This window comes from Panthera tigris, chromosome D4 (assembly GCF_018350195.1).
Source record: "Panthera tigris isolate Pti1 chromosome D4, P.tigris_Pti1_mat1.1, whole genome shotgun sequence".
Taxonomy (NCBI): domain Eukaryota; kingdom Metazoa; phylum Chordata; class Mammalia; order Carnivora; family Felidae; genus Panthera; species Panthera tigris.
In genome coordinates, this window is record NC_056672.1 from 54,651,647 (window position 1) to 54,723,735 (window position 72,089).

General features: G+C 40.7%; 1 protein-coding gene and 1 pseudogene across 1 annotated transcript; one reads left to right on the top strand and one right to left on the bottom strand.

The window, feature by feature from the left end:
* The first annotated feature begins 34,457 nt into the window (after positions 1-34,457).
* TMEM215 (transmembrane protein 215) lies at positions 34,458-35,525 on the top strand. Its single transcript, XM_007076587.3, has 2 exons — positions 34,458-34,475; positions 34,760-35,525. The coding sequence occupies exon 2, from the start codon at positions 34,818-34,820 to the stop codon at positions 35,523-35,525; it is 708 nt and encodes a 235-aa protein (XP_007076649.1). The 5' UTR covers positions 34,458-34,475; positions 34,760-34,817.
* Positions 35,526-44,594: 9,069 nt separating this feature from the next.
* On the bottom strand, positions 44,595-44,990 carry LOC107179095 (annotated as a pseudogene).
* Between the last annotated feature and the right edge of the window lie 27,099 nt (positions 44,991-72,089).

Consider the following 72,089-nt stretch of genomic DNA (forward strand, 5'->3'; position numbering starts at 1 on the left):
GGGAATTCTTCCTTCAAGTGGTATCTTGAGGTATGAAGAACCAGGTGAAAATGCCAGAGGCTACGGTATAAAACTTTGAAAGGATGGAGCAGAAAGCAAATCCACAGACTGAAACAGACATGCATGTGCCAAGGGCATAGGTTAATATTACCATCATTAAAAGCAGTGTGGAAAATCAGGGAGATGATTTAATCATACTCTGGCCCACTGGTATTGAGAACAGAGGCAAGGCAAGAAGAGTGTCAGCTTTGGGGAGCCTGGGTGGCTCAATGGGTTAAGCATCCCACTTCGGCTCAGGCCATGATCTCACGGCTCATGGGTTCAAACCCCACATAGGGTTCTGTGCTGACAGCTCAGAGCCTGGAGCCTGCTTTGGATTCTGTGTCTCCCTCTCTCTCTGTCTCCCCGCCCCCGCCCCCCCCCACCCCGCTTGCACTCTGTCTCTATCTCTCTCATAAATAAATAAACATTAAAAAAAATTTTTTTTAAGAATAGTGTCAGCTTTAATACTGGTCAAGCTGGATTTAAAAGTAAAGCTGTTTAAAGAAGATGCCTCCCACTACATACTTCCAGGTCTGTTTGTGGGCTTCTGATGTGAGACAGCTGGGTCTGCAGAATAGGTACTTCCCCAACCTACAGTGTGGAGTGTCACAGAGCATCTAACACCCACAGATTTCAGGAAAGAATCACAGAGAGAAAAAGTCTCTAGGCTGCCTCTAAAATAGTGATATCCAACCAGGCTGCAGGTTAGAATTATGTGAGCTTTTAAAACCTCTGAGGCCTATGCAATACCGATTGCCTCGGAATCTTGAGGTCAGACCAGGCACTAGTACATACTTAAAAGCTCCCAGGTAATCCCAATGTGCAAGTGAGGCTGAGAAACAGTGCTCTGGGGCTACCCTTAACCCAGGTGTGTTTACAAAAAGTAAAGTTGAAGCAGAAAAAGAGAATGTGCATGGTCTTGGGTAGGCAGTCCTCACAGATTGGGTCAAGATCAGCAGAAACTTTTCCTCTGTGAGTCTCTTCAATCCGGTAAGTCACCCTTGCCAGAAGAGGAAAGTGAGGGGGAAGAGACAGGCAGGGGCCTTCTCCCCATGATGTCTGTCAGCAAAATGCCTACTCTGCAGGCCAAGGCAAAAGTATGGAGAGACAAAGAGTATGCCAGCCCACCTAACAACAGTCATAACAGCTACGTTGACTCAACTCCCACTGTGCACCAGGAGCAGTTCCATCTACTTTTGTACATTTAAACTTTGGAACAATCTTGTGAGGTAGATCTAATTATCCCCATTTTACCAATGAGGAAATGGAGGCTTGGAGAGGTTAAGTCACTTGCCAAGTTGAGGGAAGTAACTGAATCACAGTGCCGGTTCGTCTGGCTGTGGAGTCTATACTTGTCCTGTCATACACAGCTAGTTATTCTTCTACAGAACAGAGAGAGAAACAGAATCCCCAGAGAGTTCAAACTGTGTGTGTGTGCATGCGTGTGTGTGTGTGCGCGTGCGTGCACACATGCACGTAGCAGGGTGAGGATCTGTACTTCATTTGGGTACTTCAAATGCTGTAATTCTTCTTTTAAATACCCATACATATACCCATAAAATATTGTCTTTCCACTAGACAAGGCACACAAAATTTGGGTGTAGTAGTCTACCTAGATAACTGGAGTGATGTTCTGTGTGTAGAAAAGTCTATGATGTCAAATGATGGGCTAAGTCTTCCTAGTGCCAGGAATTTACCCAACCAGAACTCCATTAATATTGGTGGTTTTCCTCTTGCTTTTAGGGGCTGCAAAAGAAATGCTGGGTTTTTTGTTTGTTTTCTTCTGTTTTGTTTTGATTTTTTTAATATTTAATTTTGAGAGAGAGAGAGAGAGAGAGAGAGAGAGAGAATGGTAAGGAGCAGAGAGAGAGGGAGACACAGAATCTGAAGCAGGTTCCATGCTCTCAGCCATCAGTGCAGAGCCTGATGTGGGGCTTGAACTCACGAGCTGCGAGATCATGACCTGGGCCAAAGCTGGACGCTCAACTGACTGAGCTACCCAGGTGCCCCTAGAAAATGGTATTTGAAACCAAGTTGTGGGCACCAGGGTGGTATTGACATACATTTTTTTTTTGTAATCTCTTTAATATCTACTTTAAAAGAACACAGGTGCATTCTCATACCTGCTTTTGTATTCAATTTGTTATGATACAATCTTTTTTTAAAAAATTTTTGGGACGCCTGGGTGGCTCAGTTGGTTGGGCGTCTGACTTCAGCTCAGGTCATGATCTCACACTCCATGAGTTCGAGCCCCGTGTCGGGCTCTGTGCTGAAAGCTCAGAGCTTGGAGCCTGCTTCAGATTCTGTGTCTCCCTCTCTCTCCGCTCCTCCCCTGCTAATGCTCTGTCTCTCCCTGTCTCAAAAATAAATGAAAACATTAAAAATCTTTTTTAATGTTTTAATGTTTATTTATTTTTGAGAGAGACAGACAGACAGAACATGAGTGGGGGAGGGGCAGAGAGAGAGGGAGACAGAGAATCTGAAGCAGGCTTCAGCAGCTGTGAGCACAGAGCTCGATGTGGGGCTCAAACCCACAAGCTGTGAGATCGTGACCTGAGCCGATGTCAGACGCTCAACAGACTGAACCACCCAGGTGCCCCAAGAAATGCCATGTTATATAGATTTTCCCTGAATCTCTTCTCGGCTTTTTGGCTAAGATCAAGCATATATACATTTTCCCTGAAGCTTCCTGAGTGTGAGAGTCTTGGCATTTGGGTAGAGATTTCATCATCTGGGCCCCCTGCTAACTGCAATGGAATCGTTCAAACCTCCAGGCTGTTGAAAGCTCCTTGTCAAGGACCTGTGGACACTCTGTTTTGCCAAAGGGTATGCTGTTTGCAAGTCAGCAAAAGGAAGGTTTCTGTACTTCTCAAATGTCCTAGCAGAAATACAGTATCTGTGAAGGAGACCCTGCGCAGGATGACCTGAGACACCCACTTGGCTTTCTCACAGAAGAGTCAATGTGTATAATATCTGCGTCACTAATCACATCATCATAACATAACTTGTGCATTTGACAAGATAGAAGGCAAAGAAAGAGCAAGAAGCAGTACAGGATGCCATGGCCCCAGAGTTTAGGGAGAAGAGTTTAGGACCAGGATGTCCACAGGTTTTCGGCACTTGTCCCGAGTTCTAAAATCCATAATAATGCTGCAGTGAGAGGGTATAAGCTTGGATGTGATTTAAGCATGAGTTGATAACCAAGGAGTCTTCCATCAAAACTATTTTTCTTTTTGTCAGGAATCCTTCATAATGCCCCAGTTTCATTGATGTCATTTTTGATGTCAAAATGATGTCATTTTGGTGGAATCAAATTTCAAACAGTTCAGAATTAGAGAATTGGTTACATTATGCTTCAGTTACAAGGCCAGTCACTACAGAGGCAAGCTTGTTAGGTTCCCTAGAGGTAACCAGGGTAACAGCAGGAAGCAGGTTAGGAACTTCCAGCCTCTTGGTTCACAGTCTTGAACATAAAGTGACGAAGCAGCAAGCCCTGAAGTTAGTCAGGGGTATGTCCAGTACTTTTAAAATTTAATTCCAAATATTGTCTGTAAAAAACAATTGTAGAGCCTCTGGATAAGGCTTTCACTTCTGGCAGACAGACTAGGGTAGATCACTTTAACTCGGGACTGCGCTGCGGTTTTGTACAGCCTGATCCATTTCTGGTTTGTTCTTACTCCATGGATATGGTACTTGAAGATCCCAGCTAGCATCTTGGACTGTTTATCAGGGTCTCTTCTCCTTGGAAGACCCTAAAATCCGATTTGCATCTCCCCAACACTGTGAGAAAGCTCTACTGAGGAACTTTACCACTTTCCAATCAGTGAATACCTCAAGGGGAGAAGTGGTTCAGATGGTCTCACTTCCCTGCAGGATTTTGGCCTCTTGATTTACTGTGGTCTCTGTAGCCCTAAACTCCCATTTTCATCCCCCACCCCACCACCACCATGAGAAACTCATGAAAGTTCTGCTCAAATTCTCTGCCCCTTACAAGTGCCTTGATGCTTGGTTTCTCAAGCTCTCTGTCCTTGCTGCTCCAGAATCAAGAAGAAATGCCTTGAAGAGAAAAGCAGTTTAGAATATCAGGCTCATCTCAGTGAGTTTCCCTTCTATCCAGAATTTCGTCCAGCCCTGGCTATCTTCATACCTCTCCAAAGCCTTCAATGCTCTTTTTTTGTTCAAAGGAAATAATTTTTTTTTTCAAAGGGAAATTTGGTTGGCAACACACTAGTCTACCATTACTAGAATCCCAAACTAAGTCTTTTATAGTACATTTCACAACTGTTTTAAACTGTAGGATCCTGTAGAACAAAGGTTCTTGACCTAGAGGATGACAGGAGTTCTACAAACTCGTTAAGTCCTGAAATTGTATGTAAAATTGCATCAATGTGTGTAGATATCTCCAAAGGGACATATGACCCTAAGAGTTAAGGACCACTGCTATAGAGTATCCACAAATACTTAACTGGTATTAAATACAAATCTCTTTGTATTAAGTAAACTTATTTATTACCTATATTGGATATCTAATTTATTAAATACCTAATTTAACATAGGTCTTGTCCCAGAAAATGTCTCTCTATACCTAAATACTTGATTTCAAACCAATAAATATTTTTCTATTATAATTTTCTTTTTCTACCATTAAATAACACCATCATAATAATGCCATAGACCTCTTTAGCACTTGAATGAAGCTCATTTCTAGAATTGCAGTCTAAATTTAGAGAAACCTACCCATAAGACTGAGGTTTGTCTTTTTTTCTTTTTTAAGTTTATTTATTTATTTTGAGAGAGAGAGTGCACACATGTAAAGGAGAGGCAGAGAGAGAGAGAGAGAGAGAGAGAGAGAGAGAGAATCCCAAACAGGTTCTGCAATGGCAGTGCGGAGCCCGATGCAGGGCTTGAACCCACAAACAGTGAGATCATAACCTGAGCTGAAACCAAGAGTCAGATGTCTAAACCACTCAGCTACCCAGGTGCCCCAAGGCAGGTTTTTCTGCAGGGCTGTTGGACATAATAATATCCAATACAGGACTATCGTGGTGGTAGTCCATTATGCATCTATGTTTCCTTTGTGAATCAGGTAAAGGTTGTTTTCTCTTGATAAGTGAACTATGCTTTATTTTCATAGCTTAAGATAATAAACCTTTTGCATTATTACTGTGTATCCACTTTAAACTCATTGGACTTCTTTTGGATAGGCTCTTTAGAGATTTGTTGTAGAAAACATAACTGCACACAAGTCTCTCCTCATCTTCTTTACTTGCTTGGAAATCACCAAATAAGATTAAGTTATGAGGTTGTGAGTCCACTGAAGATCAGCAGATTCACACAAAAGGCAAACTGAAAACAAGCAGAATATTTCCATAGACTGTGTCCTGGAGAAAAATGCACTCTGGAGAACAAGGCTAAGAGGAGAACACATTTTTCCCCCTTAGGTCCTTGAAAGTTTCAAAATGCTATAATGTCTCATACCCTTGCCTTGCTCTGAGCACTCTGCCTTCCAAGGACCCCTGGCCTAGTGTAGGGCTCAGCTAGTAGCCAGGGTCCTGCTGCATTGGACAGATTCACCTCTTCCCCACTCAGCTCCACCTCCCCCACCACAAAATGACTGCCTGCCCTTCCTCAACCCCTTGTCGCATTCAGACCATCTCACTGGAACCTCAAAGAATCTCATCCCTCAATCAGGGATAAAAAGAGGAGCCAGGAAACTATCATGGCAGCACTGGAATAGCACCTGGCACATAATAGTTACTTGAAGAGCATCTGAATGAAGGAAAGAAACAAATGAATGTGAGAAGAGACCAAGAAGAAAGTGAAACTCAGGAGCTGGTTACTTGGACAGTGGCTCCTACTCCCCCTCCATCCCCAACCTCCTCTCTGCTAAAAATCCTTCAGACCTAGGTGAGTTCTCATCCTAGGATTTGGTTCCCTTATAAATGCCATGATCTCCTTGCCTCCTTGGTCTGGAAGAACGTCAGGCTCCTAGTTTTCTAGCTCTCAACTGTTCTCTTAGCTTGGCTCTGATCCTATTCAGGGTTTACCCTGCCTGCTCAATAGTAATTCCAGATCTAGAATTCTGAAGGCATTTCTTAAATATAAAATGTTTCCTGGAATTATACTAAATTCTCTAGGATATTTCACTATGTAGTTTTTCCCTTATAGATCTGGATATAGACATTCAACATACATTTGGGGCCTGGAATCATAGAGACTAAATCTATATTTTAAAATATATTCCTCTGGGATTACTCAGAGAAAATCACTGAGTGACACTAGACACTGGAGAGTTTAAAATGAATAATATGTGAAGCTTATTTTCAAGAAATTAACCATTTTTATGCCACAACAGAATTACTCATAATTCTTTTAGTTGCAAGTGACAAATGGAATTTTTTTTAACTTATAGGACTGAATCGTTGACATTCCTGGCTGAAAGTCAACTAAAACCAGGAAGAAACTGCTACTAGGACATCCCCTTGAGTTCTCAGCTCAGCCTCTCTCAGTATGCCAGCTTTCTTCTCTTAGTCTTCTCCAAGTCACTGGAAACATGACTATTAGCAGCACCCATCCAACTTTGTCACCACACATGACCAAAAAACAATCCCAGGAAAGGGTTCTAATTGATCCATCTTGGGTCAAGAGCCCATTCCCAGAAAAATCAGTGGGTATGGCAGTGGGACAGGTAGTATGATTGGCTCCACTTGGATCAAATGTCTAGCTCTGGCCATCGAGCAGTGACCAGAAGACTGAGAACTATAAGAATGCAGCATATCTCATTCAAATTGTATGTCTGAAGTAACTCTTGGCATATAAAACAAACATCCACTACTACTTCCATAGGACCAAGTTCCTTTCACACTTAGAACATTCTAAGATGGGGACATTTCTTAGAATTCTAGTGCTATTTATTTTTCAATGGGCTATGACATTTTTCAAATATAGATGCTTCTGATTGCAGAGAAAAGTCTGGATCTTTTCACTGTGAGGACTCCTCTGTTCTCTAAACTTGCTCACTATCTGTCTAGAACCCTCCTGGTCTAGGATGCTAACCACTGACTGGTCAAATCTCAGTTTTCTGGTCTTAGGAATGAAAATGTAAAAGCAAGTGTTCTTTTATCTGGTGGGCAAAGTTCCATCTTCAAGCCCCTGAGGTGTCTCATGGATGCTGGTGGAGTGGCAGCCTGTGAATGACAAGGAGATAGCAGCTCTGAGCTCTGGCCAGATGCCATTGGCCAGGTTACTTCTTGAGAAGTACTTACACTTCAGAGAACACAGGTAGGATCATGGGATGAGAATGCACACTTGAGTTGTGAAATGCCATGCAGACATAGGATGGCTGTTAATAGAAGTCTACCTGTGGTCTTTTCTAGAGCTTTATAGGCTAGCCAATTGGCCTCATACCCAGGAGTTCTCCCCATTTTTAGGCCCCACACTAACCTGTTATGCCCATAGCTGACTTAAATCCCTGTGGTCTTTGGGGTTAGGGGTAGGGAGTAGATGGCCACTTTTGCCCTTAATCTGAAGTGGGCTAAGCCTCGTCATGCCCACTGTTCCCATGGTGTAGGACTTGGTCCGTGCCATTTCAGGACTTACTGCCTTAGAATGAGCAGGGAGTGGGAGGGTGAGGAGAGAAAGGAAATGTTTCCCATCTGCTCAATCTGGAGGACACTGAGAGATCAAAATTTTGGCACAAAATGTTACCTTAGGAGAATGACAATTTTTAATTTTTAGTAACAGAAAAAGCTCTAGACTGGGAGGCAAGGGACCCAAGTTTTACTGTTGACTCAGCCACTAACTAGCTATTTGAAATCTTGAGATTGTAATTTCACCCTCATTTCCTTGCCTGTAAAATAGTGATTGGATTCAGTAAATTGTATATTCTTCTTCCAGCTCTAACATTCAGTGATTTGGATGCCTGTGCACAGGAAGGTGTGCAGTACCAAAAAGGAGGGATATGGAGACTCTGCCTAGACCTATGGTTCTTGAGCTTGGCCATGGACCCCTCAGAGAGAAGCCACAAAATTTTTTCAAGTGATTCTTAAATCCATACATGAGCCAAGCATCATCTGTTGACTGAATAAAAGCATTTCACACATATGTGTACTATTTTTAACTTTACATAGGTGCTACTGGGATAAATTAAATGCCAATTCATTTTAAAGGTAAGTGTTCTGCATTATAAAATATAAAACTGTTTCAAATAACAAACACCAAAAGAACAGCTATCATTATTCTTGGGGGATTTTGTTTGTTTGTTTATAAGAGTCCTTCCTAACAAATAGAGAATTTCTGATGAGAAGTAAAACTTATAGTATGGAGAGATTGTGCCTGGGGATGTATTAACTACTGCCTTTTGATTGTAAAATATTAAAGCTAACTTACCATTAGATAAAATTCTATTTAGCTTTTAAATCCTAACTTCAATATTATCTCCTTTATCAAGTCTCCTGGCTGGGTCCCACATACTGCCCCATCCCAACAAGATTAGATATATCAGCCATGGACCTAGAAAGAAATACTGACACAGTCAAATAAAGATGATTTGACAAAGACTTAATAGAGGATTATTTACTCAGGGATGAGCAATTTATAGGGAAAATACAAGGGCTACTGCAGCACACAGGGTATTAAGAGCAGGACTGTTACCACCAGAGGTGTGACAGGCTAAGGGAGGAGTGGTTGTTGGAAATGGTGTGAGAGAGTCCTAAGGAGAGGGCAGCCTTGAGTGGAGCTGTAAGTCTTGTCGGAGGGATGCAGCCAGCCCAAAGCCACAGTGCAGGGAGGAAGCCAGGGGAATAAATACCCGACTCGTTCTCCTTCTCTAACCCTGTCATCTACTGCTGCCTGTAATAGACCAATGCAACCAGAGGCTAGAAGACAAGGGAATCTATTGATATGGCTCATGCAGGTCAGCATCCCAGGGCAAAGCGTAGAGTAAAGAAGAGCACAAAAGTGGACCTGTAGAAGCACATAGGAGAGACCCCCACTCAGTTACTCTTTTCTGACCTCTCACAGGACTCTGCACTTACCCTCTTTCTAGCACTTTCATATTCAGTGGTAATTATCTGTTGACATTTCTATCTCCCTCCCATACTGTGGTTTCCCTATGGGCAGGAACCATGCCCTGCTCACTTCCACAGTGACAAAACCAAGCACAATGTACATCCCTAAGAAATATTTGTTGAGTTTCAATTTGAGGCAATGGTTTTGAAAAACAAGTGCCATATGGCTGGTATAGGTGGCATCTGCTGATGCTGCTGGGTGTTCCTGGGACCCGTGGGTCCTGGAACACAGCTCCATTCCCAGAGCACTACACGAGATGAATGGAGAAAATCACACTATTCATGTGTTTGTGAAGCTGAGGCCAGTGAAGGAATATGTTAAACCTCTTGACTGAAGCTTTTATAATTTTAACACAAGTGATTAAGTCTCTAACCTCTTGGAAATGATCTGAACTTTCTGAAAGTTTTTGCAGGGCAACTTTTTTTTTCTTATTTCAAAGTGTCTCCTATTAAATTACCCTCTATCATTTCCAGAGTCACAGAACATTGGAGGGACTGGGGATAGCACATGTGAGAAAGTCTTTGTGCCAAGTTGTCTCAGATTCTGGAACAGGAAGGCCCTGCTCCAAACACGGTTCCCACAAGATCCAGTGCTCCAGAAGAAGCTTCAAGAGGTTGAGGAACAATGGGATTCTGTGGACAGAGCTCTGCCCATCACAGGTCTATTCACACCGACTAATGAATTCACACCGCCTTCTTTTCCTAAACCCTTTTCCACACATTCAGGTTGAGGAAGTTTGTAAATGGAATGCAGATTTCCGGTACAATGATTTCTCCCTGGTTTCTGGCCCGGAACTTCAGCTGAGAGAAATGAGTCAGTGCCCTCCTGTAACCCAGACCCCAGCCATAAGCTGGGAGCACAAGCCCCACACATATATTCTCAAGAATAATATTTCAAAATGCTTTAAATTCCTAAGATTAATATTTGGTCACATGGCAGGAAGTGTCATATAAAGGTAAGAAAGACTCTATAATTCTTCGGTGGTTCTGTGAGATGATGGAGGGAAAATGTTTGATGTAGGTGGTTCACGAGCTCCTTATGGATGGGTGTTGCCCAGAAGTGAAGAGAGAGCTGCTCAATCTTTCCTTTTGTAGATCACAGTTAATATGCCCACACAAAGCCTTCTTCTCTAGTCTACCAGGCACTGGAGTCATGGTTATAGTGGTCAAATTAGCAATACTCTGATCAAAGTATACTATGATCAATTGCCAAAATGCAAAGGACAAGCCGAAAATGAGATAGTTGTGTGCACAGAAGATGGAGGGATAGACTGTTACATATAGCATCAGAATATTAGCCAGTGGCCAGAAAATACAGAAAGAAACTCCAGACATAAATTCTTTTCCTATCTAGGTGCAGAGGGGCACAAGCTCTATGCCCTTCTAAACAGAGGGAAGAGGGGCACCTGGGTGGCTCAGTCGGTTAAGCATCCAACTTCAGCTCAGGTCATGATCTCACGGTTCGTGAGTTCAAGCCTCGCGTCGGGCTCTGTGCTGACAGCTCGGAGCCTGGAGCCTGCTTCAGATTCTGTGTCTCCCTCTCTCTCTGCCCCTCCCCTGCTCATGCTCTGTCTCTCTCTGTCTCAAAAATAAATAAAACATTAAAAAAATTTTTTTAATAAAATAAAATAAACAAAGGGAAGAATCAAGCCCAAACCTGAAAAAGAATCTGAAGGGGAAAGTTCATAACTGCTTTCTTTGAGGCACTGCAGAATCTAAGTAGTTAGAACCCAGATGCCCACCTAAAATTAAGAAGGTAGAAAAAAAGAAAACAGAAAGATAACAGTGGGAAAAAATGTACTGGAGAAGATGAGCCAAGAAAAACAGTTGTTCTTAGAAAAGATTAATAATATTGATAAGCTTTGATAAGATGATTAAGATGAAAAATGAGAAAGCACAAACAAGCAATATGAGTAATGAAAAGTGGGACATAATTATGATGTTGTGGACCTTGAAAAGGTAATAGGAGTATATTTTTAACTATATCATGCCAGCAAATTTGAAAACTTATATGAAATAGACAACTCCTTGAAAAATATAACTTACCAAACTAACTCAAGAAGAGCTAGGGGTGCCTGGGTAGCTCCTTTGGTGCAGCATCCTACTTAGGCTCAGGTCATGATCTCACAGTTTGTGGGTTCAAGCCCTACGTCAGGCTCTGTGCTGACAGCTCAGAGCCTAGAGCCTGCTTCAGATTCTGAGTCTCCCTCCCTTTCTGTCCCTTCCTCACTTGCGCTCTGTCTCTCTCTCTCTCAAAAATAAATAGTTACAAACAGAGAGGAAGGGAGGCAAACCATAAGAGACTCTTAAATACAGAGAACAAACTGAGGGTTGATGGGGAAGCAGGGGAGAGGGGAAAATGGGTGATGCGCATTGAGGAGGGCACTTGTTGTAATGAACACTGGGTGTTGTATGTAAGCAATGAATCACAGGAATCTACCCCCAAAACCAAGAGCACACTGTATACACTGTATGTTAGCCAAGTTGACAATAATATATAAAAAAAAACATTTAAAAAATATACATTAAAAAAAGAAAAGAAAAGCTAGAACACGTCCTATAACCTTTAAGAAATTAAATCAGAAGTCAAAAATCTCTCTTTCTCAAAACCCAGATCTATTAACTTTACTGGCAAGTTTTACTGAACTTTTGATAAAGTCAATAATATCATCATGCCCCAAATTTTTCAGAATATATAATAAGACTTATATAACCATGATTCTGAAACCTGAGAAGAATGAGAGAAAAAAACCTTTCTGGTTAATATCATTCATGGACATGTATGCAAACTTTTCAAATGAAATATTAGCAAAATAAATCCAGCAGGTTATATTTAATCCAGGAATATGAAATTGATTTGTCATTAGAAAATCAATTAAAATAACATCACATTAATAAAGTGGAAAAAATTCACAATGATCATTTCAATAGTTGCACAAAAAAGCATTTGACAAAATTCAATGTCATTTTATGACCAAAAAAAAAAAAAATACTCTTTGCAAAATAAAAATAGAAGGATACTCTATTGATCTGAAAAGTTTATTTGAAAAAAAAAACTACAGTAAATGTTTTTCTACATGTAAACTATCGAATGCATTCCTTTTGAAATGGGAACAAGAAGACAAGGATGCCAGCAACTACAGCATCTATTCAACATTAGACCAGTGTGGAAGGTTCTAGCCAGTGTGGAAAAGCAGGGAAATCAAAATAACAAGTATTGGGCAAAGAAAAACAAAATTGTCATTATTCACAGATAATGTAATTGTGTCTTAGAAATTCAAACAATTCTATAAATCTTTTTAACTAATACAGATGTTAGCAAAGATCAGACACAAAATCAATTCATAGAAATCAATGATGTTTTGATACATTCAAAGAAACAGAAAAAAATTAAATATAATTTACAATGGGATTTTAAGTCCCTCGCAAAAATGTGTGAGACTTTAACAGAGGCAACTATACAAACTTAATTAAAATACATTAAGAATATCTAAATAAATGGAGAGATAGAGAAGATTCATGGATTGAAAGACTGTATATTGTAAATATGTAAATTCCTCAAATTGATCAATAGATTTAATGCAAATTCTGATTAAAAATTCTATATGTATTTGGTAGGACTTGACAAGCAGATGCTCAAATTCATGTAAAAATGCAAAAAATAGCCAAAACATTCTTGAAGATCAAGGTAAAAGAATTTGCTCCACCAGAGATATCAAGATATTAAGCAAGAAGAGACAATGTCACCAGGGAATTAACAAAGCACCTAGAAGCAGACCTACTTATATATGGATATCTGGTATATGATAAAAGTAGTATATGATGGAGAAACGATAAGTTTTACAATAAGTGGTGCTGGGATAACTTAGTATCCATGGGGAAAAACATGAAATTGAATTCCTATCTCTTACTATATACAAAAATAAATTCCTGGTATATTAAGACCATAAATGTCAAAGTCACTTAAAAGAATTTGAAAAGAAAATATAGGACTATCTCATGACTTTGGACTAGAAAACAACTTCTTAATAAAAAGCACTAACCATAGAGTGCCTGGGGGGCTCGGTTGGTTGAGCGTCGGACTCTTGATTTTGGCTCAGGTCATGATCCCAGGGTTGTGGGATTGAGCCCTGCTGCAGGCTCTGCACTGAGCATAGATCCTGTCTAAGATTGTCTCTCTCTTCCTCTGCCCCTCTCCCCTGCTCGCTCGCTCTCTCTCTCTCTCTCTCTCTCTCTCTCAAAATTAAAAAAAAATTTTTTTAAGCACTAACCATAAAATAAAATACTGACAGATTTGCTGACATTATAATTAAGTGCCCCACATCTGGATGGCTCAGTTGTTTAAGCAGCCAACTTGGGCTCAGGTCATGACCTCGTGGTTTGTGGGTTATGACCCACATCCGGCTCTGTGCTGACAGCTCAGAGCCTGGAGCCTGCTTCGAATTCTGTGTCTCCCTCTCTCTAAAAACTGGATAATAAAACATTTTTTAAAAATTTACATTTGCATACTTGCAAATAATTTACAATGCAATGTTCATGTTATATTATTAAATAAAAAACCAGGAAACATATATGTTTATTATAAATATCCCAACTGTATCAGAGCTGTTGAAGACCTGGAAATAAATAAATCTCCATGCCTCAGTGGCTTCTCAGCATAGTAGCAGAACCATGATCAATGTACATTTTCTTATTATATTTTTCAATGCTTATGAAATCATTCAAACTTTATGGGAGTAAAAATAAGAATGGCACCTCCCACAAAATGAGGAATTCTAGTAATCCCTGCACTTTCCTTGACTGGCTTCACTTTATCATTCCTGTTCTTTTCATCATAGCTACCAGAAGTTAATTTCTGGAGCACACGGTATCCCAGGCTTTTCAGAATAGACTCTGATAAAAATTAAATCAGAACCACTTGAATTAGTTCTCAGACATGAATAGTATTGCCAAGCCCTCGATTTTGGTGCTCAAATGGGAACTGTCAGTCAGAGAGGGAAAGGGGCAGAGAAGACAGAGAGTGATGAATTGAGGTGTCTTGCAGCCTCTCTACTTTGAATCACAAGATACTAAGAATTTGGCAGTGTGGACTTTTTCTTCAGGTCATCTACAAATGTTCCTTCTCTTCTGATTCATAATTGGAGAAAGTTAATTCTAAGACCCATGGGAAGTTATAGAGGGGGGGGGGGGGAAGGCAAACTGCTATATAACCTAATAGATTAAGAGCTTGGGCTCTGGTATCAAACTTTTTCACTGTGTGACCTTGTACAAGTTCCTTCATCTCTCCATGCCTCAGTTTCCTCATCTCTAAAATGGGGACATAATAGTGCTACCTCACAGGGTTGTTATGAGGATTAAATGAAATAATATATGTAAAGTGCTTAAGCACAGAGCCTAGCTCATCAAAAGCACTCAGTGAACAACAGCCATCTCCATTGCCATCTGCATGAAGCATTCACACGTGCCATAGCAGATGCTGCTATGGGCCAGCACTCTCTTAAGAGCTTCACATACATTGACTATTTAATACCACACCTAATCCTCATGATACCTGCGTATTAGATATTATTATCCCCATTTACAGATGGGGGGAAAAAAGTCTGAAGTCTGCAGCCTGCCCAAAGCCACAGAGTTCCCGGAGATCAGAGCAGATTGTCCCCAAACCTATGACTTTAAGCTCCCTCAAGACCTTCTTCTTGGTGGGTGTGCTTTGGGGTTGGTTGGAGCTGATGATGGTTAAATTGCCTCACCCTAAGGGGCCTGAGTGACCTACAGCACCATCTGGTGAAAGAGAGGAAACAGAAACTGGAGAAAGGCATTTTCCCCAAGGCTCACAGAAAATTTGCCCCCCCCCCAAAATCACTCCAACTAGAATATGAATCCTCCAAAAACTTCGTTTTATACTTGTAAGGAATGTCATTTCCCCCAGTGCCCTCACCCAGCCTCAAGCACATCCTCAAATCCCTGGAGTATTTATGCAAAAGACTCAGGAGTTCAGGGGGGTTCTCCTGGGCTGCGTTTTCCCCCAAGGAGCAGACATTGCACAATAGAATTAATAGGCTGCAGGTTTCATGAGCAGCAAGACTAACATCTGCTAATAATCCTGTGAGTGATTTGAATTCCCATTGGGCTATTACTCATAGCGAGACATAGTCTCAAAAGCACTTGGCTGATCTGAATTAATTAAGCCATATAAACCTCCTGAGAGGCAGAGAGAAAACCTAGGAAGAAAAAGAATTGGGAGAAGAATGGCAAAGTGTTGCCTGATACTGAGATGAGCCTCCCTAGTGGACTGATAATATTATAGCAAGTAAACCTCACCAGCATAGCCAGTGAAACCCCAGGAAAAATTACAAGTCATTTGTAACAACAGAAATTACCATTGACAGTGATTAAAATACTAGGAACTTAAAACACTCAGAGCTCAAAGAGTCCTTAGAGATCATCTGGCACAATACCGCACTGTACGACTGAAAAAGCGAGCCGCTTAGATGGATGAGAACGGAAAGCAGACCTGCTGATTCTTAGGACTCTTTCCTGCTGCTGGTGATGAGCCTTCCGGGACCTTTGACTGATACTCCCTGCAGCAGGGGGGAGCTATGCCCAAACCAACTTCCCCCAGGGCCAGGGGCCTCAAAGACTCCAGGTGCTTCACAGAGATGTCTTTAAAGAGCCGCCCCAAATGACAGACTACTCTGCACTCGAATACAAAGTATTTGTCACCCAATGACAAAGCCACTCCCTTTGGTCCATTAAAAAGGAGAGCAAGAGGGGGGTGAGGTGAGGTCCCTCTGCTATAGCACAGTCCACAAGGGCGTCTAGCTGCACCTTGGCCAAAATACACTTCTCCATAGGATGCCAGAAGACTGAGAGACCACTGTGTCTTCTGACCCTGCTTCTGGAGAGCCCCAGCCCTTCCAGCAATTTCTGCTGGCATTCACCCACATCCTTCATGTGATACCCATTAACACATTAACCTTTCTAGACCTTCCCTGTGGTTATTTTTCACCAAATACATAAAGACTATCTTTCCCTGTAAGTATACAGAGATAAACATCTTTTCTAATGATTGCATGGTATTTTCCTGCAGAGGTACACCAGGATGTAATCAGCCAACCTTTCTTTGTTGTTTCTGATTTAGGTCCTTCTAATTTTTCACAATTAAAAACAATACAGCAGTGACCAATTATACAAACACCTTTGCACACTTGCCTGATTATTTCTTTAGGCCAAATTGTTATAAATGGAATTGCCAAGTCAAAGAATATGGACTTTTAAAAGATTTTTTTATATAATCTGCCAATTTTTTCCCAAAAAGTGGTGTCAGAATAGGTTCCCACAAGATTTCTGAGGTGATCATTAATAATTTCAGATAGTTTTCTTGCTTTTCATTCAGCTGCATTCCAATAGAAGCTAATAGCCAAGTCAAATGCCAAACAGTACATTTACCAGAAGTCTGAAAAGGTTGGACAACTTTCTGTAAATGGTGATAGTTTTGAAGAAATGAGGAGAGGTCATCCCTAGAAGCATTGAGATAAAGGGGCTTTTTCCTTTTTTTTATTTGAGAGCGTGCACGAGCGAGGGAGAGGGGCAAAGGGAGAGAGAGAGGGAGAATCTTAAGCAGGCTCCATGTTCAGCACAGAGCCCAACGCAGAGTTCAATCCCAAGATCCTGGGATCATGACCTGAGCCAAAATCAAGAGTCAGACACTCAACCATCTGAGCCACCCAGGTGCCCCAAGGAGCTTTTTCTTTATTATGCATCTTAATTTTGATAAAGATGTCATTTTCTTTTTATAAATTTTCAGTTTGGGATACTGATCATTTCTGCATGGTAAAATTATGAGATATTATTATTCTTTATTTTCCTTATCTATATTTTCTAAAATTTTTACAATGTCCTCATAATATTAGCACTGGTTTCTCACCTTTGGCACCCTTGACATTTAGGCCAGATAGTTCTTTGTTATGGAGGGCTATCCTACAAGGCCTGGGACATTTTGTAGCTTCCCTGGCCTGTACCCACTAGATGCCAATAGCACCCCCTGGTCATGAAAACCAAAAATGCCTCTAGGGATTTCCATAAATCTCCTGGGAGTCAAAATGTACCCCAGTTGAGAACTGTTGCACTCATGTAATAGACAATACCAAAAATAATAATAAACATATATGTTATGTTTATGTATACTACTCTGTGCCAGATGCCATTCCCAGTGCTTCAGGAATATTATCATGTTAATTATTTTCAACAATCCTTTGGGGTGGATACTATTATTATATCCAATTTACCAATAAGGAAATTCAAAATGGAGAGGTTGAATAACATGCCCAAGTTCACACAGCTAGAAAGACTGGAATCCAGTTGACTCCAGAGTCTGTGCTCATAATCATTTTTCTGAAGCTGCTTCCCACTGAAACACTTTTTTAAATAAATTTCTTAAAGTTTATTTATTTATTTTTGAGAGAAAGAGTGCACAGAAGCAGGGGAAGGGCAGAGAGAAGAAGAGACAGAATCCCAAGCATGCTTCACAACATCAGCACAGAGCCTGATGTGGGGCTCAAACTCCTGAACCATGAGATCATGACCTGAGCCAAAATCAAGAGTTGGACACTTAACCAACTGTACCACCCAGGCACCCCCCCCACCACACTGAAACACTTTTAAAGACTTTTTAGCCATTTAATTTTGTCCAGCAAATCTTATAAAATGTTCTCAAACACATACAATAATACAATGAACATTCATAAAATTATCACCTAAATTTAATAATAATCAAGATTTTGCCATACTTGATTCATTTGCTTCTTCCTTATTTCCATCTTTCCTTTCTTCTTTTCTCCCTCCCTCCCTTTTTCCTTCTCTTTTTCCTTTATTCCTTTCTATTATATCATTTCATCCTTTATATAGTTCTAAAAAAGATGGATATTTTCTTACATAGCCATAATGCCCATCACACCTAACGAGGTTAACAACAATTCTTTGGAATCAATCCATATTCACATTTCCCCATTATCTCAAAAATGTCATTTTAATTCTTAAAAATGTCTGGCTTTGGATACTGACTGAGAAGGATGAAGCAGTGCTTCTCTGCATATTGTGTACCAAAACTAAAAGAAAAGGGTAGTCATACAAGTACATTTCATAGGAACTCTCTACATGGTTTGGGCTGAAAATGAGAGGAAAACACCCAGCCACAACTACAATAACGATCTTATTGCTGGTTTTGGGATATGAGTCCTGCCATGAGAAGGAACACAGTGTATTATTAAAGTTAATTTTAATAACAGCAGGAAACTGGGGCTAGCCTTCAGAGTTTCTCTACTCAGCTTTCTCAATGCATATTTATGATTTAATTTTAGTGCTTGTTGATTTACTTCCATTAGCCCCTAAAACCCTGACTCTTTCTTTCTGTTGTCCTTGAAACACAGTAGAAATTCCTCACAAGTCCGTGGGTAAGGACCAGCCTCCAAGAGGGTGAAGACAGCACAAATTGGTCTTATTTTATCTGAAGGCTGGAGGTTGAAGAGGGAACAGGATTCTTTGGAGACCAGTGGGAATCACTGCTACTCCTTCACCCCACACTGCCACCTGCTGGAATGTGTTAGGGGCAACAAGAAGAACCTTCCTTAAAGTAGTTTCTTACGGCTGCTGGGACAGATTGCCATGAATTTGGTGACTTAAAAGAGCATATATATATATATATATATATATATATATATATATATCACATTTATTCCTTGTTACAATTATGGAGGTCAGAAGTAAAAAAAAAAAAATCACTGGTCTAAAATCTAGGTGTTGGCAAGGCAGCACTCTTAGGGAAGAATCTACTTTCTTGCCTTTTCTAGCTTCTAAAGCTGCATTCCTTGCGCATCTTGGTTCCTGGACCCTTCCTCCATCTTCAAAGCCAGCATAAAATATCTGTCCTGGTGGTTACATTGCCCTATTCTGTCACAGGCTCCTTCTGCCTCCTTCTTATAACTTTTGTGATTACATTTGGAGCCCATCAGAATAATCCATGATAATTTCCTCATCTCACAATCCAGAATTAATCACATTTGCAAAGCCCTTCTGCTATATAAGGTAACATTCACAGGTTCAAGAACTAGGACCTGGATATCTTTGGAGGCCATTATTCAACCTATTACATTCCTCGTAAGCACAACTCATTCCAATAGTGACATCACATATATTTTGAGACCACAAAGCCTTTTACATGTGTTTTTCATTTGATTACCACAAAAATATTTCAAGTTGGGCAAAGTTTGGGTTCTCCCAGAAGCAAACACTGAGGCAGGGAATTAAGTGTATGTGGTTTATTTAAGAGATGATCCTAGAAGCACAGGAAGAGAGTGGAGAAGTGAGAAAGGGAGGGTAAGGTAGCCAATAAAAGCTGTGGAATCAAGCCAGTTACTACTGTGGAAAACTGGAGCTCTGTCCCTTGGAAGACAGTATAGAGACCTCAATTATCCAACCAGGGGCTGAAGAAGCTGGGGCTTACCCAACTCCACCATGCAGCCTTGACTGAGGGCAATTCTAGAGCATTAACTCTCTGGCACTTCCAGCTTTCCCTGCCTTTGAGGCTGGTATTCTCCTAACGCCAGAAGAAGACCTCAGGATCACAGGTATCTTCAGAAAGCAGCCTAAGGGGGGAGATGGATGCCCAGAACATTGGCCAAGGCACTAGCAGTGTTTGCTATGATCCTATTTACCAGTGAGACCCATTTATTCTTTTCACCAAACATGTTCTGACTGCTTGCTTACTCTGGGCCAGACAGCATGCCAGGTGTTGGAGCTCACAAATAAATATACAGTGTGTACAGATATGTAAAAAGACAAATTAACATACACTATGGTAAGTGCTATGCCAGAACTATACGTATTTGTTCCTGGCACATAGGAGCTTATAATAAAAATTGATTTTTTTAATTAACTTGTTTTATTTCTTATTTTTTAAAATTTACACCCAAATTAGTTAGCATATAGTGCAACAATGATTTCAGGAGTAGATTCCTTAGGGACCCTTACCCATGTAGCCCATCGCCCCTCCCACAACCCCTCTAGTAACCCTCAGTTTGTTCTCCATATTTATGAGTCTCTTCTGTTTTGTCCCCCTCCTTGTTTTTATACTATTTTTGTTTCCCTTCCCTCATGTTCATCTGTTTTGTCTCTTAAAGTCCTCATATTAGTGAAGTCATATGATTTTTGTCTTTCTCTGACTGACTAATTTCACTTAGCATAACACCCTCCAGTTCCATCCACATAGTTGCAAATGGCAAGATTTCATTCTTTTTGATTGCCGAGTAATATTCCATTGTATGTATATATACCACATCTTCTTTATCCATTCATCCAGCGATGGACATTTGGGCTCTTTCCATACTTTGGCTATTGTTGATAGTGCTGCTATAAACATGGGGTGCATGTGTCCTTTCGAAACAGCACACCTGTATCCCATGGATAAACGCCTAGTAGTGCAATTGCTGGGTCGTAGGGTAGTTCTATTTTTAGCTTTTTGAGGAACCTCCATACTGTTTTCCAGAGTGGCTGCACCAGCTTGCATTCCAAAAAAATTGATTTTTAGAAATAAAGTATTAAAAGCACAGGGGGCACCTGGGTGGCTCAGTCAGTTAAGCGTCTGACTTTGTCTCAGGTCATGATCTCACTGCTTGTGAGTTGGAGTTCCGTGTTGGGCTCTATGCTGACAGCTTGCAGCTCAAAGCCTGCAGCCTGCTTCAGATTCTGTCTCTGTCTTTCTGCCCCTCTCCAGCTTGTGCTCTGTCTCTTTCTCTCTCAAATACAAATAAATGTTAAAAAAAAAATTAAAAAGATAAACAAAAGCACAGAAGACCTCTGTCTGGAGGACAAATGTCCCTCTCCATCATTAGAGCCAAGCACTCAAATAAGGCACTGACATAAAATAGGATTAAAAAAAAAAAAAAACAAAAAAACAAAAAAACAACCAAGTGACTGAGCCAAGGTAATCTGGCCTGTGAACAGCAGAACCAGGACAAGAATTCACATTTTCTGACTCCAAGGCCAGAATTTCTTTCACTCCACCCAATGGTCTCTAGGAGATAAGACTTCACATGTATCAGAAAGCCCAGTACACAGTAATTACCCAGTGTCCTGGTAAAATGGAAACAGTGCATTTTATTAACCATGAGAAAGGGAAAACATAATCCACCACAGGAATGGGAAGGGACTTTTCTTAAGAAGAAAGCCTAAAATTTTTGGTAAAATATTTTAATCACCTCCCAAAGGCCCCACCTCCTAACACAATCACATTGGGGCTTAGGTTTCAACATTTGAACTTGGGGAGAGAGATGGGGACATAAACATTCAGTCTGTGGTACCACTTCATTCCAAACTTGCCAAACCAGCAGAATATGCTTCCTGTGAGAAGGGCCAGAGCTGAATCCTTATTCCTATGGGCAGCTTGCTTCCAAGAAGAAGAACAAGCCGAGCATGCTCAGTTATTCTTCCCAAACTTACCATGTAGATAAGGAACTCACCTCTTGGATGTGGTGCGAGGCCAAGATTATATTAGGAAAAATGCCTCACTATGGAAACCAGGAGTAGGGGGAAAACCCTTCCTCTCTAACTCTGTGATTGGGAAATGGAAAACCATCAGGCTGAGGTTATTCCTTTCTCTCAAGGTATGGTGTTATTTCATCTCAGCTTCTCTCAGGGCATCTGCTTCAGTCCCTTCATGTTCCCCTGGCTCCTCTTCTTAGTTTCTTCCTCACAGCCTGACATGGTGGCCTCACTCCCTAAGTTCACTGTTCAGTTCCCCAAAGCTGACACACTTACTCTCTTAGTATCCCCCTTCCAAACTTAAAGAAGATCAGAATGGCTCAGCCCACTGATTTTTTTTTTTTTAGAATTTTCTCTTTTCTCTTCTCCTGAGTTGATCTTAATTCCACTCTTCTCTTTTGTCCTTATCATCTCCATGTACCTGGTCTCAGTTCCTGTTTTGAGTTTGCCCTACTCCTGTGGCCCCTAACTCAAGCTTTATAAGAGTTATCAAACCCCCTCTACTCTCTCCTTGTCCCCCTCAATGTGGACTCAGTTCTTCCTGGGGCGGGGGGTGGGGTGGTTTTACCAAGGGTCACATCTTATGACTCTTTCTTCCCTATCCAAATTGCCTTGGGCACCTGCTCACCCCCACCCCTCCTCCTCCTCTGGCCTGGCTTGACTCATCATTTTTTTTAAGTTTATTTATTTATTTTTGAGAGAAAGAGAGAGCAAGTAGGGGAGGAGCAGAGAGAGAGAGGGAGAGAGAGAGAATCCCAAGCAGGCTCTGCACTGTCAGCATAGAGCCCAATGTAGGGCTCAAACCCATGGACCATGAGGCTATGACCTGAGCCAAAATCAAGAGTCTGATGCTTAACTGACTGAGCCACCTGGCTGCCCCTTGACTCATCTTATCTTGTAAAGCCAGGCTGCCCAAGATTCAAGCCAGTAGTTGGTCAACATATTCAGCAACTAAATTAGGAAAGCCCACTCATACCAACAAGACTCACGGGAGGCTATCTATAACCAGAAAGCCACTTTGCTGACTTACAAATGGAGATGTTACTTTCCACTCACTCAAATATTCATGTCTATAGAAAGATCATAGTGGAAATTTGAATTAGTGATAATAAGGAATTATTGACAATTTTTAGATTGGCAAAGTGATACATCTTAAGACTTATAATTTGCTTTAAAATAATTCAGGATGAAAAGTAAAGAATAAAAATTAAAGGAGGCAACCATTTTGGAAAATAGCTTGGCAGCTTCTTATAAAGTTAGTTACCATATGACTCGGTAAATCTACTCCTAAGTATTTACCCCCTAGAAATGAAAGTATATGTGCACATAAAAATACATACATAAATATTCATAGCAGCATTGTTCGTAATGACCAAAAAGTTGAAATAACTCAAATGTCCGTGAACTGACAAATAGATAAAATGTGGTATAACCATACAGTGGAATACTACTTGGCAATAAAAAGGAACAAAGTACTAATACTTACTAAAACATGGATGAACCTCAAAAACATTATGCTCGGTGGAAGAAGCCAGACACAAAAGAACACATATGGTATGATTCCATCTGTACAAAATATTCAGAATCTATAGAGACAGAAAGTAGGTTAGTGGTTGCCTAGAAGCGGGGGTGGGAATAAGGAGTGACTGTAAATGAGCATCAGGTTTCTTTTTAGGATGATGGGAATGTTCTAAAATCAGATTGTGGTGAAGACTGTACAACTCTGTAAATATACTAAAATTTCTTTGAATTGTATGCTTTAAATGGGCAAACTATATGGAGTATGAATTATATCTCAATAAAGCTATTTTTAAATAGGAAGGAAGGAAGGAAGGAAGGAAGGAAGGAAGGAAGAGAGGGAAGGAGGGAGGGAGAGAGGGAGAGAGAAAGGAAAGAAGGAAAGATTTTGTCAGCCATGATGGTCTAGCCTTCACAGTACCTGAATGTCAGAGAAGCCAAAATCATCAGAATGTTGCTGTGTGAGAGAAAGGTGGAGGTCTTGAGAAAATTTTAGATGCAAGAGATCCTGTGAAACCTGATAAACCACCCCTTCCCTGTAGCCCCCAGCTTTCCTCTGAATAGTGCTGGATAAACATAGCAAATGTCTGACCTGTTGGTTCTCTCTTTTCTTTGGTTGATGGTGAATATCGCTCTCTAGTTACTCTCTGTGTAAGAAGGAAATATGATGGGAGCTGCTAGTATTTTTTCTCTAAAAATATATACAAACTGCCCAAATTATTTTATTTATTTATTTATTTATTTATTTATTTATTTAGAGAGATGTAGAGGTAAAGAGAGAGAAGGAGAGAAAGAATCCCAAACAGGCTCCACACCCCCAGTGCAGAGCCCAGTGCTGGGCTCAAACCCATGAACCACGAGAACATGACCTGATCCGAAAACAAGAATAGGACACTCAACTGACTGAGCCACCCAGGCACCCCTAAACTGCCCTAATTATGAATTTTAGTGTTTTCAAAACTCTTCAGTCACAAATATTCAGACAAGCTCTTAGGATTATCTCATAGCTGAATACTTTTTCATTGGGTATGAATTCTTTAACACTTAAAGGGTAATCTTATTTCCAAAGTGTTGGAGAACCATCACTCTCAGGCCTGTTTATCTCTTGCAGCATATTGAGGTGCAGCATTATCAGGGATTTTTGGCAAGTCTAGGTAGACTATATCCATTTCTTCATCAGTTAGATTTCACCATCTTTCTGTCTTTATGTCTTGCCTGGCTTTCTTCTTATTTTCCAGGACTGTGGTAGAATTAATCTCAAATTAATTCACACAAATTTCTAAACTCATTTCTAGACTTTGGAGGCCTGAGGAAGAAGAGGTATATGTGCCAACTTGATCCAATTTGCAACTTAATTTATCATGACTGTATAACATCCCAGTGTATTGATGTAACATTATTTATATAACCATTTCATATTTTCCCATATGAAAATTAACATTGTAGTCCACATCCATATATATAAATCTTGGCATATGATTCTAATCACTTCTAAAGAAACCAATTTAATGTATGTTGAATAAAATAACAAAATGAGTTGGTGATCTCTGGGTTTTTAGAAATATACATATTATCAAAATTTTAAACATGTCAGGGTATTATGTTTAATCTGAGGACACGAGAATAAGAAAATCAGACCAATCTTTAGTTGGGGATCAAACCACATCAGAATTCTCTACTCTCAGCTCTTCATGATTGCTAACAATTAATTTTCTAATCCTTTCTTTATTCTCTTACCAAAGACTCTGAACAGAATCAAAAGAAGGACAACATGGAAAAAGATCTAAGCTGTTGAATAAGCTCTGTCCTGGAGAGCAAATGGATGTTTGGCTGGAACCACTCAGATACCTAAAAGGTCTTCATCTTTGGAACCATTAATCTAACACTTTCATTTGCACCAGCTTTATTTTTTAACTTAAGAAAAGATTTGTGTAAATTCTAGGCTCTCTTTGTACTTTGAACTGTGTTCTGCACAATCTAATGAACTTTAATGAGCTGCCAGAGTTTTTAAAACTCTGTTAATTTAGCAATGGAAAAACAATTGAAGCTACTTTACATCTTTGAAAGTCCCAAGTGAAATAAATAAAGTTAGAGGTATAAATGTAGACTCTAACATGAATAGACACTTCTCTAAAGAAGACATCCGGATGGCCAACAGGCACATGAAAAGATGCTCAACGTCGCTCCTCATCAGGAAAATACAAATCAAAACCACACTCAGATATCACCTCACGCCAGTCAGAGTGGCCAAAATGAACAAATCAGGAGACTATAGATGCTGGAGAGGATGTGGAGAAACGGGAACCCTCTTGCACTGTTGGTGGGAATGCAAATTGGTGCAGCCACTCTGGAAAACAGTGTGGAAGTTCCTCAAAAAATTAAAAATAGACCTATCCTATGACCCAGCAATAGCACTGCTAGGAATTTACCCAAGGGATACAGGAGTACTGATGCATAGGGGCACTTGTACCCCAATGTTTATAGCAGCACTCTCAACAATAGCCAAATTATGGAAAGAGCCTAAATGTCCATCAACTGATGAATGGATAAAGAAATTATGGTTTATATACACAATGGAATACTACGTGGCAATGAGAAAGAATGAAATATGGCCCTTTGTAGCAACGTGGTTGGAACTGGAGAGTGTGATGCTAAGTGAAATAAGCCATACAGAGAAAGACAGATCCCATATGGTTTCACTCTTATGTGGATCCTGAGAAACTTAACAGAAACCCATGGGGGAGGGGAAGGAAAAAAAAAAAAAAGAGGTTAGAGTGGGAGAGAGCCAAAGCATAAGAGACTCTTAAAAACTGAGAACAAACTGAGGGTTGATGGGGGGTGGGAGGAAGGGGAGGGTGGGTGATGAGTATTGAGGAGGGCACCTTTTGGGATGAGCACTGGGTGTTGTATGGAAACCAATTTGACAATAAACTTCATATATTAAAAAATAAAAAAATTAAAAAATAATTTAAAAATAAATAAATAAATAAATAAATAAATGTAGCCTTTAATAAAGATCTTAGTTACTCCCCAAGAGATAGAAAAGATGGGAGGAGGTACAGAGGAAATGTGAACACAACCAGATAAGTCAGAGGTTCTCAATAAATATTTGTTAAATAAATGAGTCAGAATTATAGCCAAGAAGTAGGAGATGCAGGGAATCAGGCCTCTAACCAGGTGCCTCAAAACAATCATGTGTAGGGGCGCCTGGGTGGCTCAGTCGGTTAAGCGTCCGACTTCAGCTCAGGTCACGATCTCACACTCCGTGAGTTCGAGCCCCGCTTCGAGCTCTGGGCCGATGGCTCAGAGCTTGGAGCCTGCTTCCGATTCTGTGTCTCCCTCTCTCTCTGACCCTCCCCCATTCATGCTCTGTCTCTCTCTGTCTCAAAAATAAATAAACATTAAAAAAAAAAATTAAAACAATCATGTGTACGTCAAAAGGGGGATAAATAGTATATTTATTATTTTCTAGGCCAAAAACAGGGTTATAAGAAATCTTAAAAGTGATTAGTATAAATTTGAAAGAAACTTCAAAGTTCAACCCCAATTCAACATGAAAATCTATTTGCTTTCTTTCAGTTTCATCTTTTCCCAATTTACTCCATATCCTTTCCCTCCTGTGAGGAAGTACTAGAATGAGGAAGGGGCAGGATGAATTTAGGGACAACTTAGAGTTAAGAAAATTTGAATTTGTTCACTTAGTCTTTCAAGTCTTCATGAATCAACAACCATTTATTCAGTGCTTAATATCTGTAGGAGACTATTCTTTTATTCTTAAAATTACTTTTTCTTATTAATAAGAGTAGAAATTTTGAAAAAGTCATACATAAAGAAAGAATATAATAACAATTATGAAACATTCCACCACCTAGAAATAGCCACTGTTCATATTTTGAGAATATTTCCTTTTGTTTTTTTTTCTATTCTGATTTCTTTAGCAATCAGGATCCTATTAAATATAGAATTTTTTCAACCTATTTCAACAGAATTTTTTTATTAGTAGTTTTTTTCATTAGCCTTATATTGAGATCATTTTCATGGGTCACTAAAAAAATCTTTAAAATATAATTTTATGGATGAATAATATTCCCTCAACTGAATACGCAATATTTCCTCTGGATGCACTGTACTATACATAACCTTTCCTCTGTTATTGGACACTTCAATGCTTTCCAGTGTTTTACTACTAATGTACATAAATAGTTTTTATACCACTGATTATTCCCACAGGAAAGACTGCTAGAATCATAATGCCTGAGCCAAACAGATCATGAGAAGCCCTACAAGCACTATCCAATAGAATGCTCTGTGATGATGAAATGCTTTATATATTTGAACTGTCTGGTATGGTAGCCAATCACCACACATGACTACTGAGCACCTAAAATGTGGCTAGCACAACTGAGAAACTGGATTTTTAATTTCATTTCATTTTAATTAATTTAAAATTAAATAACCTCCTGTGGCTAATGGCTATGGTATTGGACAATGAGCTGGTCTAAAGTCGTAATTTGTTTGACTTTCAGAGATTTCCACAAAGTAGCCTCTATTCTGTTTCCATAGTATGGAGTTCAAGAAAGTACTCACCAGTTGTGTGGGTGAGTAGAGTCCAAGGATAATAATGATTTCGTTCATGCTTCATGAACTGTACTCTGCTGTCATATCAGGTGGTCTCAGCAGACTTGAGGCCAGGTTATGAGCATGCCTGGATCTGATTCATGAAAATAAGCCTCATGTATAGGGTAAACCTAGAGAGAAACTCTTTTGCTTCTAGAGAGTCAGATGTGACCCTCCCTACCATCCCCACCTGTGTGCCCCCTAGTGAAGCTGTGGGGACCTCCTTATACACCTTGAGATAAGTAAATACCAATTAATTTATTTAGATAGTGCCTGGGTCTGTTCTCCCCATCAATACACACCAATTATTGACATTTTTCAATATAATGATCATGTAAAAGGTATGAACTTTTTTAAGGCTCTTGCCACATCTGGACACGTTTCTTCCACTCCAGAATTACCAGGGCGCCTGGGTGGCTCATTTGGTTAAGTGTGGGATTCATGGTTTCAGCTCAGGACATGATCTCACAGTTTCGTGAGTTCGAGCCCTACATCAGGCTCTGCACTGATAGCACGGAGCTTGCTTGGGATTTCTTCTTTCTCACTTTCTCTCTCTACCTCTCCCCAACTTGCACTGTCTCTGTGTCTCTCAAATAAATAAATAAACTTTAAAAAAAAAAAAAAGAATTATTACCAATACATTCCCACCATCAACATATACAAGTGCTCATCTTAGCACGCCGTCCCCTAGTATTGGTATTATTTTTTATATTTACAAAATTAATGGATAAAAAAGGTCATTTAAATTTACATCTTACATCTTTACAGGGAAAATGCTAAGAGACCTCCCATCTCTTAAAAAGTTTCTCTTAACGCAGCGTGTGGGTGGCTCAGTTGGTTAAGCATCTGACTCCTGATTTCAACTCAGGGCATGATCTCGCTGTGAGTTCGAGGCCCACGTGGAGCTCCGCCCTGACAGTGCGTAGCCTGCTTGGGATTCTGTCTCTCGTCTCCCTCTCTCTCTGCCCCCGCCCCCTGCTTGGTCTCTCTCTCTCAAAAAATAAATAAACATTTAAAAAACAAACTAAAAAGTTTATCTCTTGACCCCACATGACCACCTCTGGGTCTCATCTCATTTCTCTATTCTCCTTAACAACAAAACTCATTTGAGTTATCTCTCCTCTCCTTCTCCGATCTTCTTCTCCAATTCTCTCTTGGGCTCATTTCAATCAAACTTTCACCCCCATCCACTCCACCAGAACTGTTCTTTTAAAGGTCACCAATGACCTTCACGTTGCTAAGTCCAGTGGTTACTTTTTAGCCCTTTTCATATCTGACATAGCAACAGAGTTGATGCAATCATTGCCCCTTCCTTGAAATGCTTTCTTCTTTTTTGTTTCTTGGACATCTCTTCATTTTCTCTCCTCACTGGTCAATTCTTCATAGTCTCTTGCTAGTTTGCTAGTTCCTCCTTATCTCCCCACCCTCAAAAAGTTGATGTTCCTTAGTAATTAGTATATGGACTTCTCAAACCTATCAATGTTTGATCCCTAAGTTATCTCATTAGCTCCAGGGCTTTAGATGCTAGCCATATCCCAGCAGCTCCAGAAATTATTATCTCCAGCTCAGATTTCTCTCCCAAAATCCAGACTTGCACACTAACTCTATCAACATTGTCAAGTTCGACATATCAGGTTAACATGTCCAAATCCAAATTCTTGATTTCCCACTTCAAATCTCAAGTATTGGAATCATCCTTGATTGCTCAGTTTCCCTCACATCCCAAATCTATCAGTAAATACTGTCAGCTTAGGTTAAGATACATCCAGAATCTGACCCACTTCTTGCCACGTGCTACGACCCTGGTCTGAGTCACTATCATCTCTCACCTGGACAGTTGTAAAGTATCCCAACTGGTCTCCCTGCTCTTGAACTGCCTTAAGTCTATTTTCTATGCACATCTAGGAGCCTGTCAAACAGTTGGGACTTCTCCTTCCTTTCCCCAAAACCTCCAACCAGGCCTGTTTCTAATGTGTGTGAGTTTCTAGGCAAAAAGAAAGTGAATGCTGCCTTTCTCTTCCCATCCCTGGTTCTATTCTAAACCATGAAAGGGCTGACAGGCAGAGTCTAGACATCCCATCTTGCATACCAGAGCTTTATCCATACTCAAAACAGGCCCTTAGCTATCCCACAGGCCTAGGGTTGTGCACGCTTTCACAACACTTGGGAGGATGGACTTAGCAAAGAACTATGCACAAGCTCTGGAAGCAGGTATGGACTGTTTGGGCAGGGGATTCTAGGTTTCCGGGTACCTATCACATGGTCTAGAAAGGGCAGGAAGGTGTGCGGGTATGGCACATCACTTTGGTCTATAAAGAAGGGCATAGCTAAAGGAGCCAAGGGAGTATCCACTACAGTGAAGGCCCAGTGCAGGGCCTTTAGCTGAGTTTCGTGGATTCGATGAACGGGGAATGTCCTAAATAGAGGCTACCTTATCAGCCTGGATCCCAGAGTGAAGACAACATGGAGCAAGGCTGCAGCTGACCCATCATAAACATGCAGTATGAGAATACAGCCCTTGAGGTCTGGAAGTCTTTCGTTGCCACGGCACAATCTATCCTGTCCTGCTAATACACCCATCTCAACTCTGTGAATGTGAGTTCTACTAAGGCAGACCGTATCCTGTTTGACTTGTATCCACAGCACAGTGCCAAGCACATAATAAATACTCAAGTGATACTGCATAGACACAACCTTTCTGGATTTCACCTGTACGATAAAGGGGGTTAGAGTAGATATTTTACAAAGTATCTTCAAATTCCAGCATCCCATGATTTCTATAATTTCAGAAATAAAAGGTTCTGCATTTCCTTCTCAAATACCCACATGCCAAAGCCTCATTCCAACCTGAATTTCCTTTCTTTTCTGATGAAAAGCTTTTGTACATAGCTGTATATGGTTACAGCATTACAAGAACTGCTTAAGGCTTAAAAATCCTAGTCCAATCAGCCTGTACAGGCAAGGAATTAAATACTAGGAATGCTGTTTCTGGCTCTGAATATTGTGACCCTGAGTGATGCCACACACACACACACACACACACACACACACACAAACACACAAACACACACACACTCACTTTTGCTGCTGGGCTTGGGCAAGTATACCTGCTGTTCAAAGACCATCTGAAATTACCTCTAAGAAGGAACTGCTTCAAGAATCAGGCTTATAATTAAACAGTAATTGAAGTTTCCTGTGGTTTTATGCATGGCTCTTATCTAATGCTTAAGCAGATAAACTGCATGGCTTAAAAGTCAGAATGGAATTAGATGACTGTACAAGTGAATAGAGGTCTCTGTTCAGCAACATTGCTTATTTAAAATCCAACTTGGGGGGAGGGGCACCTGGGTGGTTCAGTTAGTTGAGCATCTGACTTTCGGCTCAGGTCATGATCTCACGGCTTGTGGGTTCGAGACCATGTCAGGTTCTGTGCTGACAGCTCAGAGCTCGAAGCCTGTTTGGGATTCTGTGTCTCCTTCTCTCTCTGCCCCTCCCCTGCTCATGCTACATCTCTCAAAAATAAATAAATGTTAAAATAAAAAATAAAAAAAGTAAAATCCAACTGGCTTCCAGCACTATTGTCAGAGCACCTACACAACAAAGACATCAGTCCGACCCTGCAGAAGTGACTCTCAGAGAAGCATGGATTGGTAGAGCTGAAACGAACCTCAGCTAGCCCCTCATCCAAAGCCTTTGTTTCACAGGAAATTAAAACCCAGGGAGGTAAAGTGATTTGCATCAGGCCACAGGTAGAAGAGGAGAAGTTCAAGGGATTTAGGAGGTAAGACTATGATGACTTGGGTGACTTACAGGGTGCAGGTTGTTAGGGAGAGGAAGGAAGAGAGGACAGGTGCAAACATCTCCTCTGGGGTCAAATGAGAACAAGCAAGTTTCAAGGAAATTCGATGAGCTCAACTGGGGTCATGTTGAGTTTGAGGTGTCTGTGTACCATATAGACAGATATCAAGCAGACAGCTAGGTATTACAAATCTGAAACTTAAGAAAAAGGACAAAGTTAATGAGATAAATTTAGGGGTTGTCATCCTATCCACTTGGTGTTTAAAACTATTATAAAGTGGGAAAAGAAGTCAGGAAGGAAGCAACAGGGACATAGCCAGCAGAAGATCAGCATCCCAGGACTCTGTTAAAAATAAAAATAAATACAATAAAGATGACATTACCAAGTAGCTGACGAATGAGTAGCCAAGAGGATAGAAGGGAAATTGGGATAGAATGGTGTCAGTAAAGGCAGGACAAGAAAGGGTTTCAAGAAGGTAAAACGTGTTCAATAACTGTGGCACACCCCGCAAGATGCCTCCTTAATTAATATTCATTCTCCTCTTTTTCCTTGCTAAAGAAATCCTTATTGTTTTTCAGAGTGCAGTGAACCTGGTTAAAAATTAAACTGTGATCTCCCAAGCTCTTTTGCGTCTAGACGTGGCCCATATGACATCCCTCTGGCCAAGGGATATAAGCAGATGTCTATCTACTTGGTAAGGCTGTCAAGAAAAAGTGATACAAACGGTCAAACAGTTGGCATCTCACTCTAACTCTTTGCCTTTTCCCCTTTCTTTCCCAAAATAATGATTCTATATCCACAGATACAGCAGCTATCGAATGAACACAAGTACAAAAGACACACACAATGGATGACATGGAAAATTAGGAGTCTGATTCCTGATCTGCTCAGCTGAATGAGTGAGAAACATGGGAGTCAACCCTGACTCCTACTACCATCTTACTTCCTCGGATCCAAGACACTTGACTCTCCCCTTAACTATGCTTCAAATTCTTTCTTCTAACCTCCTCTAGTCCCACATTGTTCAGCCCCCTATCATGCCTTGCCTGGCTGACTGCACTGTCCTCCTGGAAGGTCTCCCTGCTTCTACCCTTACCCCTTGCAACCTGCCCTCTAATCTGCTGTCGCCATATCAAAATGGAATACTTTTGTGTTGATCCTTGCTGAAAATATTTCCATGGTTCTCATCGCCTACTAAATAAAACTGAAGGTCCTTAGCCCCACAGTTAGGCCCTTTATGATTTGGCTCGTGCCTTACATTGATTATGACATAATATGTAAATATATATTTCAACCACGTTGTGAATAAGGACCACTTACCAAGCATGTGCTAAGAGTTTTACATTTTCTTAGTCCTCATGATGCTTCCCCACATATTTGGTAGTACTATTCTCATTTTGCAGATGAGTCCACTGACTCTCAGGAAGGTTAAGTCACTTTCCCAAGAACATACAGCTTGTTTAAGCAGGGGAAGGCCTGGATGTCACAGCTCTTTCAAAGTTCTTTCCACCGCAGTGCCTTGACATGAAAGAGTATACACCCTTCTCTTTTCTCTTCCTGACTTACTATTCCCCATCTAGCTTAAATGAACATCCTTGTTGAAGAACCACAGCCAAACCAGTCTTGCCCCTGGGGCCAGAAGAATCCATTCCCCCACTGCAGTGGGAAGAGACAGGCAGCTTCAGCAAGGGAGGAGAGAATCCCCCAAAGCTGGAGCTGCAGGACGGACTGTTCGGCCTGACCTACCCAGTCAAGGCCCCTACTTCTCCTCGCTAGCTAGGTGTCAGGTGCCACTCGCAGGGATAGGGATCCGGGGTCAGAGAGCCCTTCTTCCTCGGCCCAGACAGCCTGGCTGGCACCACCGCAGTGTTGGAGTAGGATCCCAGCTCCAAAACCACTCCCACCAGGGTCCAGAGCTGGAAGACCAGGGGGAAAGGCTCTGCTGACTCCCCAGAAGTCTCGAGCAAGACCTGACACCCACTCCTCACCACTGTGTCAGCCTGGGAGCCAGTCCTGTGGGCTCCGGCGACGCAGCCCGCGCTGCTGCTGGAGCGCCTTTGCAAGCCGCTGCCGCCCAGCGCCCGGACCCAGAGCAGCCCGCGGGCGGCGGGACCCTGGAGGAGTGCAGCCCTCTGAGCCCCGCCCGAGAGCCTCAGCCTCGAGGTTGAGAGACGGGCAGTCGGAGAACCTCTTGGGAGCTGCTGTCAGTCGGGTTGGATCACCTAGATTTGTAACTCGATAAAGGTCCAGGTCCCCGAGGGATATCTCCAGCTAGTATCTCTGGCCCTCGGACGGTGAACTCGGAGTCCAGGCTGCCCCGTGGGCAAACCGACTAGAGTTCGGTTCTCCGGCCCCGCGACAGCCTCGCACCACCCCCCGGCCCTCCCCAAGCACGGAGGCCTTTGCAGCTGTCCTGCTCAGCCCTCCTGGGCAGCGGCGGAACGGACTCCAGCTGCTCCAAGCGCCCCGACTGGGCTCTGGGCAACCTCGTCTGCCCGGGTGGCTCTCCCTGGGGTCTGAACCCCTCGCGCCCCCGCGCGTCCTTCTTTGTTTCTGAGCTTGCTCTGAAAGTGATGTAACGAGGCCAGACTCGCGCGCCGTTTTCCCTCTTTCGCAGACTAAGTCCTTCCTCCCTCCAGCACCCGATACTCTGCGCGCAGAGCCGGGCGCTGGGCTGGGCTGTCACTCCATTCCCAGAGCTCTGGAGACCGACGGGCACTGTTGGGAGAGACGCACTCTCACGTCCCACCTCCTGGATGCAGAGTCAGTGGGGAAAGCTAGGCTTTCCTTCCAGAAACAAGGGAGAGAGCCGAGGGGACAGCTGTTGTGGAGGTTTCTAAGGAGACTCAGACTGGCTTCTTTCCCTGCTCCTGGGAGACGGCAGGAAACCTCAGGTATCTCAGTGACCCCAGTGGGTGGATGTTTATATGAAAGAGACAGAAGCTGCAATAATAAGAGATAGATAGACTGAGAGAACGAGAGAGAGCAAGAGAGCATGCAACAGAAACAGGGGAAGAAATAGAGACCCAGAGACTGCGATTGACAGACAAGTGGAGAGAGACAAAGAGTAAGAGAGATAGAGAGTTGGTGGGTGGGAAATTGACGGTTTTCTTTTCTTTTCTGTTTTTGGTTTTTTGTTTTGTTTTTTTTTAACCCACTGTGGTTTTGCCTCTGACAGAAGGGAGGACCGCTGCTCCCTAGCCAGCAAGCAGCCCCCAACCTGGATGGAGTGAAAGATGCGGCCTGATGACATTAACCCGAGGACTGGGCTAGTGGTAGCCCTGGTCAGTGTCTTTCTGGTCTTTGGCTTCATGTTCACCGTCTCTGGGATGAAAGGAGAGACTCTGGGAAACATACCCCTCCTGGCCATCGGGCCAGCCATCTGCCTGCCAGGCATTGCGGCCATTGCCCTGGCCAGGAAAACTGAGGGATGTACTAAGTGGCCGGAAAATGAGCTGCTGTGGGCCCGCAAGTTGCCCTGCTTCCGGAAACCCAGGGACAAGGAGGTGGTGGAACTGCTGAGGACCCCTTCAGACCTGGAGTCAGGCAAGGGAAGCTCAGATGAGCTGGCTAAGAAGGCGGGCCTCAGAGGAAAGCCTCCCTGCCAGGGGCAGACCGAGGTGCCTGTGGCCAGTTCCATCACCACCCCTACACCCACGGAAGAAGGAGAATGCCAGAGCCTGGTCCACAGTGGGCATCAGGAGGAGACATCCAGATACCTGGACGGCTACTGTCCCTCAGGCAGTTCCTTAGCCTACAGTGCCTTGGATGCCAAATGCTCAGCCTGGGACAGATCTGAGTGCCCTGAGCCTGAGGACAGCATCTTCTTTGTGCCCCAGGACAGTATCATCGTTTGCTCCTACAAGCAGAACAGTCCCTATGACAGATACTGTTGTTACATCAATCAGAGTCAAGGCAGGTGGGACCACGAGACAATAGTCTGAGCTTTGCATACAAGAGTCGCTTTGTTGATAGAAACGTGGCTACACTCAGCTTCCAGGGGAAGGAAACTGCCCTGTTCCAACAGCCTTCACACTGTTAGAAATTGATTTGGTATGTGATGGATATACAAATCTGGGGTTCCTGAGAGCCATGTAAATAGGCATGTTGGGGACATATTTTAGGGAAGGGTGATAAGGGTTAAGGACACTGGAAGAGGCATCTGGTAGGAGAGGAAGCAATTCCAGTTGCTTTTTAACAACTAAATCATGCTGGATGTTTTGTAAACATCCAGAAAGTGGATGTTTCTGGTAACCCAGAAAGTGCTACCCAGCACCTGCTAAAAGGAAGAAAAATCTAGAGTGGGCTGCAGATATCAGCCATGAAACGATACGTGGGCTTGCCATAGGGAAAATGAGCTGCTTTCAGTCTGAATAAATTGAAAGACAAAACAATTTAGTGCTTCATTATATGAAATGATTTTTCTCTGGTGAAACCTCTTCACACTTAATATTTATTTGCTGAAGGAAAAAAAGTCAAGATAGAAAAGCTACATCCCTCTTTAGGTGGGATGGATTTTGGAGAAAGGGGAGTTAAAAACAGTTGAATTATGTAATTGAGTTTTATGACATTATCCTCTGACAAGATCAGAGATTTCAAATAAAGTAAAATAAGTGTGAACAGCTAAGTAAAAAAACTAACAATTTTAGATGGCTATGTTAGTTCTCAAACTCTTCATTTAAATTGATTTACTGGGTCTTTATCTTAAGTGTTTTTTAACATTTACTATCATTCATGTATAATTTCCTCATCAGGTGCAAAATGACTTGACATAATATTTTCATAGATTAGAATTGTGTTCATCAAGTCAAAATGGGTTTTACATATGTATACAAGTGTCTTTAACCTTTCTGGGAGATATGTACTGGTAATTACTATTCCTATATGCCTTTTAAAACCTGGAAACTATGAAGTCAATACATTAGTCTTGAACTTTATGCAGAATTTACATAAAATGCCATGGTTAAACTTCTGGAAGTGTCATTATTTGTACATTTATTCAACATTCACAAAGACTATAAATGCCAATGAAACAAGAGTTAATATACTAGATTTAACTAAAGCTCAGTTTTTATGAAGTTCATCTAATCAGTGAACATTGCATGACAAAGGTCTGTTTTATTTTACACTTAATTTTTTGCTACTGAGGAAAAAAAATCACAATAGGATCCTAACATGTATTTTCTATTTCACTTGCATAATTGTAATAGACAAGAGGGCAATCAGCCAGAATACTCTTTAGTCCCTGTTGAAATTATGTAGAGAAATCGTGGTATATTTCATCTTGAATATCAGAATATTTTGCATGTTTCAAAGAATGATGATTTATTTTTAATGATCAGATAGTTTAAGCGACTTTCTCCTAAAAGGGAAATTGAGGACAAAAATTCTGGACAAAACTCTTTTGTGTATTTCAGGTCCAATTCTGCAAGTCTTTAAGTGTAGCAATTATTCAGTCTTAAAAATCATGGCTTTAAAAATCACAATTTCCAAATCAAGTTCAGCATCAAAAGTATATAATTTTTTTTTTTTAAGTAGGGCTTAAATGTCAGAAAATGAGATGTGTGATCCTGGGCAAATTTTGTCTTCTTGTACTTCAGTTCTTGCTCCTCAGAAATCAAGGAGGAGTGGGACCGACTTACACTAGAGTATGTCTGTCGCTCCTTCCCAGTTTGAATATTCTGTGGCATTATGTCAATGACACTTTATATAATGCCAGGAAATGAGTTACAGCAAAATTCATGCCAAAGTTATGCAATTCATGATAAAAATTGTATGACATGGATTGAATTCTTGCTACTACTTAAAAGAATTTTGTAGATGTATGAAAGCAGATTTGTTTTATTACCAAATATTATTTATTCAACAAATACATTTCTGGAAACAAAATGAAGATGTTAATTAAGGGTAAAATTTTTTCAATATTGGTATAGCCCCAAATAATGTAATGCATACCTTTGCACTAAATGTAATTTACTTTGGATTTGGCATGGAGGGAAAAGAGTTTCCTAAAATCACAATACATCTTAATAATTCTAGTGCATTTTGAAAGATGGAAATCATGTTTCAATGAAGGTGCAAATTATTGGATAACTGTCTTAGGAATAAAAACTTCTAATTTGCTTGTTTTTTGTAGACATCTTTAGAGATGAAGAGATAGCAAGACACTGGAAAGAAATGTTCACAGACACTCAGCAAATCCTACACAGGGTCTGAAAAGAGATGCTTATAGTGTTAGGTATGGCTTAAGGAGTGGAAAAGTTACTTTTTGATTTCTTGGAATCAGCACAAACTCCTTGATATCACATACACATTCCAATGTCCACATCCAAAGTCAATTACTAGTTTAGAAATCTAAGATATTTTATCACATTTTCAAATTCTTTTTGAGAAGAAACTTCCTTCAGTCTTCATCTTCTATCCACCTACTTAAGACACATAAGGTATCTAAATATGCATTTGAGGGCATTTTCTGCAATGCTAAAACAATGGTTTGCAAATGTTAACTGGGTGACTGAACTTTGACCAGAGAGAATAAAATGTGTGATTGTGTGTGTGATTTATTTTTAACATCTTCTATTAAGCAACCCCCTCCTAATATACAGCAAGGTAGCCTAGTGCTCCAAACCAATACCTGTTAAGTAGTATTCAGGAAAAACAGCCATTCTATTGAAAAGATGTGGAAGAAAAGGAAAGCAAGATGAGAAAAGTGTCTGAGCTTGTTAGAGGAAACACAGCAGCTCATTCCAGTCAACAGTTCCAGCAAACTGTTAATATTAACTCAATAGACATGAGGATTGTTCCCTGTTCCCTTCAAGAGCTTTCAGAAAGACATAAATGTAAGTATGCACCAGTTATTTTTTTCACTCGTTGTTAATCCAAATAGTCATTTCAACTTGATTTAAATAGGCATTTTATTTTTGAAATGTTTTCTATTGACTTTTTCTTGTTCGACACTCTTATCTATTATGCACATGGGTTCTTTTTCCAAAATGTTTCTTGAATTTAAGTGTGAATTCAGCCAAGATACCCAAGCTGGAGCACGTTTAGACAACCGTTTCAAGATTTAGTTTCTATTACAATCACAGCAAACAAAATCCAGATATGGTGAAGCTCAGACTCCCTTCCAAACCCTACTAACCAGCTTCTTTGAAAATGTTTCCAATACTCAGTGGGTCTTATAACACACTGAGCTGACACATGTAGGGAAGGAAGATTCATTCTTTTAAATGTTTTGCCCTTTTGTAATATCCAACCTCTATTTATTTATTAATATCTCCCCTCTGCACCTATAGCACCATTTACTTGGTGAATTCACTGTTACTATTACTTTATAACATTAGAGGAAAAATAAATGTTCTTAATCCACAGCTCCACTATCCTAATAGAACTACTGTATTTCCATTTTAGCATATTATCTTCTAGGACTCCCCCGTATGCACCTTATGTATTATAATTGTGTGTTTTTCTTTTCTATTTGATTTATATCCTAAGTATGTTTTCATGTTTCTATGCAGTGTTCCTGATTACCATTTAACAATTGCATATTATGCCATTTTTGAGAGGTACCATAATTTAACATGCCATTTCTTATTGCTAGCCAGATAGCATGCTTTATGGATGGCTTTGTATGTTTTTTTTTTTTCCTATTTTTGGTAACACAACTACATTATTTGTGCTTTTCCCAAAGAAGTCTACAGTCGAAAGCTGCCTCCTTATAGATGAGAGTGAGGGGACAGAAATGTGTACAAGGATCAAACACTTGACATTGTTGGTTTTCTCTTGACTCATGGGCAAGACATAGGGCAAGAGACAAAATAATGCTTCTATAAAAAGGTCCCCCCATTAGGACCAGAGTCAGTATTTTTAAGAATGAGATGAGATGGGGCACCTGGGTGGCTCAGTCAGTTGAGCGTCCAACTTCAGTTCAGGTCATGATCTTGCGGTCCATGAGTTAAAGCCCCACGTCCGGCTCTGTGCTGACAGCTCAGAGCCTGGAGCCTGTTTCAGATTCTGTGTCTCCCTCTTTCTCTCTGTCTCTCTCTTTTGCTCTCTCTCTCTTCTCAAAAATAAATACACGTTAAAAAAAATTAGAAAAAAAAAAAGAATGAGATGAGATGGAGCCCACCCATATTGTTAAGGGTAAGATGGGACATTTTCCCAGTTAAGATGCTGCTAGTGCATATCTCAAAATCAGATTACAATGGCGTCCATCTTCAAGAGCATAATGTTGAACAGGTAAAACAAAAACTAAATATAGACAATAATTAGTTTGTAATATTTCAACAGCATATCTTTAAAGTATCTTACCATATATTTTATAATATATTTAACATGTGTATATATATATATATATATATATATTGCTACCTATTAGTGACTTGCAAGTGAACTGGAATTTCAGGAATTCAGTAGACTACTCATGAGTTTTCTGTTTCAATTCCTCAATGGAAAAATTGAACTGAAGACGGAGATATGGACAAGTGCTTGGCTCAAGCAGGCACCTCAATAAAGGACTAAATTCCATTCAGCCTCTTGTCTAGGTAATATGAAATCATGGAAACACCACTAAGTCAGACTTTGATTTCTCACCACCTACCACAGGTTCCTTACTCCATGAACACCCAAAAAAAAGATGTTTATACATGATGCTGTCCAGATACTCACAAACAGGTGGACGTTGAAATAAGATCTCCACAATCTTTTGCAAATTATTCCTGAGCCTGACCCTTCTTAGAGACCCTTTCTTTATTTTTCCCTCTACTTCTCCTCCTGACTGCATGTTAAAACCTGCAGACTTGGTATCCTCAAAGACAGTGCAAGGCTTTACATGCTTTATGCATCACAAAGTACAGTGTTACAGAATGGACCAGTTACAAAACAGGACATAAGGCTATTAAAATATCTCTTGTGCTGCTCTTTGAAAAATCTATCCCAAGAAAGTTAAATACAACAAATGTTTTTGCAATTAATCATTTTCTTACTCTCTGTGGTAATAAATTATTATATATGAGACAACCCTTCAGGCTGAAGCCAGACCACATCTGTTTAGAAAAAATAGACTTTTGAACATCACCTGCCTGTAATTCAACATGAAAAGTATGAACACACCTTTGGACCAACTCAAAAAGGCCCACCTGCCCCTATGCTCTTCCCTCCCACTTCTGATACTCTGTGGCAGCTTCTTGGCTATGCCCTGATTTTGCCCTGCAGCTGACCACCCTGAGCCTTTGCCCAGTCCTTTCCTCTGCCTCAAACATCCACCCTTTCCTCACCCTTCTGCTGTTTAACACCCTAACATCCTTCAAAGGGCAGCGGCCACATCTTCCACAATCTTTTAGATGTTCCCACCTAGAACTAATAATTTTACTGTTCTCTGGTGTGACATTACCTCCACCATTATCATTGCACATATTAGCTGAGTGTGTGTTTGTCTCTCCAACTACAGTGTGAGTTCTTTGAGGGCAGGGGTCACATTTTATTCGTCTTTCCACTCCACCCTCCCCACACACACTTTGCCCTGCTCAATGAAAACTCTAAATTGAACCACTTGGGTCACTCTCACAGCCTTCCTTCTTCCCCATTCTCGCAGGGAAAAAAAAAATCTACCTTCTTGATTTGAACTAAATTAAATTTAATATAGTCAGCAAAAACATGGGTTAAAATAGGCTTCTGTGGGTTGGGACCCTAACTTTTATTTAGCATATTGTTTCTTTGGGAAAACCACATCTTACATAACAAGGAGAAGAAAGAAATAAACCATTCCAGAATATTTTCTCCTCCCTCCATGCCTGACCTAACTCCCACTCTCTGCTTCCCTCCATGAGTCAGTTACCATACTACACATGCAACAAGAACTAGTGGTTCTAGAAGCACCTGACAACCAAGCTTTTGAATTCCTGACCAGAAAGAAGGTGAATCAATGTACTCGGGTTAATTCTGTAAGTAGGTCAACAAAATATAATTCCCCAGCCTGGCTATTGTCCTTCTATTATGCTTCCATCCAATAATCCTTAACAGAACTTTCTAGGCCACCTGGGTATTCTTTCCGGACACTCTCGGGGGCTGAGTTGCAGACCCGCACTCCCACCCTCAGTGAAGCTTTTCTTCTCCACAAAGACTGTGAGATGCTCAGAGACTGGTTTGTTGTTTAGAGAAGGCTCTGGTTTGTTCTGGAACAAGATGATGGCACTGCTCAGCAATTCCCCTGAGTAGTAGTGAGGCCATTCTTAATAAACTTCCAACTCATATAACTTACCCTGTGAATTTCCCAAACTATCTGACTAGGTAAAAGTGGCATTTAATTTGAGTAAGTCTTTTTCTTGACCATGGCGATTATCCTTCAGCAACAGCAAAAAGGATCTCATTTGAGTATGAGTGGAGAAGGGTATAGCAAAAGAAGAATGTGTCTGTATGGAACTGTTGGCACAGGGAGAAGAGCCAACAATCCCTCATTAAGCCAGTCACTGTTGTGACATACTCCCCTGACATCACCACCTCTCATCTCAAACTTAGCACCAAATGCTAGAAAATGGACTGAGAGGATAAACCAAACAGAAAAATGTTTTAAAACTGAAAAGAATAAAAGGAAAATACTAGAGAATTTTGATACATTTTTTTAAATGGCTAAGAAAAGAAATATAAACAATTTAAGAGTATCTTCCAATAAGGGCAAAATTTAGCTAAAAATATCTTACTGGCTGGACAGAGTCAAAAGGAATGTAAAATAGCATCCACTAAATAAGATCAAACTGGTTTAAAAATTATTCAGTAGAGGGGTGCCTGGGTGGTTCAGTGGCTTATGCATCCTACTCTTGATCTCAGCTTAGGTCCTGATCAGGTGGTAAGTTCAAGCCCCAAGTTGGGCTTGAGCCTACTTTAAAAAAAAAAATTACTCAAAAGACTAAAAAGCACAATAAAAACTAGCAAGTTAAAGGAGTATAAGTAAATATTATTAGGAGAAGTATTCAAAGTTAAATCACTTAAATGCATAAATTCAACAAAAATGTCGAAAGAACAGGGTGTGAGATATGAGCAGTAATACCAAGACCAGGACCGAGAGCCCATCAGTGTGTGCCTGGCAGAGGCAAGGACAGACAAGGAACAGGGCTAGGCTGAGTTCTCCTCCCTGGAGATTCCCACCCCCCAAAAGGCTCTCATTCTTCAGGTAGGAAAAACACGGAGCCCAGAATTGTTGCTCCCCCACAAGCCTAAAGTCCCTCCAAAGCTCACCGCTCACCCTCCTGTGTTAGAATAGAGGCCAGCAGCAAACACAATGAAGGGCAATGTGCAATCATGGCCTCATGGAGGTCCTAACACAGGAGAAGAGTCACTGATTACACCTTTGTCAGCCTTGCCTGGTCTCTGTCCTCTGTATCCCCTCTTTCCACAAGCAGCCTAGCATGCATTCCTTCACTCAACAAGTCCTGGTTAAGCAGTGCTGGGTGTTGTGCTGGTCTGAGATATCACAACGAATAGACAAAGCTCCTGTTTTTATGGAGCTCACAGCCTAGCAGGAGGAGGCTGCTGAGTAAAACAATGTGCCAGGGTGGCTCAGTTGGTTAAGTGTCCAACTTCAGCATGGTCTCACAGTTTGTGAGTTCCAGCCCCACATGGGGCTCTCTGCTGTCAACTCAGAGTCAGCTTTGGGTCCTCTGTCCCCCTTTCTCTCTGCCCTTCCCCTGCTCGCACTTTCTCTCTATCTCCCTCTCTCTCTCTCTCTCTCTCAAAAATAAACATTTAAAAATTAAAAAAAAAAAAAAAGGGACAGAGCTTCCATACCCTCTCAGATCACACCACTCTTACTGAATCTCAGCCTGTTCATCAACCTGAAAAGTCTCCTGGTCCAACCTCTTGGGTTTTTATAGAGAGGTTTCATCATATAGGCATAATTGATCAAATCATTGACCATTGGTAACTGACTCAATCTCCAGCCCCTCTCCCCTCACCAGAGATCAGTGGGTGGGACTGAAATTTCCAACCCTCTAATCAAGAGGTTGATTCCCTGGCAACCAGCCCCCATCTGGTGACCCAGGGGTTTTCCAAAAGTCACCTCACTGACATAACAAAAGACACTTTCATGGTGGTCACCACCTAGGAAATTTCTACAGTTTTAGGAGCTTTATGCCAGAAACTGGACAAAGACCAAATACACATTCCTTAATATGAATCACAATATCACAGTGTCATGGGAGAAAATGTCTGATATGAGACCTGAAGAATGCGTAGGAAGTAGCTGACTAAAGAGGGAAGAAAGTGTTCCAAGCCAAGAAAACACTGTTTATGAAGGCAAAGAAAGAAGAGAAAGCACAACACATATTTATTTGGAGAAATGCACAACATCATTAGATGACTGGAGAGGGGGCCAGGTAGAGAAGAGCCAAGCCATGCCTTGAGCCTCTCCCCCCATCACATTTAGGCTTCGCTAGGCCAAGAGACCCTGTACCAGACTGTCAGAGATGGAAGGAAGCTTAGAAATAATCCCATTGGCCTCTTATTATACAGAGGAAGAAGGCCTGGCCAGCCTGCTTGTCTGCAGCACAACCATAAGGAAGGAAGATTAGACTCATCTTGACTAGAGTTCACAGGTTTAACAGAATTCTACTTTAAGAAGAATTGATTCAACAAGCAACTGTTTGATTTGGTTGCATTTCAGGGGCAAGGTTCCTTTCCACTTGGAGACAAATAACTAATCAAATTAAGCAGTCCACCTTTCCAACAATTGTTTTGCTCTTAGATGCACTAAAATAATTTGGAGCTCTTTTTTTTTTTTTTATCGGCAACTTAGAATGCAAAGTATTTTATCTTCAAACTTCTAAATTTGAAAAAAAAAAACAGCTTCGGTTAAATAATAGTTTTCCAAAGCTGAATGTGCTCATTTGGAGCTCTGTTTTTCTGCCTGCAGTACAAAACAACTTCCTACAACTCCTAGGCAGGAACACTACTGTCTTGACGATCTGTGGTTGGATGAATGGATCAATCTCAGTTGGTAAAATCCCTTTTTTCCTTAGTAAGGGCTTAAAAAAATTCTAGAACAGATGTACTTTTCTAGTCTTACACAGACACTTTGATTCCAAATGTCTCCTGAGTATATACCATATACAGGAATCTATCTTAATCCTCCTCACTTTCATATACTTCAGAAATGTGCGTGGACACACTCACCACACTGTGTCCATTCACTAACAGGAAGAATGCTGTGCCTCCTAAAGATCTTGATGAGCTCACTCATGTTGACGTGATCAGGTACAAGAAACTTGGTTTTGTCCAGGACAGGAAGTAGCTCTCACCCTTGTACTGTTCTATTATCACTGGGATTTTCATAGGCTGCGGGGCTCTCGGATAAGTCAGACATCTTCTATTCTTTGTTGGAAGGTGTGGAGCTGCTTGAAGGTCTTCTCTGAAGGCATGGTGAGGAAGGTGAGGCAGAGAGGCAAGGTCCCGTCTGTTCCAGGCAGCTGTGGGAGTGGCGGAGGCTCCGACCGTGTCTAAAATAATTTAGAGCTTGTGAAGCACCTGGCTGGTTCAGTCAATTAAGCATCCGACCTTGCTCAGGTCATGATCTCACTGTTTGTGGGTTGGGGCCCCACATTGGTCTCTGTGCTGACAGCTCAGAGCCCAGAGCCTGCTTCTGATTCTGTGTCTCCCTCCCCTGCCCTCTCTCTCTGCTCCCACACTTGCTCTCTGTCTCTCTCAAAAATAAATAAATAAATAACATTTAAAAAAATAAATAAATAATGAAATAAAATAATTTAGAGCTCTTAAGTGATATTAAGAGATATTAAGTGAAAATATTTGATATAAACAGCTAAAATCACCATCACTGTGATACTTACAATTATTACAGACAGGTTGATATAAGGGAAAACTTTTTTCCATCATGGAGTAGCCAACAATGATTGTGAAATTAACTGGATATATATCTCTGTGGTCAACATTTTCTGTGTTTCAAAATGTCCCTAATTTCTCCCTTACTTCAGCTGCCTGGAACTCATGTCTCTTGTACAGATATATCTATTCCTGCACAGATACATCTATCATTCTCAAAGAGTGTCCCGTGCTATGTTAGTTCCTTTATATGTGAATATATGTTACACAATAAAACATTTTAACACTCAAATAAGTTTGGGAATTACTGGGCTAAACCAAGATAAATATATTTTTTTTAACAGTATGTATCCCCAACATCCAGAACAGGACCTAGTACAGAGTATGCACTAAATAAGTACTTGTTGAATTAATAAATGTAGAATTCCATAAAGTCATTTATTTATTCACATTCTTTGTGATATATGAGAAGGGAACTGAGTTTGTAGCATTCTGGTGGGCTGTCCTCAGGACTAGCAATGTGAAATCTTGCCCTAATCTCTAAATCTAGAAGCACTAATCATGAAAAAGAAGACAAATTTCCAGAAATCAAAATAAAGAGTCAAAGGAAAGAGAAGGAAGTTACATAATCTCCAGAATTACCCTCATGTTCATGGCCCTTGCCATTCACCCAAGAACAGTCCTCTAACAAACTACTCTTCCCTTAGCAGGGAGAATTTGGGTGATCAGAGCAAAGACATATCTGCCAGACATATTTTGCCTCCAGACGCTAATTTCCTAGGTATCCAAGTTTTGCTCAAAAAAGGTTGCCAGGTCCTGCCTTCAACTCAGAAATTAAATTAGTCCTAGATACCAGAAATTGATGAGGAGTTTTTATAAGAGTTCTAAGAAGCTTTATGATACAGAAGAAGTAAGTTATGGAACCAGCAACCCATGGGAAATTGGAATCCCTGCCTTCCCTAGTCCCATCCCCATAAGACTGGCATTCTCAGCCTCATTCAAGACCTGAGCAAATATCATCAAGGTAGTCCAGTGGTTACCAAACTCTAACATACATCAGAATCACCTATAGGGCCTGTTAAAATACAAATTGCTGGAACTCACCCCCAGAGTCTCTGATTCAGTGGAATTTACATTACTGTGAAATTCTCAGATGATGCCAATGGTGATGGTTTCTGGTTGCTTCCTCACCACTACTTGTGCTTTCAACTGGTTTTATAGCCATAAGTCTAGTATAGACCCATGGGTCCAATCATGCAGTAGCATTTGGATCTAATGACTGGTGTATAATAGGCACTCAGTAAATAATTTGAATTAATAAATAATTATTTGTCTAATCCCTAAGATCTACTTTTAGAAAGTGTTCCCCCCCTTCCTTGATGAAACTGGAGCCCAATTTGCTCAACTGGGCTCATGACCCTTTCTGCCTGCCTCCAAGTCCTACAGAGACCATGTGCCCCAAAGCCAGACCTTTTGACTAGTGACAAGGGATATGATGGAGCCCAAGTGGGACAGGCCCTCTTTAGACTCCTGGCCTGCCTGGTGAAAGCCAATTCCATCATGATCTAGTTTGTTCCAACCATTTCTGGTTGATTCCTCTCCCTGCCAGGCCACTCCTGAGCTCCCCAGCAGGATACTTCACAGCTGTGTTGGGACATGGGACAGGTATCTGAACCAGGTTCCAATGATGACTTTGAAATAGAGACTTCACAAGAGATCTTGAAAGCCTGCCCAATCAGCTAGAATAAACGGTGGTTTACTTTATTATTTTCTTTTGTACTATTTTAGCCATGCCGTAAGTGCACAGACCCCAATGGCTAATTTTATTCTTCCCTGCCTGTGACTGAGATACGTGAACTGTGTAGAAGAGAAAAATGTACTATGCCCCTGACAGAGCAATATACTTGGGCTTTGATAGATTATGGGAAAAGTGAATTCCAAGAAAAAAGGTTTTTCTAAGAAATTCATAAATAAAAATTAAAATCTGTTGTTTATCACTATTCAAACATTTTAATATTCTCCACAATCCTGTGTCACTGAGGAAGTCCAGGTAACCACTTATGTATAAACACCTGATAGAATGGCCCATCTGTGCTAAACCACAGCCTTCCCACTCCTTTTCTGATGCAGCTTCTACCACTGTTTCCCTTGGAAACCGAAGAAGCAGCTGTCTGCAAAAACATCTCTCTCCCTCCTCACTCATCAGTCCAAAGGACTAGCAGCTTGTTTTCTTGCTCATTGAAAACATCTGATGTTGGGGGATGGCTTGCATGTGGGGGGCAATACAAAAGAAATTACCACAGTGGGTCAGACACATTGTGCATTCTGTCTAGTATTCTTTCTTAGATAGTTTCACATTCCTCTTCATTTTATGTGATACACCACCAATTTCTTCTCTGTGTTGTAATAATTTGTGTACACCTTCCCTACTAGATCTCAGGTTATTTAAAGTCCAGGGAGGACATAAATCTTCTGTTTGGCATTCACTACATATTTATTAATATATTATAATAATAGCATATAATTATAACCTGATTATAATCCAATGACAAAAGTTCTAGCATCCATTGAGGATTCCTGCCTAATTGACTATTACCATAATGGCTGTTAAATATTCACTTTTCTTCATTCATTCTACTTTTATCAGTTGGAATTCTACTCTCAGAAAGAACTTTTCCTTCTCCATTTATTTGTTCACTTACTTATTTATAAACAAATATGGACTCATGGATTATTACTTTATGCAATGAGTTCTAATCTGTTTCTATCAATTTTTAATTATCAAATTGTCATGGATTATTTCATGCATGGGTTATAATCTGTTACTATCATTGTTTAAAGCTCAAATTGTCCCAGATTTGGCCAGGGGGAAATTCCTTGAAGCTTGCTCCTCTCCCTGTGGCATATCTCCATCCTGTTTCAAACACTACTTCTTATCTCATGATGTTTCCATAACACACTTATTAATTACAAAAAGAGAAACAGTAATTATACAGTAGATAAGCCTGGTAGACATAACCTTAACTAGTGACCAAAGTTCATATCACCAGCAATGGTGCCTCCTGATACTCTGCAGTGAGAAGGACAAATCATTACTTTGATGGTATTTCTGCCAAAAAATGAATAACCCCAATCTGATCATAAGGAGACATCAGAAAAATCTACCAAGGGACATTCTACAAAAGAACTGGCCAGTACTCTTCAAAAATGTCAAGTTCATGAAAGACTAAGAAATGGTCCTGGATTAAAGACTAGAGACATGATACCAAATGCAATGTGTGATCCTGGATAGGGTACTAGATCGGAGGGAAAAAACAGCTGTTAAATATTATTGGGAAACTTAGAAAAATTTTAATAAAGTTTGGAGATAATAGTATTATATCCATGTTAATTTTCTGATTTTGATAATTGTATTATGGTCATACAAAAGAATGTTTCATTCTTAGGGATTTAGACACTGAAGTGCTAGAGGGAAAGAAGTATCATGCCTGCACATTACTCCCAAAAGGTTCAGAAGACTAATAAGGCAGTTGTGGCAACCTGGTTGAAGGGTACATGGGAAAGTGGGTGAAAGTATGTTGGTATTTTTTGTGCTGCTCTTGCAACTTTTCAGTATGCTTGAAATTATTTCAAAACTAAAAGTTATAAAAACTGAGTTGCATAAAAGTCAACACTACCATTTACTTATTTTTTATTCATTTATACTTCACTACATTCTATAGAGGATTAAAGGCAATTTATAAGTCTTTCTATCCAACAGGATTTTTTTTTTCAATTAACAGTCTTCAGCTGAGTTCCCCTAGAAGCAGACCAGAGCCAAGTATTTGAGTACAAATAGCTGATTTGGGACATGATCCTAAAAAGCATCTTGTCTTGCAAGAAATATAAAAGAAATTCTTCAGAGACAAGGAAAATGATTAGGATCTTGGTTAGGAACTTGGATGTACATAAAGGAACTTAGATCTAATAAAGAAAGGAAGAACATTAGAGAAGGAATAAGTGAAGATCAAATAAAAACTTTCTTATTCTTACTCTTAATTGCTCTAACAAATAACAATTTATTCAAAATAACAATATCAACAATGTTTGATTATTTGATTATTATAACCCATAGTTAAGAAAAATGAATGACAACAATGACACAAATTATTTGATTATTATAACCCATAGTTAAGAAAAATGACAACAATGACACAAATTATTTGATTATTATAACCCATAGTTAAGAAAAATGAATGACAACAATGACACAAAGGACAAGAAAGAGAAATTAGGAATATTTTGTTATAAGGTACTTGCACTGCGAGTGAAGTGGTGTAGTGTTATTAGAAAGTAGGCTTGGGTAAGTCATAAATGTGTGTTGCAAACTCTAGGCCAACCACTAAAAATGTTGTTGTTGTTTTTTAAAGTATAACCAATATGCTAAGAGAAAGGAGAAAAATGAAAATTCTCAGTTAAAACTACAAATGGCAGGAGTGCTTGACTGGCTCAGTTGGTTGAGTGTGCAACTCTTGATTTCAGCTCAGGTCATGATCTCATGGTTTGTGAGTTTGAACCCCGCATCAGGCTCCGTGCTAATGGCACGGAGGGGATTCTCTCTCCCTCTGTCTCTGCCCCTCCCCCCTCTCAAAATAAATAAACTTTAAAAAATAAAAAAATAAAAATAAAACCACAAATGGCAGAAAAAGAGTGGAAGACAGAATTAGGAATAAAGAATGAGAGCAACAAATAGAAAACAGCAACAAATATGGTAGATATTAATCCAACTATATCAATAACCACTTTAAACAATGGCCTAAACACACCAATTAAAAGACAAAGATAGGCAAAGTGGATCAGAAAATAAGATTCAACTATATGTTGTGTATAAAAAATCCACTAGAAATACAAAGTAGATTAAAAGTAGAGGAATAGAGAAAAACATACCATGCTAACACTAATCAAAAGAAAACCGGAGGGGCATCTGGGTGGCTCAGTCAGTTGAGCATCTGACTTCAGCTCAGGTCATGATCTCGAAGTTCGTGAGTTCAGGCCCCGCGTCAGGCTCCGTGCTTACAGCTCAGAACCTGGAGCCTGCTTCAGATTCTGTGTCTCCCTCTCTCTGTCTCTCCCCCACTCACACTTTGTCTCTCTCTCTCTCTCTCTCTCTCAAAAATTAAGATTAAAAAAATTTTTTTCTAAAAAGAAAGCTGGAGTAACTATATTAATTTCAGACAGAGCAGACTTCAGAGCAAAGAAAATTTTCAGGGATAAAGAGGGTTCTATGAACTGAATTGTGTCCTCCCAAATTCGTATGTTGACTCCCTATGCCCCAATTTGACTACATTTGGGAATAGGGCTTATAAGGAGGGAAGTAAAGCTAAATGAGGTCATAATAGTGGGTCACTGATATAGTAGGATTGGTGTCCTAAGAAGAGACACAGAGAGCTTGTTCTCTCTCTTTCTCCAAATGTGCTCAAAGAAGAGAGCAAGTGAGCACCCAGTGAGATGGCAGCCACCTACGAGCCAGAAAGAGAGGCCCTACCAGAAACTAACCATGCCAGCACCCTTATCTCAGACTCCCAGCCTGATATAAAAACTGAGAAAATGAGTGTCTGTTGTTTAAGCCAACTGGTCAATGGTATTTCATTATGGCAGCCCATACTAAGACAGAGAGACATTACATAATGATAAAGGGATCAATTCACCAAGGAGATACAGCAACCTTTGATGTGGATGCAACTAACAACATAGTGCAAAATACATGAGTTAAAAACCAAAAGAACTGCAAGGAGAAATAGTTGGAGACATGAATACCCTTCTATCAAAAAGAGGCAGATCCAGCAGGCAGAATATATCAGATGTGAAAAAGGGGTTATCACTACAGATCCCATGAGCATTAAAAGGATAGTAAATGAATACTGTGAACAACTCTATCACAAATTTGATAATTGGAATGAAAAGGACCAATTCCTTGAAAGACACAATTTGCCAAAACTCACATAAGAAGAAATAGACAATCTGAATAGGCCAATATCTATTAAATAAATTGAATCAATGATTAATAACCTCCAAAATTGAAAGCACCAGATCCACATGGGTTCACTGATAAGTTCTTACCAACATTTAGGAAAGGAATTAAACCAATTCTCTACAATCTCTTTCTGATGGGAGGGAATGTTTCCTAAATCATTCTATGACTCAGAATTACCATAATACCAAAACCAGACAAAGACTTCAAAAGGAAAGAAAACTATAGACCAATATCTCTCACAAACATAGATGCAAAAAGCCTTGACAAAATATTAGCAAATCTAATCCAACAACATATAAAAAGAATTGCACAACACAACCAAGTGGTATTTACCCCAGGTAGGCATGGTTGCTTCAACATTCAAAAAGCAATTAATGTAATCCTGCATATCAACAAGCTAAAGAAGAAAAATCAGGTGATCATATTAAAAGGTACAGAGAGGCACCTGGGTGATACAGTGGATTGGGCGTCTTACTCTTGGTTTTGCCTCAACTCATGATCCCAGGGTCGTGGGGTCGAGCCCCTAGTCTGGCTTCACACTGAACATGAAAACTCTCTCCCTCTGCCCCTCCCCCTTTCCTCCACTTGTGCTTCTCTCTTTCTCTAAAGTAAAAAAAAAAAAAAAAAAAAAAATTAAAATTAAAAAAAAGAAATCTAAAACACTGACCACACCAAATGCTGAGAAGGTTGTGGAGCAATAGAAACTCTCATTCATTGTTGATAGAAATTCAAAATGGTACAGCACTTTGGAAAATAGTTCGCAGATTTCCTACAAAACTAACATACTCTTACTATATTGCAGTCCTTGGTAATTACTTGAAAAAGTTGAAATGTATGACCCAAAAACCTATGCGCAGATATTTGTAACAACTTTATTAATAATTGCCAAAACTCGGAAGCAATCAGGATATACTTCAGTGGGTGAATGGAAAAATAAACTGTGGTACATCTAGACTATGGCATATTATTGAACGCTAAAAAGAAATGAGGTATCAAACCATGAAAATACATGGAAGAATCTTAAATGCACATCACTAAGTGAAAGAAGTCATTCTGAAAAGACTACATACTGTATGATTCCAACTATACGATATTCTGGAGAAGGCAAAAATATAGATATAGACAGTAAAAGGATCAGTCTTTGCTAGGGGTTAGGAGGAAAGAAGGATGAATAGATGAAAAATAGGATTTTTAGGGCAGTGAAACTACTCTGCATGATGCTTTAATGAAAGATACATGTCATTATACATTTGTCCAAACCCATAGAAGGTACGACAGCAAAAGTGGACCCTAAGGTAAACTACAGACTCTGGGTTATATAATAATGTGTCAGTATAGGTTCATCAACTGTAACAAGTGTACCACTTTGGTGGGGGATGCTGATAATGCAGGAGGTTATGTATGTGTAGGGGCGGAGGTATATGGGAAATCTGTGTACCTTCTGCTCAATTTTGCTGGGAACCTAAAACTGCTCTAAAAAATAAAGTTCAAAAATAAATAAATAAAATGTTTAAAAAACAAAGTCTATTTAAAAGGAAAAGGAAATTACCTTTTTTAGCTAAATGGAGATTATTACAAAGCATTTCTCTCCTCCGAAAGCTAATAAGAATCCATACAACTCTAGAAAGTGTATCATACATAATGAGTTCTCAAGTTGGAATCCATGACCAAACTCCATAAAAGTGTGTGTGTGTGTGTGTGTGTGTGTGTGTGTGTGTGTGTTCATATACATGCATCTTTTCCTCTGGAAAAAAATTCCAAAATTTTCATGCTTAGTCACTTAATGTCTAATTACTATCCCCTTCCCAAAATCTTAAGGATCTCAACCTATGACAGTCAGCTCTGAGTACATGCTTCTAACACCTTCATCTTTTCTCCAGTGGCTGATATAGATGGCAAATAGTGCAGTCACTAGGTCCTTCACCAGCCTCACACAAGATGCCAATCTGTAGGTTGCCTGCCATACTCAAAAGTCGGCTGATTATCCCCAACAGAAAATCAGCTCATATCCCCTCACAGGTACTGTCAACCTAGAAACATCCCCAGCAGAAGAAACATATTATGACACTCAGGAGTAGCATCTTCACAGTATCTTATATAACCAGTTAGATATTGTTCCCCCAGGAGAAATAAGGAAGCAGAGAAAAATGTCTAGCATATCTTCATAATTATCAATATTGTTACAGCTATTGCTGTCTCTCCTTAAACTGCTTGACTTTCCCATCTGATGCCTAACTGAAAACTATTTTTTGTAACATTTCTTTATTTTTGAGGGAGGGATGGAGGGAGGGAGGGGGGGAGAGAGAGAGAGAGAGAGAGAGAGAGAGTGAGAGATCATGAGTGGGGCAGGGGCAGAGAGAGGGAAACACAGAATCCAAAGCCGGCTCCAGGCTCTGAGCTGTCTGCACAGAGCCTGACGCAGGGCTCAAAATCACAAACCACAAGATCATGACCTGAGCCAAAGTCAGATGCTTAAGTGACTGAGCCACCAGGCACCCCTGAAAACTATTTTTTAACCCACATAGCTCAATAAACTTGCATGGCTTCCTCTTCCTGCTACAAAGTAAATATGGATTAAAGAAAATTCTGAGGGAAAAATCACAGTTCTCTCCTACTCTCCACCTTGGAATGGGCATCCACTTTCTTCCCAACATGTGTCACCAGACCTCCTAACCCCACAGCCCTGGGTCAACACTTCCAGCATTTGTGGAAACTTCAGTTCTCTTGTTACCTTTAATGCCTCCATTCTCTTCATGCTGCCTCCTCCGACCAATCCTCAAATCCTCTCCACTTTCCCACAACAACAATTCTCACATCTGGTTATTCCTTTCTCCTAGCCCTTGCATGGCCCAATAATGCTGACATTTGCCAACCCCATTAGTTTACACTTATCACTTGCCCTGATAATAATGATATTCCTCTTTTACTCAGAAATAAAATACTAATTGATTCATGTGTACTTCAGTGAGGTATGGGAACTCTAACACAATTCTATGAGATAAACATTATCTCCCTTCTCAAAAGAGATGGATGGTGAAGCTCCCTATACAAAAATTGTAAATTATTAGGACCACCAGAGATAAGATGATTAGAAAAAGAGATGTGCAGAATTCTAGGTAGAACCCCTCATGAGTTTCCTTAGGTGCTGGCTTCATATTAATGTATGGCAGGGGGTCTGAATTGACCCCAGAACATCTGCCAGTTAACAACCCTCCAATACTGGCACATTTAGACAGACAAGGCATAAACCTTGGTGAAGACAGGATACAGCCCAGAAGTCCATTTGATTTTGACTTGGGTCAGGCTTCCAAAACATTGACAAGCCCTCTACCCAACTTGACCAATGGTCTGTATATAAGTGAGGGGTTAGAACTATTTCATTCTATATTAAAACTTGATGACAAAAGGTACACTCTTCTCAATAAACCCACTTTGGCTAACTAAAGTGCTCATGTCTTTGTTGGAGTTAACCCAGCTCCACGAGGTAGTGGCATTTGTTCCTGCTGATCAGAGCCTCAGGTTGGCAGTTACATACTATTTGATTAATGAAAGATTAGGGAACAAATTAAGCACACTTAGTACAGTTTTACGGGGAAAAATATTTTTTCAGAAAAAAAAATATTTCAGGGGTGCCTGGGTGGCTCAGCCGGTTAAGCGGCCGACTTTGGCTCAGGTCTTGATCTCACCGTTTGTGAGTTCGAGCCCTGCATCAGGCTCTGTGCTGACAGCTCAGAGCCTGGAGCCTGCTTGGGATTCTGCGTCTCCCTCTCTCTCTGACTACCCCACCCCCACCCCGTTCACACTCTGTCTGTCTCTCTCTCAAAAATAAATAAACATTAAAAAAAACCTTTTAATACTTATTTTGTATGATATACATATTATATCCTGTATTCTTATATTAAGTAAGCTAGAGAAAAGAAAATGTCAGCACAGAGCCTCATGCAGGGCTCAAACTCACAAACTGTGAGATCATGACCTGAGCTGAAGTCAGCTGCTTAACCGACTGAGCCATCCAGGCGCCCACCGCCCCCTACAAAATATGTATTAATCAACTATTTATGTTATAGGTAAAGCTTCTGGTCAACAGTAGGCTATTAATAGTTAATTTTGGGGAGAGTCAAAAGTTATGCTCAAATTTTTTACTGTGTTGGGGCTTCAGTGCCTGCTGTTGACTATCTGGCAAGGTGACCAAAACTGAGTATTTAGTAAGAAGCAACTCTGATGGTGGTGTTGGGTTCAAAGAAAGGTGGTGTTGGGTTCAGGTTTCATGGAGGAGCTGGTGTTTTAAGAAATTGAACCAACAGAGCTAAGGAGAATATAGTGACTGAAGGGAAGAGCAAAGGCAAAGTTGTGACTCCCAGGAAGCAAGGGCAGGTGTTCTGGAAACAATGAGCCATTTTGTTCCATCAGATGTACAGTGAGCAAGCAGTGAGAAAGGTACGTGGAGAGGAATGTAGGGTCCACCATACTATGGTACTAAAGGGTATGCACTCCCAGGGCCATACTGCATGGGTTCAAGTCCCCACTCTGCTTCTTATTAGGTTTGTGACTTTAAGGATAACTTCTCTGTACCTCAGTTTCTTAAGCTGTAAAATAGGGAGAATAATAGTGGCCTGCTTCAGAGGGTTGTGAGAATGAAATCAATTAATATGTGTAAACTGCTTAGAACAATGCATGGCACATAGAAATGCAGCACTTTATTACCATGGAGGTTCTAAGATGCCAGAGTAAAGTGTCTGTATTCAATTAGGACAAAGAGCTAGGGGAGCTTCTCTGAGGTCAGAAGTGACAAGATTAGAACCAGATTGTAAGTCTGGCAAGCTGTAAGGGATGGAACAAAGTGGAGGTGGAGAAGTGGGTGTGGGAGGTAAACACAGTGTAAGCCCAGGGCTCTGGGCTGTGAAAGAGGGACCTCTATCCCTGAAGATAAATGTGGTGGTTCTGAGGGGGTCCCAGAGCATGTGAATAGGTGCATTCCTTCTGATTCCTCCTCCTTATTCAAATTGCCTAATTAAAATGTAGAGGAAGTCGAAAAGGATTTAATACCTATGGCAAGAAACTCTACCAGCCTGAACCAAAAGCTAGAAAGCAACTCTCAATATACCAAAAGGAAAACTGACCTCTAAAAGCTTCTAGTTTTCCTTCTGTATCCTGAACTAAGACTAAGACTGAAAGGAAACCAACGATCTTGTTTAAAAGGACGTACAATTCTTTTTTTTTTTTTAATATTTATTTATTTTTGAGACAGGGAGAAACAGCATGAACGGGGGAGGGTCAGAGAGAGAGGGAGACACAGAATCTGAAACAGGCTCCAGGCTCTGAGCTGTCAGCACAGAGCCTGACGCGGGGCTCGAGCTCACGGACCGCGAGATCATGACCTGAGCCGAAGTCAGATGCTTAACCGACTGAGCCACCCAGGCGCCCCAAAAGGATATACAATTCTTAACAAGGACAGACAAACACTTTCCTCTTTGGAAGTCATTGAAGATTGATTGCTAAAAATCCCCTTCTATGGGGCTTGCCCCCAAACCTAGGTTCTCACTATGTGTTACTTCTAAGAGATAAAACAATGGTGATCCCTATTAAAATGCAAAAGAGATCACTTTTCCTATCCAAATTTAATATCTCAACAAGAATAATTTATTCAATTAACAATAAGCCAGTCACTAATGAGTTTCCACAGAATAGTTGGGTTTGACTGGGAGCATGGAGGGGGACATGATCTAGAACTCTGGATGAGAGAGTGGCCATGAGTGGGAGGCAAGAAAAAGTACATGGTGGGGAAGGAGTGGGGGTAGGGACCACATTAAAAAAGAAAGCAGATATAGAAAAGGAGTAAAGGGGCTTAGGGAATAAATTTGCCAATCTCAAAATCTTGAAGATCAGCCCTGACCATGCTTAATGAAACCAACATCTACCACCCAAACAGTATAACCTTGATCCTCACTGCCACCGGACTTGGTGCTCTCTCCTTTTGCCTGCATGTACACCCCTACCCTCTCTTCACTCATTCCCCACCCCCCAAAAAAAAGGCAAGAGAAAAAGAAACAGAGAGAAATAAACCATTTTCAATTTTAATTCTCTGTGGTTTCAGATGATCTGAAGTGTGTAGATGTCTCCCTTCCCTTTGGCCCAAGATGCCACTAAAATTCTAAAACTCTAAGCCCCTCTATGTTTCATGAAAAGACTGTGATGGGCTACATGGCTAGAAAGAGTCAAAAACCACATGTATAACAGAGAAATTACTTTAAGCTGAGTTATAGAGATATTTGTTGTTAATGATTCCAGGAATTAAATTAAAAGAGTTTCACTCTGGTCCTTAAATGGGGACAGAAGTGCCACAGACATCTTTGGGGACTGCAGCAAATGTCTTTCCTTCCAGCCAGTAGGTGACCATTCCCCCCTTCCCCTGGGGAGGAAAAACACAAACGTTTCATTAGGGAAGAAATAGCCAGCTCAGATGGAAAGAAGCCATCCAGTGATAGACTGACCAACTCATTGGACATGACAGAGCACATTTTCAGCCAGGCCAGGGAACCCTGGAGTCCCTGGGGACTGGCATCCCCAAGAGACTGTTCTTTAATTGGCTCCCCACATTGCTGCAGAGAGCACTCCCTGCATTCAGGGCAGAGACAACTGCTTCTTGGGCACCATGACACGCTGGCTGACTAATGAGTCACGGTCACCCGCACAAACTCACTGAGGCTGCTATGGCTAACAAATCCCACGTGTGCTGCCAACCCAGGAGGAGAGAGACAACTTGAGCTCTGCAGCTACTTGGCCCTTCCAGCATAGCTAAAAGAAGATGATAACCCAGTAACTCTGAGGACTGTCATCTTCTTTTTAGACGGTCACAAAGCAGACAGTATCCCCATGTGAAAAATTAGTGTCCTTCCATCAACTGCGGATCAATTATACCTTCCCAACCCAGGGGTTAGAGCCCCAGCCTCTCATTTACATGAAGACTGGTCTTCAGAAGCTTTCATTCAAGATTCACATTTATAGACTCTGCAAAAGAAACGTTATCTGCCTATATTTGCTGATCAAATCCAACTGAACTAATCGTGATTCACTTCAATAGAGAAACACTCATGTAGGCAATACTCTGTGCAAAATTAATTTCAGAGATAAGCCACAGGAATGAGTTGCTTTTCCTTGGGCTTTTCCATGTGGGTTGCCATGGCATTCCTTCTGAATATATTCATAGTTAAATATACAAAACTACCACAGAAACTATTTGGACAATGTCTGGAGGAAACCACCCACAAATAAGGCACATACATCTCACATTATTGTATAGCAGGTTAAATTTTGTGATTTTCTAAGTCACACAATCATTATTCTTGTGACTCTCCATCTGGGGATGCTGGAGGAGAGTAAAGTGTCTCAGGTCACACCACAGCTGATGTGAACAGATAGCAAATCTGGCTCTGGTGAAGTATCCCTTCCCCAGGCTCATCTCCCCCATGGATGGAGTCAAGGATTTGGGGACTGAAAATCTTTCTCCCCCTTAAGCTAGCCTCACCTTTTGCCCCAGGTATAACCATAGCTAAACTAATTTCAATGACTTTAATACAATTAATTTCATTGCCTTTTCTAGGAATAAATTCTTTTTTTAAATATAACATTCCTTAGAAGGGAAGTATCCTGGGAGTATCTCAGGGGGAATAAGTTCATGAATGGACTTCTATTATAAAGAGGAACCCCAGGCAATAGAAGAGGACTGAGTCTAGTGGCTGGGACCCAGAAGGATGCTAAAATCAGGGGAAAGGACCTGGAAAGGAAATGTGTGAAAAACCAGACATAGTTTGGCTGTTTCACAATTTTGGCAAAGATATCTCACTGTTTCCAATTTAACCCCAAAGAAGGAGTGTCCCAAGAAAGGTCTGATCAGCTCATAATGGGTCAGGAATGAAGAAAACATCTACTGTATGAGCCAAATGAAACATATGTGGCCCTTAAGTAGATGCACAATCCAAAAACCTAGTATCTTGATCAAAAGTCAAAGGATTTCCAAGTTTGTTTGCGACTTTTCCCCCTATGGCAGGGACAGCATGTGCAATGTTGCAAATTCTACCAATGAGTTTACTGACAGTAGTGACTGACAGGGTTTTAATGACTAGTTTCCTTGTAGTGCTCCCCTTACCCATATGCCTCTATAGATACAAGTAGCTGATAGCTACCTTGACTTGAAAATTCCCACAGCACACCAGCATATCATCTCCAGTTTGTTCCAGGGGTTGGTATGCACCTGAACTACACTGGATTTTCAGAGGTAAAGGACAGAATAGGAAGTAACACAGTTACATTAACCCAGTCAACATCCCCTGCTTTTGCTTTGCCCTGAAAAATCAAGCAACTCTAAAGCTTGACTAAGGAAATTCAACTCCAAGAATCACCCACCAAAGAGGTGCCTCAGGGCACATCCCAGCAAACATTCTGAAGTGCTTCACATAGTATCTTACACCTGACTAGCTTTTCCCACAGTAGTTATGTGGCAGGGGCTGCTGACCTGGGAAAACCTTGCCTATTCTAGACGAAAGTTGATGTCTACTCTTTTTGGACAGTTATCCAGGAATATCTGCCCTTTATCTCATCATACCTCCTTCTAGCAGCCAGCTTTTGACTACCTGAGGTGGGTGCTCAGATCAAGAATAAAGATATAAAATTCCCTGAAAACTTTCTCATCTAACGATTCCTTACATCCAAAATGGTAGGAATTTACCTTATCAGGTGCATTCCAAATCATGATTTTTTTTTTTTTTTGGTCACAACCTATACTATTATTGAGTTAACATTTTCTTTGAATGGATTCACTTAATTGTTTTAATGAAGAGGCGCAAGGGTTTATAGACTTAAAAGCATCCTAGTACAAAAATGAATCCTCTTTCTCCTTGACTTAATCAGAATGGCTGTGAGAAAAACTGAAACTTTCTCATGATAACTTTCTCATGATGTGATTTAACTATATTTAAATCCTTGTCCTTTGACCACCTAAGATCACCTAGTAGAATGACCCCACAGGTGGAGATGAGGGGCTATAAGGAAAGCCCATGGACCTCCCCCATCTACACACACACACACATAACCACACACACACCACCTTCTACACACATATCACCAAGGAGGAGCTCTGATTCAAGTGCTCCAAACTGGGCCACAGCAGTCAATAGAGGCTGGAACTTCAGATGGTTAAACCAAAGGGGTTACATCTAGATATGAAGTGACCCCTTTTCTAGATCTCTCACAGATTGTTTCTGCTCCCTCTCTTCTCTCCCACTGTACCAAGTGGTCATATAGGCCAGAGGCTGCCTCCCATTTATCAGGACCCACATTTACCCTTGGTCTTCATAAACAAAAAAACAGGGAGAACCTAGAGAAGTCATGGAGAGGACACAGAGGCCAGACTGATTGAGGCTTTACAAAAAAGGATTCTGTTCCCATTTGTGGTCTTTTGGGATCTTCTCTTACCTACAGTCTTAGAATCCTGTACTGGGGGAAAGGATCCAAGGAGGCCTCACTATGCCTTTACCTCATCTAAGCCTTGAGCTATGGGACAAAGGAGTCCTCCTGGCTCAGAAGTGGTTCTCCTCAGTCAGTAGGATCTAGACATCATTGTTTTCCTCTGACTCAGTCAAGCCTAAACTCTGATAATGAGTTATAATACTGAGTGGCCCCAACTTGTGTTTTTATTACCCTGCCCACCTGATTAAGTTTCATTAAGCTGGAAGAGAAGCAAAATTTAGATAATGCCAACCAGAATAATTGGTCCCTGAATAATTGTGTTAATTGTGCAACCCAATCATGAATAAATAAAAATAATGAAAACTTTCCATAAAGCAGATAATAAACTTGAAACAGCACTTATTGTTTTTTATTTTTACATTAAAACTCCCTTTTGAAGCCCCATAACTGTACAAAATATTAATAATTATTATCATTTGTTGGCATTTGTGCCAAGATTTTAATAGCATCTCTAAGAGGTAAATAGACTTTCCCCCCATTTTATAGATTAGATAACTGAGGCTAAGGATGTTAAAAGCATGCCCAAGAGAACACAGTTTATAAATTTCAAAGCCAGGATCCAAAAGCTAATGCATTAAACACTTCAATAATATTATCCTAAATCCTAAATTACCTCCCCCCATAAAGACAAGTCATGGGAAGTAGAAAATGAAGTCGTTGAAATGCTACAGTCTGTATAGAGTAGAGAATACATTTTCCTAAAAGGAAGGCTTTATTTTGAGCTTTTACGAACCCAGTAGAAGATTGGAAAGAAGGTTTTTAGTAGAATTCTAATCTTTTGCTACAGAGTCTTTTAAAGAGCCTCCATGAATAAAGGAAGGTGGTTTGGAAAAGAACACAGGCCCTTGAGTATCCTTCTTCTTCTTTTTTCTTTTTTCTTTTCTTTTTTTCTTTCTTTCTTTCTTTCTTTCTTTCTTTCTTTTCTTTCTTTCTTTCTTTCTTTCTTTCTTTTTTAGAAAACTGGAATAACCTGGGTGGTAATGCATTGTAACATTCCAACTGGAAAATTTCCAATTGGTGTTTGTCTTTTTACCAAGTTGGCCTTAAATAAACTTCCCCTTGGCGCGCCTGGGTGGCTCGGTCGGTTAAGTGGCCGACTTCGGCTCAGGTCATGATCTCGCGCTCCGTGAGTTCGAGCCCCGAGTCGGGCTCTGTGCTGACAGCTCAGAGCCTGGAGCCTGTTTCAGATTCTGTGTCTCCCTCTCTCTGACCCTCCCCCGTTCATGCTCTATCTCTCTCTGTCTCAAAAATAAATAAACGTTAAAAAAAAATTAAAAAAAAAAAACTTCCCCTCAGCTTGATTAAACTTTAGATAGGCTTCTACCTGACCTCCCTTTTCTTAAAGGATTTACTTTAGAAAACTTGTAATTATAAATTCTTTCTCTGAGAAGATGTACATCTTCTCACAGACTCTTGCCACTTATACAACCCAGGGAAGTCTTTATCATGGACCTGGGAGCCATTCCTTTGAAATGTAATCATCCAGAAAGATAATGCCCCTATCTCCCAGTCTTTGTGGGAGAGTCAGAGTCTAACTTCCTTGAGCACCAACTAGCAAACACCATCACATTGAACCAACTTCCCTTCAAACACCCTTAGTATTCCTACATTAGCTCATCCCAGAACTAAAAACTCTCCCCCTTTTGTTTCAGCAGAGTTGAGTTCTCTCTCTCTCTACTCTACAGTCATTTTGAATAAAGTCTTCCTTGTCTGTCTAACTCCATCTAGTGCAATTTTCTTTGACATTTTTGATTCACAATAACCTATGCTAACCCATCCTTTCTACATTGGCAATGGCTTTGCACTTGCAGTGACCTAGGGACTGCAGTTTCTCTTATAAGATGAGGAGCTAGAAGTGAGTGCTTGGTGGTTATTACAGGTACTATACATTATAGACCCTTGTCTTCCACTTCCTTGTGACCAGCTGTTGCAGAGACTGTAATGAAAGCATCCCAACATAGGAAAAAGCACCACATTCAGCTTTGGCCAGACATCCACCCCACCCCAACACCATCACCAGGACTTTCTACTCATTGGAGGATCACTTGGTTTGATAAGCAAACACCCTCTGCACTGAACTCAAATACAACATACCTGGAAATGTTTGGGACCCTACTATCTTTAAGACCATGAAAAACATACAGATCACAATCAGCTCACTAAAACAACAACCTTACATTTCACAAAATTTCCATCCAACTTGCATAGGCTTCTGTACACCCCAGTGAACATTCTCTACCCCCCAAGTCCCACTCCGCCCCATTGAGCTACACTGATTATCATTTGAGCAGTTGTGACATCAATGTACTGAACTAGACCCATTTAGATTTAACATGGAAAGTTAAAAGGAAAGAGTTTCAAAGAGTTGTTTTACAAGGCAGCAGGCAAAGGAATTACCATGTAACTTGATGTGTAAGAAAACACACTAATTAACCCCTTAGAAAATGTGCCAATGGGGGTATCTCACCTTGGCTGGTTAACTCCATTCAAGAGGCTGTGTTCACAGTTGTCTCCAAATAGACAATAATTAGGCATTTTGGTGCCAACAACTCCATCAACCACTGGCCCTGGTCAGAGAAAATTTATGAACTCAAAATACATAAGCATATGAAGCAGGTTGTAAGTCTAAAGTAAGAAAACATGAAGCTACCACTTGATGTATATCTATTATGTATCAAGTGCTTTGCACTCTCATTTTATTTGCTCATCCTAACAACCTTGAGAGGTAAGCACTATCATCCCCATTTTAAATCGCGCAGCTTGTAAAGGTTAGAGCTAAGACTAAAACTAGTGTCTATTTAATTCCAAAGTCTGTTCTCTTTCCACTGTACAATACTATACTTAATTGGGGGGGGGGGGAGGTAATTAATAACCTTCAATTCTTGTTCCTTTGTTCCTAAAAGAAATGCAGCCATTTGTTTAGCATTCAGAGGATTTGCTTTATGGTTCAGAGAGCAAACATCTTACAGGAAGTATTGAGATAGAAATTGAAGGAGACTGTGCTGACAAGTTAAGGTGTTTGGTTTAGATATGGAGAATCTGACGTCCATGTAGGACATCCAAATGGAGGTGCCTCAGGGACACTTGTCACTACTGGTCTGTAGCTCAGGAGAAAGGTTGGGGTAAAGGTAATGATTTAAAAGTTTTCATCAGCAAAGACTTGTTTGTAAACCATGGAAGTGGACAAAACTGCCCAAGGACAATGCAAAAAGTGAAAAGACAAGAAGATTGAGGACAAAGCTCTGGAGTCAAGAGATGAGAAGAAATGAGTGAAGAAACCTGGGGAAGGGGCATTCAGAAAGGTGGGAGTAAGGAAAAGCAAGTTGTAAGCAGAAAAAGGGGAAAGATGGTGGCAATGCTCAATAGAGTCCCCTGCCTCAACCAGATCAAGTGAAGTGAGAATTAGATAATGCTGCAGGACAAAGAATAATTTAAATGGTTTGAGGGGTTCCAGAAAGTTGGAGATGGTAGAAACAGTCAATGGAGATGATGACTCTAAGGAATCCAGAGTTGTAATAATAATGGCTAATATTTTACAGAGTGCTTACTAGAACCCAAGTGAGGTATACAGTACCTCACTTAATCCTGATAGCAACTCCTTGGGAAAAGTACTATTACTGTCTCTATTTGATGGATAAGGAAAATGAGGCACAAGGAAGTGAAGGAACTTGCCCAGGACCTCAAATCTAGTAGGTAACATCAGGATTTGAATCCAGGCAATCTGATTTCAGACCCCAACTTTCCAGTCCTCAGGCTAAATTTCCTCTCTTCGTAGAAGAAAAAAGAAAAGACTAAAGTTAAGTAAAGAGGGGTGCCAAGACAAATTTCCTATATATGTTTGATTTTGGATGGAAAGGTTTTGAGTATGTTTTTATACTGAGAAAATGGATCAGCAGAGAAAACCTAAAGATCCTAGAAAGAAAAGAAAATCAATGGTACAAGCCCCCATAAGAAGGCAGGATCAGAAGCAATTCCTTACCTATTATTAATTCCTCACACCCTTAGTGAATGCAAATATGTCAGACTCTGCTTGGCTTTAGGGATTCAGTGGTGAACTACAGAGATGGTGCTCTCACCCCAGGAAGCTTCCAGCCTAGCAGTAGGAAGACAGGTAGAAAAAACAAGGAAACAGTCCAACAACATAAACCGTAGTATGTATAATGAACGAAGCAAATGGGGTGCTGGGGCAGAAAACAACCTCCAATAGACAGTGACATTTGAACTGAAACCTGAAGTTTGGAAAAGAGGTAGACTTCTGAAGATTGGAGAGTAGAAGTGAAGGTGCAGAGCAAGGAGGAGAACAGAATGAAGTGCCATAAAAGACACAAGCAAATCACCTGGGTGGTTTTTTTAAAAATATAATTTATTGTTAAATTGGCTAACATACAGTGTGTACAGTGTGTTTCACCTGGGTGGTTTTTAAAAAATACTGTTGACCAAGAAATCAGAATGTCTAGTCAGACAGAGAAATGACATCATCACATTTACATTTTTAAACAATTAAGAAAACTAAATGGGACAGGGGAAGGAATCAGCTTTATAGGGGTGAGAGGGCAGCTCTTTTTTTAAAACAGGAAAGAAGGAAAGAAATACTTTTATAGACAAGTTTAAAGATGAAAGGGAGAGTTCACATCTAAGGACTTCTATTGCCTCTGAAAAAGGAAAGATCTAGTCCTCCCTGCAGTGACTGAAGGGCATGGGGATGGGGCTCAAAGAAGAGATGAGAAGTCAGTAAACAGCCAACAATGGGAATTTGGAAAGGAAGGTATCTGGGAAAAAAAGACCTCAAGGGTAGCACTGAGAAACTTAGAAGATGCTGGAAACCAGCTCTTTCCATGGAGCCATTGTCATTGGACAAGTTTATATAAGAGTCTCCACTGTGCAGAAGAGAGTGGAAACTGTTAGACTAACAGAGAGATATGAACTGTACAGCAAGTACAGAAGAAAAACCAGGCAGTTGAGAATTGTTGGTAAGAAACCATCTTAGAGATTGACCATGGATCTAAGGCTGTATCAGAAAGTAAGCCAGGCAATGAGAAAGAATGAAATATGGCCCTTTGTAGCAACATGGATGGAACTGGAGAGTGTTATGCTAAGTGAAATAAGCCATACAGAGAAAGACAGATCCCATATGTTTTCACTCTTATGTGGTTCCTGAGAAACTTAACAGAAACCCATGGGGGAGGGGAAGGAAAAAAAAAAAAAAAGAGGTTAGAGTGGGAGAGAGCCAAAGCATAAGAGACTCTTAAAAACTGAGAACAAACTGAGGGTTGATGGGGAGTGGGAGGAAGGGGAGGGTGGGTGATGGGTATTGAGGAGGGCACCTTTTGGGATGAGCACTGGGTGTTGTAGGGAAACCAATTTGACAATAAATTTCATATATTGAAAAAAAAAAAGCAATAAAAATAGATGAAAAGTAAAAAAAAAAAAAAAAGAAAGAAAGTAAGTAAGCCAGGAAAGCTGGTTAGACTGGAACAGTTACACTGGAGCCTTGATGCAGCTGAAGAACAAAGAGATTTAGTGAGGGGAAAGAGGAGGGTTGTAGTATGTGGACGCTAATGGGATTTCATAAAAGAAGCAGTTTCAAGCAATGACAAGGTTTGGACTGTGATTAGAAAGCAGCATTGGCAGCATCCAGTGTGCCCATTGCCCTCTTCAGGGAGCCTTGGAAATAGACAGGCTTTTGTATATGGACATTATCTAGATTCCACATTAGAAGCCACTACTCTACAACCACCAAGTATTAGAGCATTATTGTGAAGGGATGCTGGGGAGATGGCTTCAGGTCATATGTTTGATGGTTGGCTGGCACCTTCCCTACAGCACTTAAACCCTGAATACACTTATTCACCATATTATCCCAGCAGGTGGAAAAGTTCTATTTAAGAACAATTTCCACCATTATGTCATCAAGAAACTAAAATCACTGTCTCAATTCAAAATATCACTGTTGCTGACACCCAGTTCTTACAACCCTCGTTATTTCTCAATCTTGGATGAAATGCCTGTCAAGATCTCGGTTAGCCTAATGCAAGATTATTATTCATGGGTGGTGGCTGATTTTTCCAATCAACTAGAGGGTTAGCTGTGAGATTCAGCCAAAAACCCAGGGACAGCTTTGGAGAAATGAGGGTGAGAAATATGAACTGAAGCTCCAGGCACCAGCTGTGAAACGCTGAGCAGAGGGGAGTTAAGATCACTGGCTCAGTGGTCAGCTCTGGCATCCAACTCCATCTCAACTTGCCAGCTGAGTGGATAAATCTCACTCTCAGTGTCCTCTTTTGTAGAGTGGACTAATAATATCCACTTTGCCTGCTTTGTTACAAAGACTGAACAAGATTGAGTACGTAAAGTACTAAGCACAGGGTTTGGTACACAGTACCATACAATTCATTAAATAGTCATTAAATGGTAGTTGTTAGGAACACCTGGGTGGCTCAGTCACTTAGGTGTCCAACTCTTGATTTCGGCTCAGGTCACGAACTCATGGTTCATAAGATCCAGCCCCGAGTTGGGCTTGTGCTGACAGCTCAGAGCCTGCTTAGGATTCTCTCTCTGCCCCTCCCTGGTGTGCACACATGCACACACACACAAATACTCTCCCTGTGTCTCTCTCTTAAAATAAATAAAATTTAAAAATAAAAAAATAAAAAATAAATGGTATTTGTTATTATTATTATTATTATTATTATTACTAAATTGTCAAATTGTATGTTTGGGACAATGAATCACTTCCAAGCCATTGTTAAGGGGTTCTAAAGCAATATATATATATATATATATATATATATATATATATATATATATATATAAAGCAATATATATAGCAGTATGCCAGTAAACCCATTAGGGACAGGGTGAGGAGGAGAGTAGAGCCCTGATTTATAATGGTTACCAATTTTCATGGTATAAATACATCCACCATGACTAACTTCAAGCTACCAATGTGACATCACCAAAAGCACATTTGGCTTTCAGGAATCAATACACCACTGGACATTTATCCGAGAATGTCACTCAAGAGTTCTTGGGAATTCATTTGTTAATACACACACACACACACACACACACACACACACACATACACACACACACACACATCAAACACCTAATCTAGGGGTGCCTAGGTGGCTCAGTCAGTTGAGTCTGCCTCTTGACTTCAGCTCAGGTCATGATCTCATAGTTCATGGGTTCAAGCCCACATCAGTGTCTGCATTGGTAGTACAGACCCTGCTTAGGATTCTCTCTTCCTCTCTCTGCCCCCCCCCCCAACTTGTGTGCTCTGTCTCTCTCTCTCTCTCTCTCTCAAAATAAATAAACTTAAAAAAAAAAAAAAAACCTAGTCTACTCTATTATGGGCCAAGCATCTACTGCAGAAAGGGGATTTTAAAAAATGAACAGAGACATGGCTCTTCCTTCCTTGAAGCTTATAATCTAGGAGGGGAATGGACAGTTAAACAGCCATTACAACACTGTAAGGGAGGAGCCATGTGGGGAGGGCAGTATGACAAGGAAGGCCAGGGAGGACACCTCACATCAGAGATTTCTCCTAGTCAATAGGATAAGCAGAAGCCAGCCAGGTAAAGTGAGAGCCAGGAAAGTGTTGAATGGAGGAAGAGGCACAATGGCCTAGAGGTCTAAGAAAGCAGAAATTATGAGGAGGTTAGTATGGGTGGGCCTGGCATAGAGGATGGAGACCGGCTGGAGAGGCTAACCCCCGACCAGGCTATCCTGGACCTTGTAAACCATGTTAGGAGAGACAGCACAGTGTTTTAAGGAAAAGAGCGAGATGGTTGGATTTGATTTTTGTTACAATTTCTCTGATACAAATTTATATAATTAAATATATATATATATATATATATATATATATATATATATGAAGAAAATAAAGGTAAAGGTTAACCTAGTTACAGTATTGATAAAGGAGTGGCGAGGAGGGGTGGACGAACTAGAGGAAGAGGATCCTACTTGGAGGCTATTGCTATAATCTGGGCAAGAGATGATGGTGACCTTCCCCAGAGTCTTATCAGGATGGGGAAAGGGGGAGAGATCTGAAAGATGGTTGGGAGATAGAGTCACAGAACCTGGTGACTGATAGGAGAGGGATGTGAAGGAGAAGGAGTCAAGAATGATTTTCAGGTCTCTGAGTTCAGCCACCAGGTAGATAGGGGTGCCATTCTCTGAAAACCAGAGGAAGAAGAGCAGTTCTGGAAGAGGAAAAGTATGGGGTTCAGTATTGGACATGTTGAGGTGCAGGTGCCTGAGGGAGTGGGATAATCCCCCTGGAGTTCAGGAGAGAAATCTGAGCTAGTGATTAAACCATCAGAGCCTCTAGCATATAGGTCACAGCATAAGCCAGGGGAGTAAGTTGAGATCATCCATGGAGGTGTGTAGAGTTAGAAGAGAAGGAGGCTTAGAACTCTGAGGGTCATCAGTATTAAGCCCCCAGAAGAAGAAACACCAAAGGAGCCTGAGAATGAGCAATCAGAGAAGTCAAACTAGGTAAATGAAGAAGGAAGAATTAATCAACAAAGTCAATGATACTGAAAGATCAAGACAAGAAGCCTGGGAAATATCTTCGGCAATCCCTGATGACCTTGGCAAAATTCATATCAGAGGTGTGATAGGGATGAATGCCAAATTTCAGGGGTCAATAGAGGAAGGATGTGGAGGTAGCAAGTGCAGACAGTCCTTCAAGAAGATTGATGATGAAGGGTGCCAAGAGCTTGGACCATAGCTGGATAGGAATGTGGGGTTTGATGGAGGGTTGTTTTACTTTGTTTTAAGTTTAGAGAGACATAAGCATGTTTAAAGGCTGGTAGGGAAAAGCCATCAGAAAGAGGAGGCCAAGGGAGCAGGAAAAAGATATAATGTGGGCCAGGCTATGCCTGAAATGGACCACAGGCTTCCAGTCACCTCTGGGGTAGGAACTAAACCCTAAGGGTCTCAGAGCATGCCAGAGTTCACCATCCCAGTGAGGAGGAAAGGGAAGAGAAGGAAAGGGGTGTGGGCACTAAGGAAAATGCGTAAGTTCAACAAATGGGGCCATACCAGTTTGTGAGCTCCTAGTACCAAGCCCCATTTCTGGTGAAAGCACCACCACTTGGGGGAAATGTGATTAAAACTTATTTTAAGTTATTCTATGAAACAAGCTTTTGGTTTTTGACCAAAATAAATCTTTAGATCCTTTAAATACTTAGAAAGGAGTCCAAGCTGGCAGCCTTTAAGTCCAATTCAGCTGGTAGACAAATATTTTGCCTGAATAGCATAACATAATTCAAGAAATTTCACATAAAAATTTAGAATCCTGAATTCTCTCAAAAACTTGAAATGTAGAAGTGCCAGGACCACGTGGCATCCATCAGATGACCTAAGTGGTTGCTGCCACATTGCAAAGGGGCAAACACTCCCCAGGCTGTCCAAGTCTCAGCTGGCCTCTTTCCTTTCCTGCCCAGCCCATACAGGAGGACACTTCCCCTCTGGCACCAAGTTGGGTTAGATGGCTCTGTCATCTGTTTCAGCTCTGCTTTATTTGGGGGCACCTTCTATGTGCAGGACAGAGAGCTAAGGCACCAGGGATACAATAGCAACTGTGACACTGTCCCTGCTCATGGAGCATGGAAGCTGGAAGGCTGGCGGACCCTTAATCTCAATAATATGAGGCTGCTGGCACTTTTTGACAGTACAGATTTAACTTTGCATTTAGAAAATATTCCAGCTGTCTACTCGTCCCACACACCCACTGATGAACAAAAGCACATTCAGAACGGATGCTCAACTAGCTATAGAAATTTTGACATGAATTTCCTGGAGTTGACATTGTATTGTAGTGCACTGCTTTAGGAGTGAGGCCAGACCACTGACTGAAGAGGGCAGGGGAGAATAGCGTAATACCAGAGAATTTAAAAGAGCATTGGAATGTTTTTGGCAATGGCAGTCTCACTGCATTCCTTCCTTTTTCTTTACAAGTTGAAGTCATTTCCAATATTGTGCCAATATCTGACCTTGTCTTTGCCAGATTCAACTGAAGAGAGATTAAAGCAAAAGAACAGGTATGACCCATAGGGCTCAGAAGATTTATTTGTTTTGCTAAAACTCTTGCAGCTGATCTTTTGGCCAATGTAAGCGTGTCTGCCTGCCTGTGTCCCTTGAGGGTACTATTTTAAGGAGAAGGTGCTCCTTGGAACAGAAGAGCTTTTTCATTATTGAACTTTCCCCTATTCCTGCTGCAGAGAGTGGGGAAAATAAATTTGATAAGGTTTTAATGTAGACTGAAAAAGACATTTCACACATAAGTAAGACCTTTATTTTTTGCAGCAGAATTAATTTTCATTGAGTAAGAAACAAAGATGAAAACAGCTGACGCCCCAAGGAATTTCATATAATAAGACTAAATTAAAATATTCCTGTTTTGAGAACTAGTACTAATCAAAGAATCTGAAGGGGAGTGGAGTAAAGGTAGAAGAGGTCGAGTTGTTCTGAGTTTCAGCTGAAACAACTATAGGATTAGAAAGATCACACAGACTACTCTGTTGACCCAGTGGATCTTCCTTCCATCTCACCCTTCCAAATCAAGACAGCAGCATTGCTCAGTGTGTTATGGATTGTGAACTTTGTGTTTGCCTGTGACAGATCTGGATTTGAACCCCAGCTCTGCCCCTTACTGGCTGGGTAACCTTGTATATTCACTAGCTAGTAACATTTTTACTTATATGTGTCTAGGCTGCAGTTTCCTCATTTATCAAACAAGGATATTAATACACATTTCAGAGGGTTGTGGTGACAATGGAATGAGAAGCCTTGCAAAAAATGGCTTTTCCATAGCAAGCATTCAGTAAGGGGCACCAAGAAATAGACTGGGCTTCTCAGCATATGGTCAAATAATATTGGGAACCTCTTTATGATGTCAGTAATCAAAAATTGACATCTGAATTCTAATATTCTTAGTCTAATTTTCAAATTACCCAGGAACCCATTATGTAAATCTAAAGAACCACTACAAAAGGTAAACAGGGTTGGGTAGGTGGGGATACATAGACTAAGGGACAAAGGAGTTAAAAGACAGCTGTGGAGGGAGAATTACTTTTCATTGTTTATACCATTTTGCATGGTTGTAAATTTTTACAGATTTATTGAGGTA

Excerpts from the sequence above, each read along its gene's own strand:
- TMEM215 (XM_007076587.3), top strand. The coding sequence starts at position 34,818 with ATGCGGCCTGATGACATTAACCCGAGGACTGGGCTAGTGGTAGCCCTG.